The sequence below is a fragment of the Onychostruthus taczanowskii genome, unplaced genomic scaffold (assembly GCF_017590055.1).
Source record: "Onychostruthus taczanowskii isolate IOZ18803 unplaced genomic scaffold, ASM1759005v1 scaffold2, whole genome shotgun sequence".
NCBI classification, from domain to species: Eukaryota; Metazoa; Chordata; class Aves; order Passeriformes; family Passeridae; genus Onychostruthus; species Onychostruthus taczanowskii.
Window position 1 is genome coordinate 15,598,963 of NW_024499239.1, and position 72,089 is coordinate 15,671,051.

At 41.5% G+C, this 72,089-nt stretch overlaps 1 protein-coding gene across 5 annotated transcripts; it reads right to left on the reverse strand.

Annotated features, from left to right (window-relative positions):
- Positions 1-4,472: 4,472 nt before the first annotated feature.
- Positions 4,473-57,391, reverse strand: C1QTNF7 (C1q and TNF related 7). 5 transcript variants are annotated; one of them, XM_041403050.1, is made up of 5 exons: positions 56,955-57,391; positions 16,523-16,649; positions 10,381-10,581; positions 9,245-9,490; positions 4,473-8,552 (listed from the first exon to the last, which is right to left on the reverse strand). In XM_041403050.1, exons 4-5 carry the CDS (start codon positions 9,480-9,482, stop codon positions 7,921-7,923), a joined length of 870 nt encoding a protein of 289 aa, XP_041258984.1. In that variant the 5' UTR covers positions 9,483-9,490; positions 10,381-10,581; positions 16,523-16,649; positions 56,955-57,391; the 3' UTR covers positions 4,473-7,920. The 5 variants fall into 5 exon arrangements, with proteins under 5 accessions (XP_041258984.1, XP_041258986.1, XP_041258983.1 ...); XM_041403052.1 differs by lacking the exon at positions 16,523-16,649 and adding an exon at positions 33,811-33,925; XM_041403049.1 differs by lacking the exon at positions 16,523-16,649.
- Positions 57,392-72,089: the final 14,698 nt, after the last annotated feature.

Below are 72,089 nucleotides of genomic sequence, written 5' to 3' on the forward strand. Positions count from 1 at the left end.
AGAAGAGACTGGTTCACCCTGTTGACTACAGAGAGGTGTTAAATCTCTAATTCAGACTATATGACAGCATTCCAGCAAGTAAATATTTTTTTTAGGTTAGTTTAGGAACCCTTAGTTTCACTCTGAAAAAAAATCTCTGGAAACTTCATTAAGGATGAATCCTTGAAGTTGATGGTTAGTAGCCAGTTGTCTTCCGAGTGCTCTCTGTGTTCCAATGCATTAAAGTACTTGGAGTAACTACTGGAGATGCATCACAGAAAGAAGACTGCATTATTCTTTACAGGGAACCTTTACAAATCAGCATCAGTCTCAGCAAAGTTCTTAGCTTGTCGTTTGGGGGAAAAATTGCAGGAAACATGGCAGAGTTAAAAAGATATCATCTCTCAGAAGCTGTTATTGGCTAACAGGCTTTTTGCCACCCCCGGATTAAACAATGTATTAGTGAATGTTCAGAGTAAGAAGACAAATCATAACTTTCTGGAGTTATCAATATACTTTAATATTCCTGTAGCAGAAAAAAAAAGGATATGAAGTCTATGATAGTTGTTCTAGAACCTGCTTAAAGGGAATCACAGTCTTGAAGCTCTTGTTGGAGAAACAGAGGAGAGATAGTTTATCTGCTTGTTAAATGCTCACAACCAGCATATGCTGATACTAGGGACGGCAGAAATGTCAGCACTGTGAGATGGTTTGTAGAAATGTAGATTGTCTTATATACCATCCCTAATTTTTGTAGCTACAATTTTGTCAAGTCTGGAGGGGAGTATTTTCTGCTGCACTGGATTATTAATAAAATATTTTCTTATGTTAACATGTGTATTAATATTTCTAGTATGATCAGAGTAAACAAAATTGAGACTACTAAATGGAGTTACTGATCTATTTATAATTGTCTGTATATAAACAGTCCCTATGACATCTGAAGGTCTATTATTTGTGAAGTTTTAGTAGTTGGAATCATGTGAAAATAGATGAATAAATAGCTTCTCCTTTCTGAATACTATACTAAGAAGGAAACCATGGGAAGAAGTAAACATAGTAGTTAAAAGAAATTAGGAGTATCCATTTTTATTTGTAAAAAGAGGAACTGCCATAGCTAGAAACATCTGATATGGCAAAAGCTTTCAGAAAAGATATGTTATAGGGGGACAGGTTTCTTGGGGTAACATGCACAGCATGCATCTCTTTTATCTGCTAAGAATCACTGCATGTGGAACTGTGGAAATGATCCAGTGGGTGAAACTTCATACAAAATTTTGGCAAGAACTCAGGTTCAAGATCTTGTTTTGCTAATAAGTCTGTGTCCCAACAATATCAGAAACAGTTGTACAAGCAGTTTAAATAATGGACAAATATGAACAGCATTTATATAAAGAACATTACTATGAGACCCTAAAGGAGCAGTCAATCCTTTGCTTAACAGGATGGAAAGCTGCTTAAAAACACATGTCAGTACAATGACTCTGCTCACAGGAGACATGCCCAATCACAACCACATGTGCTTCCTGGGGTGGAGAACAAGTCATTTATCTTGGTCAGCCTTATGAAAAATGGCCAGCCTCATGCCATTGATCACACTGGGCCGCAGACTTAGTGCTGCACTAAGGTGCTGTGAGCTGCTCTGGGGTGTTCGGTGTGACACTGTCACATTTGGCCATTAATTGCCGTTTTGGCTTCTAGAACAGGCACAGTAGATGGCAGCTTGGAGTGCCCATGGTGCAGGATGCCCCAGAGTGGGCAGTGACATCAAAGGCCCCTAGTTCAGAGTTCAAACATTTTAAAACTCAACAGGGAACAAAGACCCAGGCTTTGAGTATAATGTAAGGTTTGCTTTGACATATGCACCTCTTATTGACTGCCTAGAATCAAAGTCAAAATTTGTAAAAAACAACAGAAGGGAAACAGCAAGTGTTACCAGCCACATAGAGCATTTATAGAATAAGAGTACATGTTGCTGTGTTCTTAGAGTAGGAATTTAGGTATTGTGTGCAACTCTACAGTGATCCCAGTTTCAGGGAGGTTACAAACATGAAAGAACCAACTCTGCTCATCTTAATTATTTTTAAACTTACTTACAACACCTTACTCCAACATGACAGAAATCTCAACATTTCTTGTAATTTGTCACATGCAGTTTAGAAGTCTGTGTTCACACATCAGAACGTCTGACAAAATGTGCATGAAGGCAGGTGGAGCATGGAAGGGAAATCAGCGTCAGTGGTAGGAAAGTTTTCAGATGATGAAAGAGATTGTTGTTCAGGTCAAAAGTTTTAAGTCCTTTTCACTTTCTTCTGAGCCTAGAGATGACACTTCATTGCAAACAGTGAAATAAAAATCACTGCTGGTACATTTCCTTCATGCAACTCACTCATTTCTAAAAAAATCACACGTTTTTCTTGCAAAAAAATCACTTAAGAGCCCACTGAGAACCATGGTTCATTTTATTTTTCAAGAATTCAATATTTTTGTCCCTTTGTTAAGATGTCATAAACAAGGTTATTCTACCACAGAGATGATTTTACAAATTCTGCCTTATATTTTTTATTTGGTTTAGGATTTAGGACAGATTCTTTAAAGCTAAAAAGAAACAAATTTATTATTTTTTACTTTGGTGTAAGTAGAATCACTCTAGGATTCACTTATGTCTCCTTAAAAATGTCAATATTTTTTATGTACTGTGTGTATTGAATTTGGAGGCATGAGAGGATGGCTAGCCCATCCTAATATATTGCAAAATTTTCTGGAAACCAGCCAGGTTACTTCAGTTGAAGTTGTCGCAGGAGGAACTTGATCAATACTTTATGGAAAATCTTCCAAGAGGACACTTCCATCATTATCAGGATACTTCTCATCAATCCACATCTTTCTAATTTTGAGACATATGAATTGCCAAATTGTATTATGCCAATTTTTCCACTTAGCAGATGGTTCTTGAAGAGCAGACATCTTAATTAACTGCTGCCATCTCAAAGTTAAAGGCTACCCTAAGTTGGTAACTTAGATGCAGGTGATGTGAAGACATGGGTACCTCCTGATTCCTTCTTTCTTAATATAAGTCTCTAATACAGGGTACCCAAACACAGATATATCCCACCTATTTCTTTGCACTGGTAAAAGGAGAGCAATACAAATAATTTAACCCACACAGTGTTCTTCGAACTTTTAGAAATTAAAGTCAGGTAAGAGAAATTTTACACTAATACTTGCTGCTGCAAGAACAGTCTGCATGGAGGAGAAATCTCCTTACTCCTCTTCAAGCAGGTAGCTGCCAAAATTATAAAAAAACTGAGGAATATGAGCTAAATAATCCAAGACACCTTTCTATTTGTGAATACTTGCTATTAAAAGATACATGTGTAATATGTCTAATTAATTTTTCTTTTCCCTTCAGTAGTAAGTTTCATTAATTGGTCTGAGGTATGCAGCTAGGACAAAACCAGGTATCAGTGACCAAGGATTTCGTGACAATATTTTGAAATTTCTTCATGGATGTGAGGAAGAATTATGCTACTGAAATTCAGAAATGCTGACATAATCTCAGTTGGGAGTGTTGACCTAAGGAGTTACAGAAAAATGTATATGACCTCTAAATGCTCCCTGAGCTGAAGTCTAGATAGTTTATGCTAAAAGGACTAATTTGCTTCTTGAAAGCATTACTCATTGGTAAAGATAGTGGTATATTGCTTTCTCAACTCTATTTTTTCCTGTTTACTTTCATGTATTATTTCTTGGATGGGACTCATCAGCTACTGAATGACATATCCAATTCAAGCCCCATTTCCACAGGCAACTGATGTTCCTGCTGACCAAACTGCTTAGTACAGCATTAGTATAATTATTCTGAATATTAATTACCTGCCAACAGATAAATAAATCAATAAATAAACCAATCAGTGAAAACTAATTTATTCAGCAAGTATCTTGGTGTATGAATATGAACAGAACCTAGTGGGTGAGCTGTGGAAGGTAAATAGAGTATTAAATGAAGTGCAACAACCAATGCAACATACTTGGTAGGAAATGAAATAAGTTGCTTCCAGTTTTGTATATTTTTGCTTATCCTAATAGTATCTAAATGGTGTTAGGTAGATTTAAAAAGATTTGAAGAACGTAGATAATGTTCTCAGCACTGATGTCCATTAGTAATTAATTCTTCTATATTGTCTCAGCATTGTAAAACATTGAGGACCTATTGCTCCTGAAGAAAATGTATAACAGCCTAACCATATGAACATGAATACCAGTAGTCAAAAAGTGAAAGTGTTTATTCTATATGACATACTCATAAAAATTTGAAAGTGTAGATAAATGTCTAAATAATTATCTAGGTTAAAAATATTCAGCAGTGGAACATGTGACTAACTCCTTCCTTAATGTCATTCCACCAAGTATAAAGAAAGTCTGAAAGAGTAGAAGACTGTGGGGAATTGTTTTCTTTCAAATAACTTTATTTTTACTTATTTGTCTTTACATACACATATCCCAAGTAAACATATATATATATACTCTTACTTAAGAATCTCAGGAATACTGATGTTCTTGATATTGTTTGATGGTTGCCTGATGGTTTGAGGTTTGTACAAGTTCTTGCAGCCTTGATCAGGAAGCGCAAGAGTTGGTACTGCAGTGAAGACATGGTTCCTCCTGGCAGCTTCTCCTGGTGGCACTTATTTCTCTCTGGGGACTGTAGGCCAAGTCTAGGTGACTAATTTGATCTGGATGCCTAATTTTATATGTCATTATGGCATGTGCAGAATGACCAATATATTGTGTAGAAATTGTTGATTAATTTCAAATTTGATAATGAAGAAATTTTGCTGTTTTGCTCCTACAATGTTTTGAAACCAACCAGACCTTCCCATGTACTGGTATGAATTGTGGGAAGACATCAACCCAAGGTATTTTCCATATAAATTCAAATTTAGACAGATAAATACCCCAAATGCAGTATCATGTCATCAAAATTGATATATTTTCAAATAATACACTAGCAACAGCAATGATTGACTTTAGGATAATGTCTTGAGACCCTTAATGAGGGCAGGGACACATGGTACTTGTATACATATGTCGTCCATGTGTGTAGTAGAAGTATTCTTCTTGCCAAAACCTATAGAAATAATCCAACAGAATGAATTATTTTTAACTCTTCATGCCAAAATATCAAACTGTTAAAAAAAGGTGTAGAATCCAAATGAGAAAACTTTGGGAAATTAATGTTACTTTTCTATAATTGTACAAACATAAATCTAAAATTGCTAAGAAAAGGAAAGCAGTGAGTCTTGGTTTACTTATTCCCACGGTGTCATTTTCAGCATGGGTGTGGTTGAAATACCTCTTTTATATTGGATTACTTTTTACAGATTTTTACATGGGAGCACTTTGCTTATAGTTAGGATTGCAACCAGCAATATTTCACTATAAAGCTGTATATTTTCTCTGTTTAATTGAGAAAAATTAGTTTTGTCTGAAAATTTCCAGATGTATTATAACTACAATACATTTCTTTGGAGTCTGGAGAAAATCAGTCATACTCTTTCCTTAAGGCTGGGTTTATCAGATTTTCTAATTCTAATAAAACTAATATGTTACTCCTAACATAAACTTTATACTGATTCAAATGTCATCAACCTATTTCCATATTTTATAAGTTATCATATAATTAAAAATTTATTTTAGTTGCTTTTTCTGCACGATACATATTTTGGGTCCAGTCCTGCATTTATTGAATTATGTTCCCAGGCAGTCATGGGCTAGACATGACCCTTGTTTTGTCCTGTGGAATTCAGTGCAGGCAGCACTGGGAAATGCTCAGAGAGGCACTGATGGCTGTGAGGCATCGCCATCAATCATAATTGTAAGTTATGATTTGACTGCATTTTGCACTCACATTGTCCTTAATTTGCAGATGTATAAATGATTGTAAAGCAGGATGATAAACCGAATCTCCAAGTGTTCTTTTCCATATTTTTCACAGAAAGCAGCCCTTGTGTGACACAAATAAATTAGGTGTCTAGTTAGAAAAATAATGTACTATTGTCTTCTATCAGACATCTCTCACTGTCATAATGGTTGTACAAGCATTGCCAGTTTGATTTGTGGTCAGGGCTTTGCACCTGTTCACTGCATAAAGCATAAAGCATCGTGCACTCACAGCCATGAATGCTGATGTGAGAGGAAGAGGGGGCAAGAGTACGCAGTGCACAGGCTGGTGTTCCATACATAACCATCCTGCTGGTTCTGCAACCTCAGCAGCACCTTTGTGTCAGTTGGTCTGCTTGTAACTTTCTTAATCCATTGTAACTTTCTTAATCCATCAAATACACAGAAAAAACCTAGAAATTTCCATCTGCCTTGGTCATGGCTAAAGTGGGTTCCAGAGCTGTGCTACACAGACCACTAACATTTAACATTATCTGAATAACTGTTAGAAATAGCAGGTCTCTGTAAATCTGAGATGAATAAAAGATTGTAAATTGTTGGAAAGCAAAAGGACCCATTGAAAGATTGCCAGTCTTGATTGGTGTTGAATGCCGGAGAACTCGTGATGTTCCTAGATATTTTTACAATGATTGGTTGCTGCCCCTGGTAAAATGAATTCCTCATTTCCAGTGGGGATTGATATGGTTTCTCACCAATGGACCTTGCTGTGCTCCTATTTGATAGAGGGAAGGGCCAGGTACTACCAGATATTTTATCTCCATATGGGTGCAGGTGGTGATTAAATCACCTCTAACCTCATTGACAAGAAAAGTAAATTGACCTTGTTACATGTCTTGAGTAAGCCCCATGAATAGAAGTATAAACATTTTTTATCAACTTTCAAGGTTTTGAAACATTGACAGAAGTAATTTCTTCCTATGTAACCACTATTCATCTCTACTTTCAATTCCATTTATTATACATCCAAAGGATGGTAGCAACAGCCTACTTTTGTTACTCCTATTTAGATGATGATACATGAGGTCCCATGTACCTTTTCCAAGTTTACTGATCTGCTGAATGCAGTTTTTCATCTTGGATGTGACCTACATTTATATCATTGCATTTGGCCATATTGAAATATAACTTCTGCTTTAATGATGTGACTCACTTCGTTTCATATAATTGACTCTGATTAGTGATTACTGTGCTGTTGTTTTTGGTCATCCACAATTACCTTCAGCAAAAAGTTTATATTTTTTTTCCCACATTTATCATAAAGATAAAAGATGGCATTTAAAGAATAGCAAAGACACTTGGAATTACACTGAAAATACCCACTGAATACTATCTCCAAGTTTCCAGATTTTAATTTATTTATATGTTTGACAGCTTTGTTCTAGACTTTTATGGCTGCTATTGAGAAGTCCTCAGCTAGTACAAATTGTCATGTACTTACTGTGAGATTGGTTACCTATGAATGATATTTGTTGGTGTGAATATCAGATGGGACTGTTCTTGTGACCTGTGCAGTGGCATCCTGAAGCAGTCATTCCTATTTTATTCTTCTCCCTTCTTTTTTTTTAATGTATTGCCTGTCTTAAAATGACCAAAAATGATATTGCAGTGAATTGTTCAATTTTACTTTAATGTAATATACAAAATAGCCATTCTAAATTGCAAATTAATACATTTTATATAAAATCCAATGTACAGTATCTTAAATTTGTTTAAATAGTATTATAAATGTAATTTTAGGGAAGAGTCAGTCCTGGAGTGATGCAGTCTTATATTAATTACAGTTCATTTTGATATCCCTGCTGTTTGTTAAAAAATCCATCCTAGATTTTAGAAACGTCCTTACAAGCTCAGATTTTGTTCCAATCAAAGCTAGAATGAATTTCCAGATTTTTTTTTTTATTTCAACTTTGTTTTCCCCACACAGATGAATGAACTCCTTTGTGGGGCCTCCAGTTTGAATGTCATTTGATATCTGCTTCAGAGCTCATCTTCATCTGATAAAGCATCAAGGTAATCTGTATCAACATATAAGAGAAATCCAGAAAACAAACTGTCTGCCCACGTTGGATCAGAAAAGAGACCATTTTGGTCAGAGTAGAAGATTTCAAGCCACACTTCATCTTCTGGCTGAAGGTAAATCACTGTGGATCCAGAAGCTACGTCGTGGTTGCCGGTGTTCGCATCGAAAGTCTTGATCCTGTACTTGCCATTGTGAACCAGCCCAATAGCCAGATGCTTGTTTGCTAAGGTGATGTCGTAAGAAAAATAGTAAATCCCTGGGATGGCACAAATAAATTTTCCTGTGGATGGGTTGTAATGCTCCCCCTCATTGAAGAGGACTTTATTGAATACAATTGGTAGTCTTTCCTCTGGGTAGCTCGTGGTGATGCCAACAGAAAAGGCAGATTTCAGCACTATCTTTCCACACTTGCAGACCCCTGGCACTCCTGGCTCTCCTCGCTCTCCTTTATCTCCCTTAGGTCCAGGTGGTCCAGCTGGACCTACTTCACCTTTGGCACCAGTCAATCCTTCAGGTCCTTTCTTACCAGACTGACCTTGGTCTCCTTTCTCTCCAGCTGGTCCTAATGGCCCAGTCTTTCCTCTTAAACCTTCAAAAACATTTTAAGTTAGTTAATTGTTGTATATATCACCTCAGTAAATTATTGTGTGCTCTACTGTGTGGCTGAACAAACAAGAAAAACATGGTCAGAATTTCAAAATAATCTAGAAATACTTTCAAAGTTTTCTATTAAGTTTGCAAAAGGAATGCCAGTAATTCCTACTTATCTTCATGTGTCTTGATTACACATTAAAGAATGTTATATGTAATCAATCTATTGCTGCTGGAACTATCAGGCACTACTGATGGCAGAGACAGCAGCATGACATAGTGGTACTTGTGCAATAAATATTTCCTACAAACAGAGTATTTTTAGTGCATATCTAAGCACCTGCTGGTCTTTTACACCTGGCTAAAGGCACAGGTGGGACTATTTATTTGACACCATTCATGCTTCATTCTTTCCATTTTTTTTTCTTAGCATCCGTGCGAAGCAAGGTTGTGCATTTACATTTCTTTACACTGATATCCGTGCATACTCTCACTATATTTACATATGCATTACACTTAAACCCACACAGGCACATACACACACTCATCATATATAAATATATATATACATACATATCGACAGATAGATAGATATAGAGATATATCTGTGTATAGTGATGATGATAACAGTGATGGTGAAAGGTCTTGCTTTCTTGTACTACTGTGTTAGGTTACACAAATATTAAATACCTGCACTCCCTTTTTCACCTTTTTCTCCCTTCCTGCCATCTCTACCATCTCTTCCTGGAAGACCAATACGTCCATGTGGCCCTGGGGATCCGCTGGCTCCAGGGGGGCCAGCAGGGCCTGGCAAACCTGGGATGCTGCAGATATATCTGGTGTAGTAATTTTCTCCTTTGGTCTGGCTTTGAAGAGGTTGTTCACTTGTGTAGATGGCAAAACTTGTAATGTACAGCAACACAAACATCCTCAGATCTGGAAAAAAAATTAATAAGACACTCTAGTCACATGGAAATGGCTCTGAATATGCAAATAATTGCGACACTGTGATGCATTATGCACAAGTAGAGGTGCAGATCTGAACCTGGAATTTCTGCCTTACCAAAATCCATGTAGGAGGCAAGGAGAAAAGTCTGTAAGGTTGGAGCTTTTTCTGGGCACTGTACAAGTTGCTGTATGGCTTTCAAGTAAGTAGCTACAGACTGCCATAGTGTAACTGGTGAATATCAGCTTTTTGGGGCCAAATGTTGACATGTGAAAAAATAATCTGGATTTTTTCAATGCAAAGATCTTTGCATAGTTTATTTTGTCTTTGGTCCTTATATCAGATTTACAGATAAAAGCCTTCTTGCTGGAGGGAGTTAGTCTGTGTTAGAGGCACATGCCTGTAGTGAGGATAAAGCTCACACTGTCATTTCCTTTTGAAATTTGCCCTCATGGTGGCAAATGAATCTCCAGCTTAAATAACTGCAGCAGAAACTTGCTGAAGCTGCAGAAAGGATGGCAGTTAGAGAGCTGCAGCTTCAGTGCCCCTTGGAAACAGCACAAATAAACACTTCCCCTCATCTGTCAGGTGGAACCAGGCAGCTGCCCTGCCCTGCAGGGGATGGTGGAGTGTGAATGGGCTGCTAACAGTTTTTTGAGATTTTTCAGCCAGGCTTGGGCTGTCATACACAATGAACATACAATGCATATTGTGTCACAATATCTTGCAAGAAAATTGGTTAAATCCTTATATATGGTATTTGAGTGGTTTAATAAACTATTGGATGGAAATTAAATTTCTCTGTCCCACTGTATAGTGGGATACTAAAGAAAAAAAAAGTTAACTGTACAAACAGTGACATGCTGAGTAATTGCAGTACCTGATATAGAAAGGTGCCTTAAATTTAGTGTTCCATTAGCAGAGAGTCAATCATGGGTCAGGTGAGAACCTACAAGTCAAGCTGTTTTTTCTAGTTCCTTTGCCATCTTCTCAGAAAATTTGTGTGGGTTTTTTTCGTTGGAGCTGTTCATTCCGTCAGAGCTAATTTACAGCATTCAAGAAAATCAGAATCCACAGGTTTCTGTGGGGAGAAAAAGAAAAAATGGAATGGGCGATAGAGAAAAGTATCTGTCAAATGCAGTCTATCTTTTTTTTTACAGTGAATCATAGACTCACAGAACCATTAAGGTTGGAAAAGACCTTTAAGATAAGTTTATCAAGTCCAGCCATCCACCTAACATCATCACCATGTTTATCACCAAACAATGTAAAATCCACATGTTTCTTGAACACTTCCAGAGATGGTGACTCCACCACTTTCCTGGGCAGCCTGTTCCAATGCTAGTCAAGCCCTTCTGTGAAGACAGATTTCCTGCTACCCAATATAAACCTTCAGTGCCACAATTTGTCATTATTTCTTTTCACCCTGTCACTTTTCCCTGCAGTAGAGAGTGACCCCCACCTGGCTACGACCTCCTTTCAGGGAGTTTTAGAAAGTGATAAGGTCTCCCCCAAACCTCCTGACTAAACACTCCCAGCTCCCTCAGCTGCTCTTCATAGGACCTGTGCTCCAGACCCTTCCCCAGCTCTGCTGCCCTTCCCTGGACATACTCCAGCACCTCAGTGTCTTTCTTGAAGTGGGGTTCCAAAGCTGAACACAGGATTTGAGGTGTGTCCTCACTGGTGCCCAGTACAGGGGGACAATCACTGCCCTGGTCCTGCTGGCCACACTATTGCTGGTACGAGCCAGGTGCCTTTGGCCTTCTTGGCCTCCTGGGCACAGCTGGCTCGTGTTCAGTCACTGTCCCCTGCCCCCCCAGGTCCTTTTCCACTGGGCAGCTTTCCAGCCACTCTGCCCCAGTCTGTGGCACTGCCTGGAGTTGCAGGACCTGGCGCTTGACCTTGTTGAACCTCACACAACCATCCTCAGCCCACTGATCCAGTCTGTCCAAATCCCTCTGCAGAACCTTTTAATCTAGAAATTGTTGTTCTCATTCTCCTCTCTGTGATACTGATTGGCATTAACTGATTTAAAACCCCAAGCCATTGCATTTATTTGCAGTTCATGATATTTCAACTGGTATATGGATGGCATGGTCTGATCTATTCAGCAAGGAAAAGATCAGCATATATGTATATACATGCATGTATAGTCTTTATGAAGAACCTTTTATTTTACACAGTGGAAAATTAGAAACTGTCATGGTACCAGTGATAATGCAGAAAAAAATATGAAAAATATTGTATTTGGAGAGAAATAAACAATGCTCCAAAATTCTCTTCAGTGATATACATTTTGTTGCTCGTTTTAGACATCTTGCATCAAATTGGCAGAAACCAAACTATTAATTTTGCTGTTATTTGATAAAGCCTTACCATACAGTCAGGCATAGCAGTCTCCACAAATGGATTAGCATATGAATGCTGAACATTACAGCAGAGCAGTGAATGATAATTCCAAGGCAGTTGTTAGCTACAAGACAAACTTCACAGTGATGTTTGCTCTGATGTACTACTGAGCAAACTCAAATAAAGCTCATGGAATTTCATAGGACTTAAATCAGGGACAAAAAAGCTCTCTGCAGAGAAGAAAAACTTTTAACACTTAGCCAGGAGGGAACAGCTTGGAGTGACTTCATGCTGAAAGCTGCATATACATTTTACACAAAGCTGATGGATAAGAAGCAGACATGACCTAAGGATCAAGGACCGGAAAAAAAACCTGCCCTTTGCCAGATGAAAGTCTGAATCAGTAGGCTGTATATTCCCACACTGTGTTGTGCGTTAGCCAGGCAAAAACAGTCTCAACAAATTTCTAGTTTTGCCTGTGTCAAGGATATTTTACACATCAAGTAAAAACCCTCACACAGCTGCTCCTGTCACTGGCTGGCCAGTAACTTATTGATGTGTGAAGCTGTCTCCAGCTCCCAGACCTCCCCTGCTGTTCTTCTCATGTGCCTACAGGAAATTAATTAGTCTGGGACATGTATTTCTAAAAAGACCATGGGAAAAATGTCATTTGGGGAAGGTGAGGGGAATGGGGTTGTTGAGATAGGGATGTGCCTTAGATGTCTGGAGCATTGTGTTTGGAGAACCAGTTTAGGATGGAGGAGGCATAGAGAACAATATACAGAGATTTCATCTACGTGTTGGGGGTCTTAACGAGTGACGGGGTTGTGTAGCTGAATGGTGGGAATGAAGTTAGGCAAACAGAGCTGGGCTTGGGAGAAAATTATGATAATGGTTCAGGTGATGATGTTTACAGACCTGAATTTATTCTTGGGGCGAACATAGAAAGCTGCTTCCAGCAGTGGTAGCCAAAAAGTGGCATTCGGGAAACCATGCATTAAGCCAGAGAATCAGGGCTTCTCTTGCCCTTTGAATTCAGGCTCTTGCATTTCTTTGTGCGTAACAGTAGTCATTTTATAAGGAGCGGGGAAGAATTTTGGAGCCTGTCTGTTATTGCAGTCTCTTGGAAACAGACTCAAAAAGAAATCTCCTCAGACCAAGGAAAGAAGGACAGTGCTGAACCCATGTCCCCTATTTCCCACTGAGTGCCCTTAAAAGCACCACTGAAATGTTAAAACGAAAAAGAACATATGACCATGGCTTTTGAAATTTCAGGTTGATTTAGGAAGCCAAAATCAGAGATTTCAGTTCACAGGGTTTTAAGAAGTTAGAGAGTATAAGAGACTTCCCAGATCACTTTCTCAGGAGTCACCTATTGTTGTAGTTTTATTGTTGTAGTTAAATATTTGTTCATAGAGAGTTAACTGAGAGGCAGAACATGAATCATAAATAACACTTTGTTCTTGGCTTCTGGTTGTCCTTTTCAAAGATAAAAAACTTTTGTCCATAAACTGGGGTAGGAAACAAAGTCACTTATATATGCCAAGTGATTTGTCTCCAGAGAAAAACAACATTTGAGGAGTTCAGTGTATTTTTCCAAAAACTAAAAGCCAGAATAAGCACATGGTATTCTTCTTCAGAACAATAACAGACATCTTCATCATAGCCGTCACCAAAAATAATAATGAAAATTATGTAAACTCAGAGTTAGAATAATGTTATTCCACGTTTAGGAAATGGCATTTCAATGAGTTTCAAACCTACTAGGTAGAGGAAGAATGCACATTCTTGCATTCACTGGAAGATGATGGACATGCTGATCAGTTCTAGTCATAGAATCATAGGATGGTCTGTGTTGGATGGGACCTTTAAGATCATCTAGTTCCAGCCTCCCTGCTGTGGGCAGGGACACTTTTCACTAGACCACTTTGCTCAGAATTATTTCTGAAACACATTTTCCAAGTGAGTTCTTCAAGTTATCTCATTCATTTAATACTGGAAAAACATTCAAAAAGCTTTTCTGGACCTTGTTGCCGTCTGTTAAGGTGGCAGATCCAAAGAATCAAAAACAGGTGGCCAGCAGGTCAAGGGAGGTGCTTATGTCTCTCTATTCCACTATTGTGAGATCCCACCTGGAATGCTGTGTCCAAATCTGGAGTCTGCAGTGAGAAAAGACATGGACATGCTGGAGCAGGTTCAGAGGAGACCACAAAGACAATCAAAGGTCTGGGGCACCTCTCCTATGAACACTGAGGAGTCAGTACTTAAAGGTGGTACTTGTGAGAAAGATGGAGACAGACTATTCAGTAGGGCCTGTTGCAATAGGACAAGGGGATATGGCTTTAAACTAAAATAGGGTAGATTAAAATAGACAGAAGGAAGACATTTTTTATAATGATGATGGCAAAACACTGGAACAGCTTGTCCAGAGAGGTGGTCAATGCCCCATCCCTGAAAACATTCAAGGCCAGGTTGAACAGGGCTCTAAGCAAAGTGATCTCGTTGAAGATGTGCCTGATGATTGCAGGGGGGTTGGACTAGATGACTTTTAATGGTCTCTTTCAACACAAACTGTTCTAGAATTCTATGATTTCCCTTGAGAACATACTCTCTAAGTTAGATCCCCATTGAAGCCAAGGCTCAGCAGAGGCTTTATCATCAAGCCATTAGGAAATCTCATTTCATTACTGGTACACTCAGACTATGTCGCAAACATTTTTTTAAACTTAGAAATTAAGGGATTGTAAGAAATTCCCAGTTTTGAGACTTTCTGGTATATGATCTAATCTTTCTCACTTGTTCAACTATGTAGGGCTAATTCTAACATTTATTAATTGGCATTGTTTTGAAACAAGCCTAGAAGATTTCCCATGAATCTGTTGTAAATAAAAACTGGGTCAAGTGCCAGTAGCTATTAGTCACAAGCTACCCTGGCAATGTTCTTACTTGTGTCTTGCCTTGCTAGCTTTGAATTCACTTCCAATACATACACACAGCTGTTTGGGCAGTAGAAGATGTGTTTTAACTTCCTTGTGCACAAAGATGTAGATGAGAAATTGTGATACTTGTGAGCCCTCTCTGTCTGCAGTCCTGGCAATAGATCAGTGGTAAAGAACAAGATACTCTATATGTCCTTTGGCTTTCCAAATGCAAACGCCCCAAATACCCCACATAGCTACCAGGAATCCTCACTGTGAGATGCACAGACCTTCCCTGACTCTCCCATCCAGGAACTGCAGGGTAGGAGAAACAAAGTGAATAAGGAGATAATAAGTCAGGATGAGAAGCAGAGAGAGAGAGAGACATCTTCAGCAATTCATTTGAAATCTCACTGCCTATGCCAGTCTTTTCCCTCTCAAAACATGATCCACTAAAGTCGGCTGTGTCCACATGCCTGAAGGGTTCAAATCTGCCATTCAATCTGCCACCACCACTTACCTTTCTACAAGGCCTTAGAAACAGGTGCTTATGGTTTGGCACGCCACAGTCACCAGCTTCTTTGCTCTGTATGATTTTTATGCCGTTAAAATACGAGCCTTAATGATGGATTTTTTTTTCCAAAGGATTTTACAGTGATCATCCACCTTCAGCTGGCCACAGCTTTATACACCTCCCAGCTTGTTTTGTGTTATGGGGGCTGTGCTGAACTTCCAGAGCTTCACCTGTAACACCACACCTTACCCTAATGAATCAAGACCACAGCTGGCCATTACCACACTGCTTGGGTTACCTGCACAATCCAGCAATCTTCACATGGCTTTACACTGTTTTGTTTCCTTTGTGTAAGAAGGGGAAAGTGACCCAACAGTTTTTGAGCATCTGAACTTCTGATTCCCAGTACCAGAACAGCTGATGGTGCCCAAAGGAATAAATCAGCCAGTGGGAAGGACCATTAGCTAAATATTTCTGAGAAAAAAATCCTTAAAGGTCTTATTAGCAGTGCTGACATTTAAGTCTCACTCACTTAAGTTTGTAGTCAGTCATGTTTGAACAATCTTCTTCATAACTGTGTTGAAAGCAGTCAGATTCTTCAACCATGTCTCAAGCCTCCATTAAAAATCAAGTGCTTGTAATCAAGGCCAGAAGTTTAGTATGTTTGATTTTCAAAATATCAGAAGAGTGAGAGCAATTTTGTTTCTCAGTGTCTGTCTTTAAACATAGTGTCTCCGGGTATTCCCATTATTTGGAAGGTTGTTTTTCTGAAAAATGCCAGAGAGCCTGGTCAAGGTGTGTATTGGTGAGATAGCTTGACTCAGCTGGTGGGAATTTAACAAGAATGCTGGCAGGCAAAGCAGTTTCACTGCCAGCTGTAGCAGAACACACAAATAAATACAACCTGACAGAATTTGTTTTGACAGAAAGCCAAGAAGTGAGGCCAGTTGCTTACAGCTGGCAAGTGACATGGAGACAATAACATGCTTGCTTGCAGGGTAGAGAAAAATGGCCAGGATTTAACACTGGGAGACTCAGGATATGAGTGTACCTACACCTCAGGTACAGGATTATTTGAGATGTGTTCTCTATTTCCCTAAAATAAAATAGGAAAAGGAGACAGGAGCCATAAATTAGAAGCTGTCTTCAGGGATGACCTAGAGTTTGAATGGTTAGTTATGAATCTGGACTGGAATACAGCATATGGAAGCACGTAGGCATTTGAAGATGTAGATAGATACCTAGAGCAGTGTGCCCATCTCCTGTGAAAAGTCTTTCAGTTCAAGCAGGCTTCCTCCTCTTCGTTCCCCTCCAGCCCTTACCAGGAAAATTTCCATCTCCTGTCTTAGATCATTCTGCCTTGCAAACCTTGTAATGATAGAAGAGAAATAAAAAACAGGCTGGGTAAACCATTTTGGCTGGTCTGGAAAGAGGAAAAACAGGGCACAAAAATAAAATGTCAATCTGCAAGGCACATGGGGACAAATAAGAACAAAAGTCACAGATTCGTGCCACAAGTCATGGGGACAGACTTCCCCTGCCTTGTGCCTTGTGCTCACTTGTGTTCCCACCTGGGTTTTGTGAGCAGAAGTCCATAGAGAGCTCCCCTCGTGACAGCAATCACTTTGCACAGGAGTGACTGATGGGGGACAGCCAGCAAAGCAAGAACTACTTTGGCAGCTTCACTGGATATATAGCTGAATATGCTGTAATCCCTGGGCATGGCTTCATTCTCATGCCCTGAAGGTAAATGTTGGTTATTAGATCAGGGACACCGCTGAAGATGGATTCTCCTTCATCCAGTTTCTCCCTTGGCACAGCATGGAGAATTAAAATGTGCAGAGAAGAAAGCCTCCAGACCCTCAAAAGGACACTCCTCCCCCAGCACATTGTTTTCTTCTGGAAGTTCATCAAATGATATCACCCTGGCACTGTGCCTTTCTGGGAACTCTGTGGAAAAGTAGGCATCCAGCCAGGGACTACATTCTACATTGAACTAGGCAGAGACCAAAGGAGCAGTTTAAAGGCTTAGACTGCACTAAGCTGGGTGATTGTTCTGAAGCAAGCTGGGGAAGGTGCCCATAAACTTCTCTGACAGGGGAGCAGTGGAGGCTGTGACCTGGGGCAGGGAGCACATTGTTCAGCTGAGTGGCAGTCTCTTGTCCCTGTTCTGCTGTAAATGGAAGAGGATACCTGTCTATGGCTTAACATGAGTAAATTTTTTCAAAAACCATCATAGTTAAGCTTTTAGGTGTACACTTGCAACAAACCAAGCTGATAGCTTTTCCATGAGGAAAACTGGAAGTTTTTCCTACCTGGGCAACACAGATGCTCAGGACAGGAATGTGAGACCCAGGCTGTGCACAGCTCACAGTGCTCAATGTGTTAGCACCCTGTGGACATGTCAATGCTGGCAGCTTTCTTGCAGGACTACATCCACAGGGCACTGCAGTGTTCACTGCCCAGAGTTATCTGCAAGGTCTCCATCTCCTGACCCTTGGTGTAATGTTGGCTTGGTCAAGAGCAGCAAAGATAGAGCTTCAAGAAACTGAAGTCAAACATGAGAGAGGTGACGGTGAATCTGACTCTCACAGAGGTGTGAGTGGCTGTGTCTCAGCACAAATGATAAAGGCATTTTAAAGCTGAGGTTTTACTGTAAATTAATGGTGCTTGAACTTCTGAAAATGTAAGGCATTTTGAAATGGCTTTACAAATGAGAGCTTTGAAGCCTCCTGTGCTTTCAAAATGCCACCAACATTGGCTTGTACCCAGCCTCTGGGACTGACAGGCTCTCACGTCAACCCTGGTGGTCTCAATTTTACTACTCCAACTTGTCAGTAAAAACCTGGCTTGAAAATCAGCATACTTTCCTGATTCTGGCTGTTCTGAGAAAAGTCCTGTTCTCGTGGAGGGAGTCTACCTCAAAGCTATTACTTCAACAGTATTACTTCCATATTTATATTGGAACAGAAAAAGGAGAATTTGGCCTAGTTTAGTCACATGTGCAATTGTTATGGTTAATGTCAGATTCAGGAGATTGGAGCCAGGAAAATATAAAAATAGAATAAAATTTATGTAATGTCTGCTTTTGGGTAATAACAGGTTTTTAAAGTATGCTTCTTCCTGATTAAATCAAAACTTTTATCTTCAGAGAGGTGGACCTCGTTGTGAGACAGAAGGGCGTGCACATTAGAAAGACAGCTCTTAACAGTGTGGAGCTGTGAAATAGAATTCCATTTCAATTCTGTATGGTTTGACATTCTTACTAAAACAAAGGTTTCTGTTTCCATAGAAAAGAAGCAGGGACAATGCATCCTTGCTCCCAGCAGACTTGCCAGGAGAACTGTCTGCAGCCAAGCCCAACCTCGGTATCTCCAGCACCCAGCTGGTGCCCAGCACACTCAGGAGCTGCACTACTACTTGATGGGGCTGATGATCTACAACTTCATATCTTGTTCAGCTTATTGTGTTGGGCAAGGGCTGGCTGTTCCCTGGGACTGGGAGCAATGGAGATGGAACTCACAGGGTGCAAAGGCAGGATCTCAGCAGCCAGAGCCCATCCCCAGCAGGAACCAGGGCAGCCTGGAGATGGCCAGAGGCAACCGTGGCATCTGAGGCCGACCAGAATATCAGCTTGTGGATGGGGTCAGCTGGGCTGAAATGGGGTCCTGGACCTTGGGCAGGGTAATGGGACACCCCAGCAGAGGCTGGCAGGGATTTCTGGGGTGTCAGTGCCCACAGAGCTCTTGGAGGTTGCAGGTTGTACTTATTCAAAAAGGAAGAAAGCATTGTGATCCTGGTCTGGCAGCATAAATTCAGTCTACGTGTATGGAATTAACAGTTTTCAGCACAAGGCATTCCAATGTTTGTTTAATTCCATATAGGTCTTTAGGCCTCTCCCCACTGAAGCATTCACTAAGCCACGTAGACAACCTGTTTCCTTCATAACCTTGTGTTGCTTTCATCTGTCTCATAATGAGAACCATTTCTATGTTGGACTGTTTGGATTTGTAGAGTCTCAGTCCAGCTTGTTTAGAGCTTGTTTAGTGTATGAATTGCCATGTACTGAGAAGTCTTAAACTTGCTTATATAAAAAAAAAAATTTTGGATTGTTCTTACAACACATTGTAAAAATCTAAAATCTGTTTTAAGAGCTCTTTCATGTTGAAATGACACTGCCATTTTTTTTCTCTGTATTTCTGATTTGGACTATTCAGGCAGGAAGTTTTAAATTTTCAAGTAAAAAGTTTATGAAGAAAATGGAAGTATTATCTCATTTATTTGTTTTCTAATTTGTACAAACCTTGAAAGTGAAAAATTCATGCTGTTATATAGAACTCTGGAGGATCTAACTACTATAGACTACTATATAGCCTAATCGCAGTCTGTCCTGACACATCTTTTTTAAAAAAGAATTTAATAAGGAGAGGAGAGGAGAGGAGAGGAGAGGAGAGGTTTGTCTTCTTTTGTTTGACACAAATTTGTCTGACACACATTCTCTTAAAAGAATGACAGTTTTTCTTGTGATATAATAACTTCAATTTGATACACATAATCATTTGTCAGCCTGCTTCTGTATGTACTGAAATCAAATGCAAATCTCTCTTTTATTAGTGGCATTTGATCAAATTCACAGAGAGGAGGAAAGAAAACAGAGCACAGAGTTTTCTTTCAGGAGATCTAATTTCTGTTCCTCGATCAGAAATGTCTATTCCATGGCAATTATTTAATCTTACATGACTCTATTTCTTCACCAGTAGAACAACAATATCAAAAACATCAGGGGTAATGTTGCTCTGTTGATGTAAAAGCAGGTAATTTCAAGAGCACTTTTTAGATTTTGCCTTTCTTAAGTAATTGTGAAGTGCCGTTTTGTATTTCTAATCAATTCTCTCATGGGAGATTAAAATGGATGAAGTCAGCATAATTCTTTCAGTTTTTTTTCATTACAGTGCAGATGAGGTCTAGCATCTGATAACTGGTCATTTCTGGCAGAAGGTGTTTTCTCACTTAAGTTCTTGCAACAATAATTGGTCTGGTTTCTTTTGAAATCCATCCTGTCTGGGAAGTGTTTGTTTCCTTGGGTTCCTCCAGGGAATAGCACAAAAAAGCTGCAGCTGTCAGTCAACATGCCATTCTTCAGTAGGAGAGTCTGGCCTTTGTCTGGTAAGGAGCAGGCTTTACTTGCATGTGGTGGAATGTGATTTCAGCACAGTCTCCATGGGACATAAGTGGGCATTCCCAGATGGTCTGAAGGTCACAGAGTGTTTAGCAACCAGTTAAATCTCATTTTCACTTTAATTTCCCCTGATCTCAGTCTGTCAACAAGTTCCACCTAACCTTGAATCACAGAATGTTAGAGTCACCTTAGGATGTCCCCAATCCAGCTGGTCCTCCCCTCACTGATGGAGATGCCAGTGTGGACCCACACAGCAGCATTAGTGTGCACAGCCTGGAAGGCTCCATTTGGGTGACCCCAGGCTGAGGGATACCCTCCCTTGCCTGGGGGGTACCAGCTGGCTGGTCCTGACACAGCATCACAGGGCTTCCCCTGGGGAAGGAGCAGACAGGACACACAGGTAGCACACAGTCACATCCACGGGTGACTCCGCCTTGGGGTGCAGCTGCAGTGCAAACACAACCCCAGGCAGTGGTATGAGCTGGGGTATGCCAAAATACATCTATTTCTTACAAAGAGAAGTGATTGTAGAGAACCCTCTTCACAATTCCATAATCAGTAGATAAAATTCTCTGTTATTGTAGAGTCCAGAGATTTGCTCGAGTTTCTGTCAAATATCTCCAGATATAGTTTACAATGATGACAATAAATTCAGTGTTATTTTGCAGTTGCAACTCCATGGCAGCAGATTGCCATGAGCCTTTTTCCATTTTAAACAGTGACCTTGATTTAAATTTATTTCTTAAGAAATTCTGGCAAGTTTGAGACAAACAGTATGCCAGAATCACTTTTAATGATCTGTCCCTCAGAAATGTCCTTACATAATTGTTAATACAAATAAAATAGATATTAAAAAGAGGAGTCATGTAGGGTTTAGAGCATATCAGCTTCAAATTTCCATCAGGGTAAAGGGTTTTGCAATTTCCACTTTAATGGAAACCTACAGAGATTCAGAACATATTGACTTGCAAATAAAGTTGAAATACATAAAACATGGAGAAGCTTTCTCTTGCCTTGGTTAAAATGACCTTTCTTTCTTTCTTTCTATTTAAGTTTTATGGCATGGAATCAAGATGTAAAACTGAAAAAAATTATTACAATTTAACGTCTTTCAGATCAGTTCAGGCAGTCACTTTTCCCTCAGCTGGGGCATATTTTCATCACAGAAAAACAAGTGTTTGTGTACATGAGTGCATGCACACACATATCCTTACATTTACCAGCCAAAGGAGTCCTGTTTTCACTTAGCTTTTCTTCAATGCCCTGGAGCGTGGTGGATACATTTTATGTAAAATATGTTATTAAAGATTTTTTTTTCTATTTGACTTTGACTGATAGAATCAATTTTCTTTAATTCAGATCTATTCTCTGATGGCCTAAATTACAATGCACTTAGATTTGTTTCTAGCTGATAAACAGTAAGCTGACATGCAATAAGTGTTTTGTTGGTTTTATCTTTGTTTTAGTTATCTTCAATGAGCTCTGCAAAAAATTCTAGTTTGATATTTGTGATTTTGTTTATTGCTTAAATTACCCTGTCTTGGACAGGTACTTGCAATTGAAAACTCTCTTATGTTCAAAATTCCTATATTTCCTGCATAGAATTCTCCTTTTCTACTTGTGAGATGCTGTGATTTCCTATGAGTCTTCTTTTTTTCCTCTGTCTTTGGAAAAGTTTGAATGTATGTCTGTTCAAATATCTGTGTATTTGTACACACACTGTAAAGTTAAAAATATAGGTCTCATAAATTTATCAGCTCATGGGAAAGAATACCAAAACACTTCATTTGGAGACAATTTTCTTGGCATAACTGCTCTTTTATGTTTCTTTTATCTATTCTGCTTATTTTGTTAATGCAGGAAACTGGGTCTCTGCAGAAGTTCATAAGCCACTGCTGTTCCTTCTCAATAAAATTAATTGGTGTCCCAACTTGTTCTCTTGGGGCAATTATGAAATCAACTGTAACAGTCATTTCATTATGGCTCTGGTTTGGGGTGAATGTTACCTCTGAAGGACTCTGGTAAATATGATCAGAAGCCCTTCTGGCCCTGCACCCTGTCTGGGGCAGTGTCCTGCAGCAGGCTCTTGCACCATTCCCAGGGATGTGGCAGCACAAGGATGCTTGCCACGAGGTTATCTGCCTGCTTCCCCTCCAGCTGAAGGCTTCCAAACTGAGATATTTTCTGAGTCCTTGCTTTCTTGTCAGCCTTGTTGGACTCTTTATCCATAAACTTGAAAAGAGCTTAAATTCTGGCTTTTCGCAACAATTCTCATAACTGGTAAATTTGTTAAATTAATTATACACAGAATGCATTTGTTTCCCTTAAACCTTTTTGTCCCTATTAAATTGTTTTAACTAATAATTTAATTTGGCTCCTTCTATTTCTTGCTTTAAGAGACAGTGATTAATCTGCTCATTAGTATATTATCTTTCTCAGAAAGGTAGTAACATTATGATAGCCACAGCTTTTTCTTTCTTGAGTATTATAAATTTACAATTAAAAATTCTAGTCTTTTTATGGTCTACCAAATTGTATTAACATTAGTAAGCAAGATTCTGAATGACACACAAGAACAGTTTTCATGTTATGTCCTTAGGTCAGCATAAACCCATCATCTCTAACAAAAAGGCTGCAAAAATGCAGCTGCCTGATTCATGTTATCTGACCTCTGCCCACTGTAGCAATTGTCATTCTGCTAGACTTAAAAGCCAAGGAAAGTCCTATATATAATGTTTTTCTAGGTGGCTTCAGTGGCTCTTATAGGAAGAAAAAATCCCTTTGAGTTCATCAAAGCTGCATAAACTATGTGCTAGCTGCAAAGAGCTCAAAGGCCAGCCTTTCAAATGCTCTATAAAATACTGCTTTCTTTGGCACACTTTTAACAAAACTATCATGATTTCTTAATACAGACGTGTCTCATTATTATTCAAAAGCTGGTGTGTTTATTTATCTGTTTTGACCTCCGACTGTCAGATTGTTCAGGCCCTCGTTTTGTTCCTCATGACAGCCAGCTGTACACAGCAGTGTGACTGGGGCTCCATGTCACAGCCACAGTGCTGCCTGGGTTACAGTGTGCTGACACTGCCATTGCCTGTCTGGGTGGCTTTTCCTCTATTCCTCTCCTCCTCCTCCTCCTCCTGTGCCTGCCAGCACAGAGCTCCCCTCTCTGTGCTGAGCTCCTGACACTGCTGAGCTCTGCTACCAGGAGCCCAAAAGTCAAAATCTGTCCTGCTCCCAACAGGCATGTGGGAAAGACCCTTTCCCCCTTTATTCCCTGTCTATTGGGATATGTATTCCCCTGTGGTTTTTTGCTTTACATGCTAGACATGAGGCTGAAGGTGAGGGAAAAGGATAGATATAGCAGCATGTGAAGGAAGCAGAGGAGCAGCCAGAGCCACCTTGGTGCACTTCTGCTCCTCCAGAAATTATGTTCCTCCATGCCCATATGGGACAGAAAAGGGCACCTGTCCAAAAAGTTGGAATGGTGGCAGGAAGGTGTCAATGAGAAGGCTTCTTTCCTCTGAGTGATGCTGCAGCTGGCTGAGTTAAAAGATGGTTGGGAAAAGTCCTTAAATGGAAATCTTAGACATGGGACTTGCTTTTCCTGCCAGAAAACTGGCTGAAGTAGAGTGTTTGTTGTGGAGAATGTTGAAGTTGTGGTGAGCCCAGATGTCATAGTCACTTCTCCCTGTTTGGAGTCTGTCTTCAGACCTTGGCAGGGATGCAGTAGGCCAGCAGTTACAGAGGAAGAACCTGTTGGAAGGCCACAGGCTGTAGGGCATAGCCCCAAGCCTCATGCACTGTCACTGCCTTCCCTTCAGCCGTGGACTTCTGAAGACATGTTCTCTCTTCTAAGCCCTGGAAACTGAGCTGCTGTGCAGGAGGTACCACAGAAGAAATCACAGCCAAAATAGCCTCTTCTCCAGAGACCCTTGGCTGTGGAGAGGGGCAGCAATGACTCACCCTTGACTATTAGCAAATATAGTGGGTTTGGCATAAAAAAGGGATCCCGTTACCCAAAGGGGTTGTTCTGGTTTGAAGTTTGACCTTTAAGCTGTGGGCTTTCTTTTTTCTACAATTTTTTAAACCTTCCATGTTTCTGCCTTGTTGATGTGTGATGCAGGTCCAAAAGCACAAAGAGCTGGAAGCTGCTGGGGCAGCCAAGATCTGTGTGTTGTGGGTGGCACGGACAGAATGCTGCTGCTGCTGCTGTTTCCTGAGTGCAAATGTTCAGCAGCTCGGCTTGCCTTTGGAATCTGAGAGGGAGAAGTCAAGGTAGCAAGAGGTTGTGCAAGTCTCCGTGGGGCGAGCAAACGGGGAGCTTGTGCTCTTTCCTGGAGGAATGTCTGTGTTCCAAGAGTGGGCGCTAGACAGCTCATCCAAGGAGCAGCAGGACATGGCTGGGGCTCCTGAGCCTTCTCATCTGCAGTGGCAGCTAAAATCACAGTGGGCAGAGGCCAGATGGAGGCTTTGTGCTGCATCCCTCTTGCCCATGAACTTGCACCCTGTCCCAGACACAGCAGACAGCTCAGGAATGCTGAGGTCTCTGTCTGACTGTGTGCATTCCTGTTTATCCTCCTGGTCTAGACAAATAGCAGGAAAAGGCCAAGGGCACATGGAGTCTGATAAGACCATTTGATGAGTTACCAGTGCTATTCTCTCCATGAAAAAAAAAATTTTTGAAGGGCATCTGCTCCCTTCAGCTCATTGCTTGCCTATTGCTATGGCCTGTCTGGTCTTTATGGTCTTTATCCTGTTGGATAACACAGCTCCAGTGTAACAGGGGATTTTATTGCTCATGGTCTTCCCTCATTCTGATTTACTTTTATCACAGGCTAAAGCTTGTAAACCTTTGACTCCTGTTTACAAATAGACAGACTGGATAATATTAGCAAATATAAACAGTCCTCTCCATGAAAATCCTATTTTAAACACAGATTTTGTAAAGACCAATTTTATCTCTACCATCTGTAGCTAGTTAAAATTCCAATTGTTTTTTCTTAAAAAGGATTTGGATAGTAAGCATGAGGTACATTAATATAAACTGTAGCCTTTTATTAGGAGTTTAGAAAAGAATCTAAGAGAGACCTGGGTTATCTGCAGCCTTGAAATAGTACTGAAAAAGCAATAGTGCTTTCATTTCTCATAGGTGATTTTTTTTTTCTTTTAAACTCCACAGTATATTTTTCTAACATTTATGCGCAAACTTCCATTTGTTTTTCTTCAAATAATTTGTTAGATGAATGCTAGATCCTTAGCTGACATTTTAATTAATCTAGAATCAGTTGGTTTATTTTTATTTGACCCAAGCTGGAATAAGGAGTTGTATGAACTAAGGGTATAGTCAGTCTCTCGCTGCAAAACCTGTGTACCATTTTATAATCTAACCATCCCTCTTCAGATTGTTGCTGCCATTCTGCTGGGTCTCCCTTAATTTGTAGATTTGCCACTTCCATAAGCTGTTTAACCCATCTGGCTCTGCATTAAATCATCAGCATTCTTTGCTGTCCAGTACTGTTGTGTAGGGCAAAGTGAGAGCCAGAAGGGTAAGGGAAGGCTTCCACGTGGTAAATGGCTGACCAAGTGCAGTGTAACCCATTCCTGAGCTCCTCGGACCCACCAGGATCAGCTCTTTGAGCTCTGGGCTCTGCAGGGCTGCAGGCACGTTCCCCCACTGACCTTTCCAGGTGTGGCCACCTTGAGCCAGAGATCTCAGGTGGCTACTTCATAAAGCACCTCATCAGGATTCACCAGATGTATTTGTCAAAAGTTGAGGATTCTGACGTGGCTGATGCATCATCCTTTCCTTTTGACCATTCTGCAACTGGGGCAGGTGAAAAATATTTTTATCCATTGCCATTGTCTGCTAGGTGAATGGAAGCCAAAGAGCTAAAAGTATCCAGATGGGTGCTTGTGCTGGTCTAATTAGATCAGTTTTGAAACATCTCTTTAGGCTGTGGGCAGATGTTTTGTTTGTAGGGAGCTGTGCCAGGTGAAGATTACAAGCCATGCTGCTGGAGGTTATTGCCCTCGCAGCTCTGCTGGCACAGCCATCCCAGATCCTCTTTGGCTTCAGCGGGGTGCAGACCTGCACTTAGGGCTGGTGACAGGACAGGTCACTACCTGCCTGCCCACGCTGGCCTCCTGGGCACACAGTCAGCTCTGCTGAGGGCTACAAATGCATCCCCTGGACCCTTTCAGTCAAAATTAGTCCAGCGGGAATAACAGAGCTCTTGTCGCTCTGGTTCGTTGTGTCTGCCAGGGATGGGGAGCCCCAGCTAGCCAGGGGACAGTGTGGGAACACAGGGGACAGGCTGGGGTTGGCACAGGACCTGGATCTGGAGGAGGCCATCTATTTGCCATCTATTTGCAGCTTTCCTGTGCTGGGGTGGGAGCAGGAACCTGTCCCACTGCTGGTCATGGTGAGTGCCCTCTGGGTGAGGAGTTTTGGAGAATGGCAGGGACTCAATGTCGTTGGACTGCTCATTTACCAAGGTCTTGGCATTGCCTTGAGCTAGGGCCGTGGGGATGCTGAAGGATTGTCAAAGGCAGCCCAATCCAAACACGAAAGCTTTTCTCATCAAGCTGTTATATTTTTAACAAATGTGTTAATGTGTGTACAGACACACTAAATTAAGTATGAAACAATGTTGACCAAGTCTGGTGAGCTGCTTAGCTTCACTGGGCCAAAATTATCTCAGCAGATAGTATTGGACTGTCTATGTAACACAAAGGTCAACTGTGAGAAATAAACACATTTTGTTTATTGCTTTTTGTATCTTAAACTCTATCTGCATTACGAACTATCATATTTCTTCTCATGACTACTCTCAGTTAGAATGTGTTAGGTTAAAAGCAACTTAAATCTCTTACAAAATATGTCTTCATTAAAATGTAGGAAAAATGTCACTATTGCTTGTGGTGTTGTCTGGCTTTCCTTAACACTGAGAGGCACTTTTTAATTAAGCATATATGGTGCAGTCCTTCCTCACTGCCCTTGCCTAGAGAACTATTTCTTTTGATTGTGCTTTTAAAAATCATCACTATATGCAGAAATGAGTCCCTATCTGTGTTTTTTGAGAAGTTAATCAAAAAGACGGCTGAAAATAACCCCAGGCCTAAGTCCCATCCCTGAGTCCTCTCTGAGAGTTGCTTGTCCTCCCTGAAGGTGTTCAGCCCAGTGGAGCAGCCCCCTCCCTTCTCCAAGGCACCTTGGTTGTGTCCTTCTCCTCAGGAAACAAATCAGTAATATTCTGTGTATATTGGTTGCTTCCTTAGTCCCCACAGTTTCCTTCCCACCCTCCAAGCAGTGAAGAAAGTGTTCCCTATTCCACAGAAACACAGCATATATGTAAGCTGAGAGCAGTCCCGAGAATATCCATTTACTCATCTCTTTTTTCAGACCATGTACTGCAGCTTTCCAGAGTTTTAGCAGCTCACAGCCATCCAAGTGAAACAGCAACAACAGGAGCAGCAAAAGAGAGGCGCAAGCAGCCCTCAGCAGGGCAGGGGCTGTCAGAGCAGGAGCAGGGTTTGCTGTGTCACTGGTGCTGGGTGGCACATTGGGGCAGAGCCTGGCATCTGATTTTCTGCAGCCACTAGATGGCACAAAAAATGCTGCTGTAGCATCAGCTGGTTCCTGGAAAATTACTTAAGCGTCAGGCTCATGCTGCGGTTAAAGGGGATTCTTATGTCCCTTTAATTCAGAGGCACATTTTAATGTTCCTCTTAGATGCCAGAATGTATTGGTTGGAGTCATCCTGTCGAGTGGAAATTAATCTTAACAGCAAAATCCAGCTTCAAATATCAAGCACTGCTGGAGTCAGTGCCATTCACAGGTGGAGAGTAACACAGCAGAGGATGAGGGGAAGGGAGGCTGCTCTGCTAATTGCATTACAGGGCCAGGCACTAAGGAAAATCATCAGTTCTTGTCCTAGGGCTGATAACAATTCTCTTTTTAGCTCTGGACAAATCACATAATCCGCTTCATTTTTCTATTTCCATATGGAGGGCAATGAGTTCCTGCCCTGCAGTGATACCAGAGGAGTTAATTAATACTCATAAAGCACAAACAGAGAGAAGAAAAACACAACTATTGTATTCTGCTTGCAAGGAAGAGGTGTCCTGGTCCATCCTGCACCATCCTGCCATTGCTGAGAAACTGTGATGGTTGTAATATGATGATAGAGTACGGATAAATATAAAACACAATGAAATAAATACTTAGTTTTTGTTGTTGTTGTGTTTGCAGTGTAATTCATAAAGGAAATTTCATGCTGAGTGAGAACAGCCTCGCTGCTGCTCTCCAAAGCCCTCTGAGACAAAAGAGTGCTGAGGGATAGTGACTTGCACAACCTGGCCCCCACCCACAGTCCAGCTTGCCTCCAGATGAGGGAAAGAAGCTTTGGTGCAGTCTGTGGTTCCGTTGTTAATTAGTAATTAAAGCTCCTAATTACTCAAAGTGCTTTGCAGCCACTGTGAAAGGTAACCGGCTCTGTGAAAGGAGCTGGTGCTGGACTTCTCAGTGCAAGAGACACATGCAGCTCCTGAAGCAGGTCCAGAGGAAGGAAAGAAAGATGATTAAGGGATTGGAGCATCTCTCTTCAGAGGACAGGCTGAGGGAGCTGGGCCTGTTCAGCCTTGAGAAGAGATGACTGAGAGGGGAGCTCATCAGTGTCTGTCAGTGCCTGAAGGGAGGGTGGCAGGAGGATGGAGCCAGGCTCTGCTCAGTGCTGCCAAGCATTAGGACAAGAGGCAACGAGCAGAAATTGATGCCCAGGAAGTTCCACCTGAATATGAGGAAGAATTTCTGTACTGTGAAAGTGACCAAGTGCCAGAACAGATTGCCCAGAGGTTGTGGAGTCTCCTTCTCAAAGTAGTCTGGACACAGTCCTGAATAATGTGCTCTAGGGAATCCTGGTTAAGCAGAGGGGTTGGACTGGAGGACATTCCATTCTGTGATTCTGTAACATGTCTTGTACATCCTCAGGATCAAGACCTTTGGTGATTTTACCACTGAAATATGCAATCTGATCATAATGGCTTCTGATAGCCCAGAACATAAACTAAGACATTTCTGAACACTATTAGGAGCTAAGTGAAAAGCATAAGGGTTCCACTGTAAATCATTAGCAACTGGGAAAATCTTACCACAGCAGTTGGTATGACTGTTGTGCTCATGAGGTAACATATTTCCTTTTCTCTTTATTGTGTGTATGGATATGGATCTAGGAGAGACAAAGGATTTTACAGGGTATACATGGAACTACTTTTCATCATTTACAAAGAAAGGGTTTAAAGGTTCAAATAAGGACAGTACTGAAAAAAGAGAATTTGGCATGATGTCCCTGAGAAAACAAAGAACAATTATATTCAAGCATACTTCATGCACTGATTTCATTGCCAATAAAAAGAGACTGACCGTGTCTTCCCATAATCACAGAGAGTATTTATGGCATAAATGTAATTTTTGGTTTATCTGAAACTGAGTTTTATCAGCTGTCCTTTAGCAAACTGAGAAATCAGGCTGTGAATGAGAGAGACATGAAAACTGTCAGACCAATACAAACCCAACAAAACAAATGATTACTGATTGGGCTTGAAGAAAGCTGAGAAAAACTATTTTTATATAAAAAAAGAAGACACTGAAGTGCTGCAACTGCTGTGCCAGACTGATTTCTAATCACTCACAAGAGTATTGTCTTTGTTTTTCCAGTGATAAATTTAGTTTTTCCGCTTGTCCCAACTGCACATTTTAGTGATGATCTTGGAGATTTTTCAGTTTCCATTAAAGATTTTAAACAGTAAATAAAGTGATCTTGGCAACCTGTGGGAGAGCTAATGCAGCAGATAGAAGATGTTTCAGATAGAAGGGGTTTATCTGTTTTCTCTCTGAAGCCATACTGTGCCCAGGTGATGCAAGAACTGCACAGCCTCAAGAGCATCCAGGAGTCCTTCACATGGACCAGCAGATCAAGAGATATTTCATTATCTTGATTTCTCTCTGTGCCCCTGCTGTGGTGCCCCTGTGCCTGGGTGTCCCTGGCTGAGGTTCATTACCCTTTGTAAAGCAAGGGTCCTTTGGCAGCCCCTGTCCCTTATAGCGAGCAGAAAGTGTTTTATTTCCTTATTTTCCCTTAATATAAGAAACACAGTAACACATCCAGTAACAGTACCATCTTCTAGCTCTTAGCACCATTTTCTTCCAAACAACTCACCTTCAGATACTGGGATTTTTTTAATACTGAAATCTTGGTATGTTGCTACTCCTCTAAATGGATCAAGATGCATCTCAAACAATAATAAAGCAATAGTAAATTATAGATCATTTTAGTTTTAAAAAAAAAATTATCAAGATGGGATTGAAAGTTAGAGAAATTAAATGAAAGGGAAGAAAACACCATAAAGAAGCACAAGCACTTCACAAACAGCTATTAGACTTGAGAGATGCCCTTATTCTTGCTGCTCAGGGAATGGACTTATTTTTCCCACGAAGAACATTCACAATACCTTATTTAGTAATATTTCAAGAAGCTTTTTTAGCATCTGGCATTGAGTGCAGTTGTTGCAATGCTCTGGCAGCATGCTACACTGTAAAGCTAACACATTAGCATATTACAGAGATGAAAATAAATTGGAGAAGACTCATGATACATTCAATGCAAAGTGCAGCTCCTGTTACATCCAGCTCCATGGAGGATTCATGCTGCAATGCTATTCTTCTGCTTTCTACTCCTATGAGAGCACAGACACTTTTTTTTTTTTTTTTTTTTTTTTTTTTTTTAAGGTGAAAGGGTCATAAACTGCACGTACATTGTACATTTTGCAATGCATCACTAAGTGTGAGTAGTGATGGGAATCAAGTGATACATGGGCACTGGTGTGGTTTATAGGATGATGCAAGCTATAAGGACAGAACCTGACTTGGATCAGATGTGCAGTATTTTATGAATCATCTTTAATGGCACGAGTAGATTTGGATAGAGCCTAATAATAGACGTAGTACATTTTTCTATTTGAGTTTGCTACAAAAATTGCTATGCAACTGATCTTTAAGTGAAACAGTTTTCCTTAACAGTTTTTAAATACCATCCTGGATGGTGTTAACAAGGTCAAAGCAGAGATCCAATAATTATTATCAACATTTCTTATAACAGGATAAAATATCATTTTCATAAAGGAGATGGATAAAATTAACTTGGTTCATGGCATAATTTTTGGGTATTATAAACTATTTTTCCTTCAAAACTCTACATGAAATATTTTCAAATACAATAATGCACTCTGGAGTTTAAAAAGCAAGACTCAGAAAGCCTAAGCTGACAGCAAAATACTATGACAAATAAAATGAGAAGTGTGGAATACTTCACAGAGTTCACTAAGGACTTTACAATTGCTTCCCATTTTGATAGCCAAGGTATGCAATGAATACAGCAATAATCACAGAAGACCAAAAGAGAGTGTATGGAAGGTAGTGAAGCAAGAAAATGCATTTTTAAATAATCCTCAGTAAATGCCATTGGTGTTGAACTTTTAATCAGCATTCAGATAGGTTTTAACACACTGCATATATTGTCCATGTCCTTTGGGATGTGATGTAAAACCAGTGGACTCAACTATGTTCGCATTAGCACTGGTGTAAATCCAGAGGAAATCATCAGACTCTATCATGGTCCTTTCCAGTTTTTCAAGGAGTAACCAAATAGAAATTGGTCCATGTTCCTTGATTCTCTCTTATACTCCTTTGAATAAGTACTGCTCATAAATAGATCAACAAAAATATCATGCCCACTGCATGATATTTTCCACTTTTTAATAGGACAAAAAAAATAACACCACAATGTTTTTCCTTATGTACCTGTCAGTGTGAAAATTACAGAGTACTACCAGCCTCAAGGATCCTAGGAAAAATTAAGCTGGTGGGTCTGGGGAGCAGAGGAAGCATAACTCTGAAATCTGAAGATATCTGCAACCCAAAGGAATGCCTGGGGATGTGGGAGGTGACATGAAAGTGCTTGATCATGGTCAGCTTGAAAGTAAGGAGTGTAATAGAGAAAGACGTGAAATGAGAAGCAACTATCATTGGAGGCCTCCAAGGGCCAGGAATTGGGGTAAATGAAGTGGCAGAAGCAGGAACTATTGTTCAGAATTACAAAAACCAAGTTATATCCTGGCCAAGCCCCATTTGTCTGCCTCCAGGTTCTGCTATCCAACTTGCACCTTGCTGCATTTTGGTGTGACAATGCATGCAAAAAGAGCAGGCTGGGGATAGCTAAACTCTCCTCCCCACCAGTGAAACACTCAGGAATCTGATGTACAAGTGGTTAATTTAAATTATTTCACAGTAAACACTCAGTCCTCCTTGGGCATCTATGGACCATATTCACCATTGCCCTGCTGAGTGAGTGGACAGGCAGTGGTGCCCAGAAAGAATGTGGTGGGTAAGACACACAGGAGGGACAGCACAGTCCAGATGTGAATCAGACCCTACAGGAACAGCATACTGAGCAGCTGCAGGCACACATGGACCTTTTTGTCATGGATTTCATTACCGTGGATCTGCTCCACTGTCAGCAGCTGGTAATGGCAAAGCAAAGATGCTGTTAAAGCCCAGACCTGGTAGAAGAGCTTTGCATTCCTAAATGATTGAATCAAAAAGCAGAGCATTAGCTACATAGGCAACAAGCCTGGCACAAAGTTTATTTTTACTGTGTGAATTAAAGCCCTGGAATGTCCTGAATTAATTCCAGAAGAGTTAACACTCTCACACCTCGCAGCCTGGCCAGGCACCCAGTGCTGTGGGTACAGGCTGTATCTTCATTTTCCTTATATTGCATACCTTTCTAGATATGCAATTTCTTTTTTTTGCTCAGCATTCCTTTGGAGCCTTCTTCAATTATTGTCCCCATACCTCTTACTTCTCCTTCCCCTTCCTTGTCAATTCCTGTTCCTAGAAACTTTCCCTCCTCCACTGTGGCTGAGTCCCACTGCCTCCCAGCTCGTGGCACTGACTGGGCTCCCAGCCTGCTGCAAGTGGGTCCATGTCAGCCCAGATGAACAATTTCTTCTTTCAGTCTTCATCAGTTGGTTGTTCACTTGGGAAGCATTGCCTTGCACTACCTTCAGAGACAGAGGCACTGTTTTGTTGCTCAGAGCAGAGCTAAGCAGCTGGCAGACACGTGAGAAACCAAAGTACTGACAAAAGGCAGCACTGCTGGCAGCTTCCTGCTTGTAAGCTCCCTAGAAGAGTTCAGAGAAAGTGGGAAATGTTTGTAGAAAGAAAACTTATTCACTATAATCTGCTTTTAGCTTATCTTCTAAAAAATATGCTCTTTAACCAAGACTCACTTTAACCAAGATCCCACAGCTGAGCACCACAGTCACCTCTTCTCATGCAGCTTTTGAAACTTTTGCAAGATGGTAAGACATGTTGTATTTATGCTGGGTTTTCTTATGCTCCTTTCTGGAGAAAAAACAAAGAGGTCACTACTGGAAAACTCCTTAAGTTTTATGACTTTTCCAAGACCTGCTGTCACAGCATTCATTTTTTTCCAGTCAACACCACTTTGGCAGGTCAACAGATTAAGACAAATCCTGCTGCCCTGTAGACATCCACATTTCTTCTTTATCTCATATGTTTTCTCCAAAATATTCTAGTTCTTTTTCTAAAATTGATTTTGCATCTCCAGCCTAGTCAGGGACTTTTAACAACTTCTATTTGATGAGACAAGATGGTTGAAAAAGGAAAGAAGTATTTGTTCAGGAACCAAGACAATCACTGAAACTGAGCTGACTCAAGGGCACAGAGGAGCTTCCTGACAATGAAAAGCTTGAAAATGGGTACTCACTCTGTAGCTGTACCATAAAACATTTCCTTTGTTCAGAGAAGCAATAAAGCATCACAACCATGAACTCATCATAACCTCAGTTTAAATTTTAAATGAGTATCTTTTAAAGGAAAAAAAACCACCTCACAAGCATCTTCTTTAACCCCTCACTAACCATGGGCACAGTTTGTCTCTCCTAAGTAAGCAAGAATTGACATTTCTGTAGTTTTTCTGAGAACCCATTACTCAGCTGCACAACCCTGTCTCAGCCACCACCACAGATCTGTGGCAAGCAGGCAAATTTATTCATTAGATTTATCCTATGTTTATTAACAGCCCAGCTCAGAAAAAGAGTCAGTGACAAAAACCATCTGGAATAAACATAATGGAAAACAAACAATGTAATATATTCCGTCACTCCAGCCTAATTGCACTGTTTGGTGCAAATGCAAGTGACAATTTACAAGCCAAACTCTTATTAAAGGGAAAAATGAGCTGTGCGGGGAAGCACAAATCAAAGTAACTAATCAACAGAGGCAACACATTCAGGGATTTAAGAGCCAAGGTACGGCAGTCTTTTATTCCTCTTTGTTTTCATTTTGGGAAACCTGCTGTGATGTTGCAGTGCATTATACATTATATATCTACTTATGCAACACTGGGGAGAAGCATGCCTCTGACTGTTGTCAGAGGCACTAGCTACATGTTGTCATTTTTCACCAGCTACAGGCAGTGAATTTTGTGCTTAAACTGTTCTTTTCCTATCACTTAAACTGGGAGCAGCCACACTGTCCGAGGAACCAGTTTTCTTTTAACATATAATAAAAACGTTTAGCATATAATAAAAAATTGGAATTTTTTCCAATAGGATAAGGATAAGGATAAGGTTAGAAAAGGTTCGAGATAGCTAAAAGCAATGCCAATTTGATCTAAAACAAGTTCTTATGAGTGAATTGGTCCAGAAAGAGCAAAAGGAAATTCCCTTCCATGCAGGAATCTGAACAACATATGGCTGCTTTCCATGACCCATTTCAGCTTTGAAGCTGGAACAGACACATTAGATGCATCTGGTGTCCCCAGGGAAGCAAGAGAAAACCCTGGCAGCAATAAAGAAAAGATGGTAAAAGCCATCTGAAGCAGAAATCAGCCAAACATTCTATCTGCACTGGAGCATCATCTTCAAGAATGACTTTAGGCACCTGCATGAAAACGGAGCCCTCAAAGACATAACACTGCTACAATATGTAACACACTGTTAGTTTGGGGAAAGTACTCCCATGACCTGGAAAATACCAGCTCAGAGCAACTGGGAAAACATTTAAGACCTCATTACTACAAGGGGCAACTATTTAGCATTGCAGTGAAATCAGTATGAGTAAATATGCCCACAGCCTTGACTGCAGAAGTGTGGGCCATAACTTCCATAAATGTAGCAAGATATGATTTATAAAATCCTGCACGGAACAATTCTCTCAGTGATGACATGCTGAAAAAGGTTTTTTTCAGTCTTTTTGTGAGAAAAAAAGAAAGTGAGAAAGAGCTTCACTGAGGAGAAAAGATGTCAAAAGACATGCTGCTGTATCTGCCACAAGGAGGAAGACCACAGTCATCACCATCCCATGTGCAGAGGCACCTCTCTGGACTCTCACATCCTTCCCTTGTCTGCAAGGAGCCAGGATCCTTCCACATTTTGGAAATGACCCTGTAGCTCAAAGAGAGATTGTCTTGGAAACAACATTTATCAATGAGAAGGCATTTTATATTTCTCCCTGTCCAGAGCTGATATTTTTCTGGAACAGGGTCTAGTGCTCTGTTTCAGGGTCCTGTAGGCCCTGAAACACAGCTTGCTCTCAACCATAAGGTAGCCTTATTCTGAATAAGAAGGCTGATAATGTGCAAACTTTTGTCATAGCTTATGTCTATGAAAAAATGTCCATATATTAGATTCTGCACATGCTGTTTTCAGAAAGAAATGTGTGACATTTGAAGAGGTGGTATCTTAGATATGTCCACAGCGGGGTGTTTCTTTATTTAAGTGCAAAGTCAGAGAAATACACCCCTGAGAATTCTAAAATTTCAGTACTTCAGAAAAGTAAAAAATGTTATTGCCAGCTAGCTGTACATCCATCTCTCCAGAGCATCACTTCATCATCTTATTAGCATGCAGATCAAGATGACATTGCTGTTGCTGACTAATTTCAAATATGATATTTACAGCATAGATGTGCTTTGGGATGGTCTTTGGCAACACCTTCCAGGCATCTCTGCATGCTGTTGAGCTGAAACTGTAGTTTTTTTCATCTAGGAAGATAACAGTGAGGATGACTCTTCCCCTCATGTGCTGAGTTCATGTCTATTTTTAAAAAATATTGTATTTGAGTCACCTGTCAAACCCCACAGGTATTGTGTTCATTTATGTCTCTCATCTTCTAACTACTATAATTTAAGCAGAAATTCCCAAAAGTTGTAGTTGTTTTTTCTCTCATTTCCACTTAAGTTACAGGAATTTAACTAATATTCAAAAGTGGATATAAATAAAAGGAGGATGACTCCACATATGTAGATTAAAAAATTTGAGGTGTGTGTGGTGTCTGGCAATAATTATAATGATAAAATATTTTAATTGTCAGATAATATGGATTCTTTCTCTCTTGTTCTATGACCACTGGTGGCCAGTCTTACCAGAGAACAGTTCCTGAATGTTTTCCTTCCTGAACAAGAAATGGCCATGAATACAGAGCAATTTCTCTAAGGAGAAGAACACATCAGCCATGGTATGGTCAACACAATGGTCATATAAGTTGCCAAATCTTCAGCTTTGTAAGTGGGGGTTGTTCTGCCTACCTGGGATGCTCAGATATTAATTTTGTTGCTCTCTTGTACTGTGAAGAATTTTTGTAATCCTCCAGGGTTCCCTTTTTCCTCTGGGGGAGGCGATTCAGAGGCCAGGCTGATGGCTGTGCACGTGGGTGGGAGGTTGTTCATGCCCTGAGGCAGTGACCTGGGCATGCTGGCAGTGCCTTGTTGCTGCAACCATGTGAAACTGAATCTGGTTCCTGATTGTCACCCCAAAACCCCAAACAGTCCCAATGCTTTCTTTTGACTTCCTGCACCATCACCTTTGCCCACATGCTCCATCGCATACCTTCAGTGCTGTCGAGGATCTGAACTACCAATAAGTTCCAAAATCAATTTGTGGTGAACATTGGAATTTTCCTCAGTGTTTTAAAAGGACTTCACAGGGACAAGGTAGATGAGACACTGAGCTATCTCAAGGAACTCTCTAGCAACAGCCCCTCAAGGCAGAAACTACTTGCTAGAGCATCAGCTGATAAACAAAACCAGAGATGACATTCAAAGAAAAAATTTATTTACTTATCACTTGTTCTGCTTTAACATTGTTTTAGAAAAAGCTGGATGCAGATCTTGCATGAATGTAATTGCAGATTTCAGGAAATAACTTAAAAGCCACAGAGGAAACCTTACAAATAAAACAGAATTAATTATCTCTGGAATATGAACGCTAGCAGATTTCCCTCCCCTTCCCCCTTTCTCCTTCACTCTTTTCCCCAGCTACCTTTAAGATATCAAGTTTATAAGTTACTTCACTGAAGTTCAGAAATGGGCAGTTACTCAAAAAAAAGTTGCATGAACAAACATCAGTTGACAACAAAGGGTGATGGAATTTGTTCCTGCAGATTCACAGCAAAAAGTCCATGCTCCCATTGGAAAGTTCCATTGCAGTAGCTCACTCAGAGCAGCTTCCATACTTGCTTTCCGTCTGCAGACTGGAATGTCACTGAACTGCTTCCTTCCCTTCCAAGGGCTTTTCCACTGCAGGCAGCACAGTATTGGTAACTGCTCTCAGCTCTCCACTCTGGTCATCTGGGGATATTTTACTGCTTATGGTCCTTTGTGGTCAGTTTTGCTGATTATCTGGTACAACACCTCTACCGAGAGCTTTCCAGCAGGTTTGGAGGTGGTTTTTTCTTTTTGTTTTTGTTCTTGGTGGCTTTTTTTTAATTTTTATTTTTATTTTTATTTTTACCTCTGAACATATGGCAAAGCTGCAGGCACACAGCACCATGGAAAGGATTAAAAGCTGTTTTCCCTCCTCCTTTACAAAGAACCTGTTTATCTATGGGTGGCCATGGGTGGACACATATTTCCAGAATTCAGGAAAACTGCCTTCAATTTACTGCATCTTCACAAGCTTTTAGTAAGATCTCTGTTCTACAGTCATTGAGTCATTCCCCAGTCCTCAGGTCTGTAAGCCTGAGAGGTGGCTGGCAAAATAAGTATGCATGTGCTGAAGTGTTGTACCAGAGCAGTAAGGGATAGTAGGTTTTCACAGAGAGAAAAAGGGCTTGAGATAGACACCAGAGAAGTGTAAGGCTATCACACATCAGGTTGTAACCTCTTTATATTGCAAGGATTTATTTGGGAGATCCACTCTCTGAGTTACGCTGCTGTCAAGTAGCAGAATACTGCCTCTGGTTTTTGAAGTATTTCAACACTTCCAATCCTTAAACAATTAGAATTGTCAGAAAGAAAGACAGTCCATCAATCAGAAGCTTTCACAACTCCTTCTCATTTGTATGTAGATTCCTAAACCTGGAAACCTGATATTGTCAAATAATATACTAAAATTGAACACTTCAATAATATTTTTTTTTAACTCTACGGTATTGGATAGAAAAGAGATCTTAAAGCTTTCAAAGTGGAACTGGAGGAAATGTTCTCTTTTGTCAAGCTACTGGATTTGTCAGTCTTCTGTTGTTTTGGGTAATGACCTATCCCAGAAGATGTCTGGGTCTGGAAACCACCAGGAAATACATAACATTAGGCAGTAATTCAGTGCAAGGCAGTAATTAAAACATCCCTTAGCCTTGGGCATCAGATTTCAAGGGTCAATAGCCTTCATGCTTTGCTTACATGTGGGTGACTTCACTTGTACCTGCAGAGATGGGGATTAGGCCCTGAAATCCAAACAGTGGACAGCTGGGTTCAGCAGATGATTCTGCCCCATCAGGCCCCTTCTCCATCCCAAGCCTTCTCTACTCCACAGAGGCTGACAGCAGCCCTGGTGCTGTGGAGAGGCTGATTTGAGGAAAACCTGTATTCTGGAAGAGCCTGGCATTAGGACATTGTGTATCCTGAAGAAGGGAGAAAGGAAAAGGTTTCAAGAAGAATTGGAGAAAGAGAGAAAAAAGAGAAGGAAAGAGTATGTCCTGCATCACCACTGAGATCTTCTAGCACCCCCTCAGCACCAGGAACCCTTCAACAGTCCCATTCCTTCTCAAAGAGGGAGGCAAAACTCCAAAGCTTGGCTGAAATGAGGCATTTCTCTTTTTCCAAGTCAGGCTAGTGCACTAGGTATAAGCACTGATAACATCTCTTATGTCATTATAATTGATAAAGCTTTGACAATATGTGCAATAATCCATTCTTAAGATCAACTAAGTAAAGTTTAAACAGTTTGCATGTCACAGGTTATCTCATGTGATTTCTTTTAAAAAAAAACTCTTCAGGACTGAAAATCAGGCAGAGAGGGAGAAAAGAACTTTTTAGAGCAGTAAATTAAGATCCAGTAGCAAAACCATTTGGATGAAATCTGTTTGTATGATTTCTTTTCTTTGAAAGAAAATTAGTTATTTTCTTATTTCAGATATCTTCTTTCTATTTGTGTTCCCAAATTTATTCCTGATTTAAGATCTTGTGTTCTTAGATTCTTATGTTCTTATACTCATCAAATTTCATAGCTGTACCACCTGAAAATGAAAGTTTAGAGTAAGAAAGATCAAAAGATTTTGTTCAGTAGTTTCCATAGGCACTACATTATTTCCTGTGGGAAACTGTGCAAGAGGAAGCTTTCAGCCTGCTCACAGTATACAGCAGAGTGAAAATGCAATTCACAACCGGGGCAGCTCCTTTGGCTCTTTTTGTTGCTTGTTCTCTTTGAGCTCACATCAGATTAGAGCATTTCACAGTTTGTTTCAAGCTTGAAAACACAAGCTGAATAATTAGATGAAAATATCTCGTAACAAATAATTCTGAAAAATATATGGTTTATTGGTTTGTGAGCTAGGAAGTGACATCAAGCATCCAGACATGGATACATTTCATTTAGTGCATCAGTTCTGCATAGTAAGGCAGAGTGCATTCCTTACCATACACAAAGTATTTAAAGATGTTCAAATTCAAAGCCAGAACCATCTGCTTATCACTGACATCTGTTGCTTCAAAGCAAAGGACTATATGAAAGGTTCAGAAAGCTTTAGGACTCAAAAGATGCATTTGCTAAGAGAACACATGAATATACATAAATTCAAAAACTATAATAAAAACTGCTGTTTTCTCCCTGGAGTGTGGTTGCACCAGCTAGGTATAAGAGAGTTTTGTATTGCAAAGAAAACAGCTCCTACCCCTCTCTGTGCTGAAAATTAAACTTTTTCTCATTCTCCAAACACTCTTGAAAAGCAACATCTTCTTCTTCCATCATCGGAGGTTTGATTTTCACACCAGCCCGATTCACCTCTGACTTGCTCCTGCCAGAGCACCTTCAAGATGTGATCCTAATTACCCTGAAGGTTTCCTTCTGCGGAGCCTTTCCCTGTGCTTGCTCAGGGAGGTGACTCCCCAGCATTCCTGGAAGCAGCAAACTGCATCTCCCAGCCCAGCAGGTCTATCCATTTCCTTGCGGTTTTGGCAGCCAGGCCTGACTGCTGGGCTGACAGCAAGCAGGGCCTTCCCACGGCCTTCAAATGCTGGGCATCTCCCGTCATGGCATCACCCCTCTCCCTGTGCAGATCCTGCACTGCCATGGAAATGAAGGGCAGGAGCAGGGCTGGGAGACGTGGTAGAGGTATTTATTTAGGGCAGCATCCACGTTACTCTGAGCACCTGATGCAAGAGGTGACTGTGGTCGCATAGTGCAATAAATCCAGTGGTGTTGGGTACCTGTGGGTCTGTGACAGGGCTGAAGGGTTGGAGGGAAGGGTTTACACCTTTCAGACATGTGGGCCTGGAGGAAAGGGCCTATTTAAAGTTATTGGGAGCTGGGTAAAACTGTGAGCCAAATAGAATGTGCCAAGTCATAGGGATCAGATGCTTTCTGGATAAGGAATGCAAGGGAGCTAGAGATTCTCTGAACAGGAAGACGCTGAGAATTCTGCGTGCATGAAATTTCTGTCTCAGGGTACTACCACCTGTACCTAGTCAGTGAATCTAATACAGCTTCCATTTATTTATCCTCATGTCCACATTTTGGCAGCAAAATGGTGGGGAGGACTTCACAGACAAGAAGAGAAACTTGACATTTCAACAGCTCTCTGCCAGGCCTATTGGTGCCAAAAAGTATATGAACTACATAGAAGACAAGGAAATATTTAATGACTTTAAGTTACATTGTTAAGCTCAGAGAAGGGTGATCCATCCCCTGCCATAAGCTTCAGATAACCACAGAGAAAGTGACAAATTTAAATATGAGCATGAGCATGAAGTTACATTCTATAAAGCAATCAAAATATTTCTTCTGTTATTTAATGTTCCTCTTAGCCACATAATCTATGACTCCTTGAACCTCACTATAAAGCACATAAAATTTCACAAGATCACAAGTTCAACTTGAGGGTTACACACCACTTTTGGGTTCACCGACAACACTTTATAAGCTATTTTTATGCTCTTTGTTTTCACAGCCTTTTCATTTCCCTGCCAGCTTCTCATTCTCCTTGAAATATAAGAAATCAGAGAAATCAGAAAGGTTTCTGTGCTGATCACAAACAAGGAACAGAAATGATTCAGAAACAGAATGAAAAAGTGATCAGAAAAACAAACAGAGCCTGCCTGAGGCATTACAGATTCTGGTCCTTACAAGACTCACAAGCAAAACAAAGTAAGATATTTAATTATTGTGCTGACATACATGCATTATTCAAAGAGACAGCAGGATAGCAACTTTACTAGTATTAGGAAATTCATCTAAAATTTATATTATCTCAGTGCTTTTATGAGGCAAGAGAACATACAAAGTTTGTTTCAGCAAAATAAAGCCCTTTACTTACATGGCTTGCTAAAGTTTGCAGCAGCTGGAGCCTCTGGCTTGCACTTTGTGCAAATATTGTCCCTTGTTGAAAGCCTCCTAGCTCTGACACTGGAGACAGCACAAAGCTCGCCAGTGCTTTGGATTGATAAATCCTTTAAAAATGCTCTCAGATGTTTCTTTATCTGTGGTGTGCACTGGCAGTAGACTGCAAAGCAGAAAGCTTGTCTGGTGCTATGAGGAAAGAGTTGCCTCTCTGCTGAATCCAGAGAAAGGAGTCTTTGACCTCAACAACTAGAATAAATCTCCTGTATCTGCTGGCTCTTTGCTGAGTGCATACTTGAGCAGTAACATAAGAGCGAGCGACGGGAGCAGGAGCTGGGGCATGTGTGCTCCGTGCTGGGAGGGCACGAGAGCCGTGCTGCTAGCACAGCCACAGCAAACCCAAAACACAGGGCTTGCTCCTGCCTTCTCTGTTGTTCACATATTGTGAAAATAAAGCAAAGATGACAAGCTTCTCTATTTCAGTCGGTGGGTCCCAAGTGGCAGCGCTCTCGAGCTCTGTCCCTCTCTGCTGAAGTTCCTTGTGCTCCAGATGAGGTTGCTGCTGGCTTTCTATTTCAAACCTCGATTTCCTGAGAATCTCTCTGTATCCCAGCCAGGAAATGTAAACCATACTGATGTTTAGCATTTTGGATATCATAAATGCAATTAATTACTTGAAAGCAAAATGAGTGGTTTTCACTTTTTTTTTTTCTCCTTCAGAAGAAAGATCTGTTTACTACTTTTTCTCCCTTTATTTCCTCCCTTTTCTCTACTTAAACTTACTAAATTTCATAAAAAGAAGCATAGTTTTTGCAACAAGTCCTCAACAGAGCAACCAGTGATAAAAGGAAGAAGAGTAAAAATATATTGCAGCTGAAAATAGGCAAATGTAAGGTTTCAGGAAAAAAAATTTCCTGTTCCTTTTTAAAATTACATCTTCAAGACTAAAGACAATAGTTTAAACATAGTCATATAATTCTCAGGTGCTAAGGACAGGGGTTTTATGGAGAAGATGAAAAAAGCCATATTAAGAGTAGCAAAGATAAGAAAGGAAATCAAAGTCCTCACTCATTCCATTGTATTCAGTTTCAAAAGAGGAAAAAAAAGAAATAAGCTTACAGTCCAGAATCAAACTTTAAAATATTGTAAATTCAATTTTTGTGGCTTTATGAAATGTAAAGATAAAAGAAACAAACAAAAAAGCCCTCAAAACTTTTAACAAGCATTTCTAGTTTAAAGAAATAATAGTTTTTAATGAAGAATAATCAAATTATCTCTTTTTTAATTCTCTTTGTGAACAATGGACTTGAAAAAATTCCCTACACATTTTGTATGTGTGTTATCAATGTTTTCCTTGAACCTGAAGACTTGGATTCAGCTTTTATTGTTGCTTTTCTTTTTGCAGCTCTATTATGATACTAAAACAAAAGTATAACTTCAAAGTTGTTTATTAGTAATTAAATTGTCTTTCTGCATTGTAACTGACTAGTAGCAGTGATATATTTTGTTGAATGAGAGAGTTTCAATTTAGTTTCCATTTATATCCATTTCCTTTGTTGAAAACTGAAACAATAAGTCCATAGTAAATTAATTTTGGCTCCTTTCAGCTCTTCCTGTTGTTTTCACTTTTCCTTTCTCCACTAAGAGTTTCAAAATATGAGGCACTATCAAACCATAGATATTGAATTTCAAATTATTTGCTGGTGGTTTTTTTTTTTTTTTTTTTTTTTTTAAATTTAAACACACATTTGAAATCTTTTTCTCTACTGCTCAGCCATGCTGGGATGAGCCTGTTGTCAGCTGCCATGCTGGACCTTTTCCCCCCCTGCTAAACCATTGGCGAGGAAAGCATCTTATCCCTCTGTCCCGGCTTGTCTTTTCTATTTTTAGAAAATAGCTAAATTTTTGGCCAAATTTTTGGCTTTCAGTCTTGTTTTATGATGTTGGAGACCCTGTGACCTGGTGTGTAGGAGCGAGGCTTGGCACAGAGACTGCTCGCACACGCCCAGGTTGCAGGCAGCAGTCCTACGGATCCTCTCCAGCTTTCTGTCCATAGCTACAAGAGGCTAAACTTCAAAAACTGCCTGGGACCTATGACCTGCTGCTCTGTGAAGTGTTTTGAGACAAGCAGAATATATACCTAACTTCTGAGGGCTGAACTGAGTTCAATTCAGTAGGGACATCTAAACCAGGGCACTAATTTGAGCGCCATTTAATTACTCCCAGGCATGACTTGGTTTCTGCCCCAGGGATTTGGCTTTTGACTAAGGAAGCAACAAGCCATTGGGCAGTGTACTTGCAGCCCCCAGGAATGGATGATGTCATTTATCCCCAGCCCAATTCAGCCACACCACAACTGTGTAAGCACTGCAAGCCTCTGGGTGCTTCATCCTGCTGTGGCCCTATGCAATGCTGCCTCACATCTGGAGGCAGCTGGTCACTGCAAATGTCATTTGCCTTACTGGATATTATTGCATGTGCATTCACAGATGTTTATGCACAGTTAAGAAAACAGTTCCCAACATAAGAGTCACAGTTACAACTGCAATTGTGAATGTGACCATGGAAGCCTGGCCAGGGCCCCACAAGCTGTAATGTGGATAGAAAAGTATGAGGCTTCTAGGGTGAAGTCTGTGTCATGATCAACCACATCAAAAACATGAGAATATTTTTTCTTTCTTTTTTTCCCCCCGGAGGAAGTGTAGATCCTTATATATAAATTAGTGTCCTATGTTTCTCATTTATATTTCCACCCAAGAGATGGGTTGGGCTGTGCTGCCTGCTGGCTGAGAGCGCTGCTCTGCTGGCATGGCACTGATATATATATATATATATATATATATATATATATATATCCCAGTAGCTATTATTTCCAATGTCAGTGCACAGGACTTTTACAGAGCCCACACTTCATTACTTCAAGAGAGATACCAGATAGAGAGTCCGTAGGAACCACAAGGCTTAATTTTGCTATTTCATGTAAAGGCTGAACAAGAGGAACTGAAACACTGATGCAGTGGTGATGTAAGATGAAAAGGCAGGTAAATGTGAACTAGAGAGCATATTTCCCAACGTGGTAGACTTTCATTACCTTTAGGTAGCTAATCTGGAGATGAACCTGCCATTGCTTGGCCCCATGGAGGCCCAGTTCTACCTAAGGCCACCTATACTATTTCTGGGATGAGCCTGGGGCCACAAGCACCAAAGTGGAGGCAGCAATCTGCCCTGAATTGGCTCAGTCCCTGATGGAGGCAGGCTGTGTCCTGCAGCACTACTTTGTCCATGTGCACTCTGGTCCCCAGAGGCCCAAGGGGATGTATTTGCAGAGGTGCAGCATCAGAACAGAGTCACAGGGGTAATTTAGGATGGAAGTTTTGAGTTCATCTCATCCAACATCTGCTTATAGCAGGTCTAATCAGCTGGCAGCTACCTCTTCAGTGATCACTCTGTTATTCAGTTTTCCATTCCATACAGCACACCTGACCCCCATTACCTCCAGGAGCAAGATGACTCAGTGATTATGATCCAGAGGGATTTTGCATCCTTTATCCCAGTAATTACAAACTTGTGGTTATTGCCATAGCTGATCACCCAGTTATTTGATTATACTTATTTGGCTTGGAAGCCAAAACATTGTATCTCATTTTGCAGATGTGGACCTAGGGCACAAGGATGATATTTGCCAGAGATGACAATCTGTGCAGAATATGCAACTGAGTGGTCATCTCTCAGGGCTGCCATCCTATTTGCTGTCAGCTCTCTGTGCATTCCTGCTATTAGTTATTAATAGCCACCTTGCTATTACAGATCATTTTTTGAAGCAATGGTCAAAGTAACACAGCACTTATGAGATGCCAGCTATGTAATGGGTTCCAGTGCTGAGGCTGAAAGTGAGGGAAAATGAAAAATGCCAACACTGCTGCTGTAGTACATGTGGTAGGCAGCTGTACTAGGGATCATCAAATGAATGATTCACCTCAGAAAACAGCCCTTCTGACAGCTTAAAATGGGATCTAAATTAAAAAAATCTGGTTCTGGAAATGAGGAAAGGTCCCCATGGTCATTATTGCTGTCAGTGAGAATTCATATCATAATGATCAAAAACTGTATGAAGGTGAGTATTGCTGTAACTTGTTTAAATTGAAGGCCTAGAAAAATATACTTAAGACACCTGCAATCAATTTTAACTTTGAAATTCAGTTCATACCTAAGAAGGGCTTGAGAAGAATTGAAAGGCAAGATAGTATTTTCTTGAAAGACAAGAGTGTTTATATTTAAATGAGTGGCTCATAAGCATGGCCCTCATATTTTGATCTCACATCTAGATTTTGGTGAGTAATGCTATTTTATACCTGGTTCCACCATAGTTCAATATATATATATATATGCCATATATATATATATATACACACACACACACACACACACACATATATATATATATATATATTGGCATGTAGCTGGGAAATGATGTCCCACTTCTGTGAAAAACAAAACAATATAGTATGGGCCACAGATGTATGCTAGACTAGTTCTGCTTCCTGGAGGGATCCAGTTAAGCTCCTTTGCAGCCCTTATGTGGATGTCCCATATTGACAGCCCCCTTCTAGACACTCTGCTGCATTCCTGCTTGGGCCTGCCAAGCCAGCCAAATGAGGATTGCAGCAATTTCTCACTTGGGGCAAGATGCTTATAACACTAACTCACATGGTCTCAGCTAGTGTGGGGACTAGGCAAAAATTGGCAAGGCCTCAAGATCTACAAAATCTTGTTGATGCTTCAAACTGCACATTAAAAAAAGGAAGAATTCTGACTTTTTAGTTTGTAATTTATTTTAATAAGTCATTAAAATGTAAAAGGCAAATATCCTTTTTAAACATGTAATGTGTAATATCTTACCCATATAACTTCTGTCTTGAAATCTGAACAACCAGTTCTTGAGCTGACATACACCCATACTGCTGCACTGATTGCAAAGGCAGCATATTGAGTTTGCAGCAGCAGAAGTTGAAGTTCTGGCTCAAAACTGTGCGAAAGCATATATTTTCCCTTTCTGGACACATTGGTGCCACTGGAAAATGACTGAGGATCTGACAGGCATCATGGCTTTATATCCACATCAAAGCTTATCCTTAGGTCTTGAACATACCCCAGGGGGGCTGAATATTTGTTTTTGAATGCTTCACTGAGCTGTATAATTTGGGAACATCAACAACATATAGCATTAAAACCCATCAGAAGAAACTCTCACGCTCAGATATAAATGTCCTGAGCCTGCACTCATGTGATCTTCCATCTGAGGGTCAGAAAGGATTTTTTATTAAATTGCCTTTCCTCTCAGAGGTCAGACAACATGGATGAATCCTGGAGTTTTTTTACATCAAGGACATTCTTCCATTGTGGAATGTATCTTCAGCCAAAAGCAAAACCTATTTCAAGTACTGCTACTCCATCAGAGGTAGGAAGGCAAAATAAACTCCCCAGGAATTAGAGAGCAGGCTTTCTATCAGTAGCTTGAGTCACTTTCCCATCAAAAATCTGCTGCTGATGTACCTTGAACATGATTGCAAAACATTGTGTTTAATCTTCTGACAGTTTAAGAAAATGTTCCTTTATGCACAGGTCAAGTCTCCCATAAGTTAAATCTATATCCCTTTCTTCTCTATAACCTTGAAAAAAAACAAGAACAAATAAAAATTAGGGCCCCGGAATATCATGTACAATATATATCTGGAAATTTGAAACAACTTTGCTCATTCAAATTCATCACTTTTCATCAGGTCTGGAGTGAGGTTGAGGCTATTTCAGACCAAGCTATCGAAAACATCAGAGTAAAATGTTCTTTTCTTGCAATGAACTGCAATGAATTTCCTTCCAGCAAGCACAAAGCTTTCAGACATGAGGATATCTCTGACCATCCCTTATGGGTACAGAATGAGGGAAGGCACCCCTTTAAATAGGTAGAGGAGAGGCCACTTACAGTGTATATCACCATTTGAAGTACAGCCCAGTTCTCAAGAGGTAAAGAGCTGTATCACTGCTAAAAGTGAATTGAATGTCGTCTCTTCATTTGGGAAAAGGCTTCATGACTGAAAAGCAGACAGCACCATTGCAGAATAAATTGTTTTTGGTGCTCCCATTGTGTGCAGCTTAAAACTCTTGAAGTGCTACAGGCTTGTCTGGATTGAATTACAAAAAGGAGTGACTTTGTTTGCTAGACAAAAGCTAGAATTGCTTCAGCTCTTTTCAAGATTAGTGTTGCTCCAGGTGTCTTCAGATTTATTCTCAAACCCACTATTTTCCAGCTTGCTTTACACGTTTTTATATAGGAGAGATGGGAATGCAGTAGCTGTAGCAGAGCACTAAGGGCTCTGAATCCTGGTTCCACTGTGGCTGCTGCTTTCCTCCTGGTTTTCTTCTGTTCTCCTTTTCATTCTTCCCTTTAGCCTACCTGACATTTGGACTTGAGGAGAAGTTCAGTGACATCCTGGTACATTCTCTATGCTACCACTTAATAGAAATAATGGAGGAGAAGAATTTCCTGACTGCTCCAACCCCAGGAGATCCTGTTTACAGCCGAAGAGACTGCCAAGGAGAGGGGCACTGGTCATTGCAACAGCATCCCACAGTCTTATCCCACTGAAGTGCCCCCAGCAGAGAGAGCTGCATACGAGGCTATTTGGTATTTTCTTACAACACACTCAGCTACTGCAATCCAACCTGAAAGTCCAAATGTCCAAAAGCAGTGTGCTATGCCATGGCTGCAGTACAGGTGCCCACAACCCTGTGGTGAAGGGACTCATCCTTGTGTGTGACATGCAGGGGTCAGCCTGTGCCATTGGGTCCCTCTCTGCAGCAGGGACCTCTTTTGAGGAATAAGTAGCGCTGCAATGTCTACCAGGCAAGGACACCCAATGAAATCCTTATTTTTAGAGGTGTAGCTGAACAAATCAGTACAGCTGTTCCTTTCCCATATAACCAGATTTAGTGTGCCAATTTGTGCTCCTGGTGCTCCCAGCCTAGCCACCACAGGATGGGGGTCTGTGGGCTGCCAAGCCCTACACAGGGACCCCCTCCCATTCCTGCACCAGGTATTTTCTGGTTTGTGGATGCCCAGCTACTTTGACAATCCTGCTGCTGGCTGAGGTTACCTTTCCCCCTCACCTTTCACAGGCACACAAGGCTTTGGAGTTAAGGTGTTTTTAAGGCTATTGCATTGCTATTACTTCACTGCTGCTGTGCATGGCAGTTGGTGCCAGCTGCTTGGAGCCCTTTTCCATGAACAACAACACAAGCTGTGAGCAGCAGGAACTGGTGGTCTGAAGTGGGTGTCAGCAGAAGCAGGACATGTACATTGGTTGTAGGAGCAGGGTGTGTGGATTGTTTGTAGCTGGAAGGATCAATAGCTGTGCGTGTGCTGAAATACAGATGATCTGAGGTTGGCCATGACCTCCAGGATTGATAAACACAGGGAAACCCAATAATTTTCTCAGTCTAATCTGAAATGGGTTTGGACTCAGGCCCCTGCCCATCAGGGCCTTCAGCCATGTTATGAAGATGCAGTTTTTGTGCGAGCCCTGAGCACAGTCCCCGCTGCCAGGGGCTCGCAGCACAGGCTTCTCTGGTGCCAGGCTGCCCTGCAGCCACCACCACCAGGCAGCCAAGGGGAAATAACACTCCCAAAAGCAAGGTGTATGCCAGGGCTGCTGCTGAGGCCTGCCTCTGGCACCCTCACCACAGAGGGCTGCAGCATCTGTTACACCCAAATAATGGTCTGAAGGGCTAAATAGATAAATATTGGAGTTGTTGATGAAAGGAAACAGTGCCAGATGCTTTTGGCCAACAGAACAGGAATGCATCCCATTGCCTCAGGTTGAAAAGGCTTTGGATGTTTAGGACTTGCAAAAATTAGAGGGAGGAAGCATTAGTAACAATATCTGACACAGATTTGCCTCATTCATAGACAAATTAACCTTAATCATCCAATTTATAAATCAGCTTTAAGTGAAAGGCTCCCCCCCCTCACCCCCCACTGCTGCATATTTGGTGGATTAAGTTGTTTGGTTTCAGTGATAAATTAGAAACATCTGCTTCTGCTGACAGCCTGGAATGGAGGCGTGCACAGGAACATGGCTGGCTGGGCTGCTCTGGTGGGGGGACTCTGTGCCAGGCCATGCTCCTGCCCACCTCTGCCCATGGGGTCTGGAAGAACCAGGCTGTCTCCCCTCTGCCCTGGGGAGGCCCATGCCTGCTCCTGGGCTTGCTCAGGATGCTTCCCGGGGAGGTCGGAGCAGTGGTGAGCATCTCCAGCAGTGTGCTCTTGGCAGAGCCTTCCTTTTAAGGGTGTCTTGGCAGCTCTTCCATGCAAACAAAATTGTTTCTGCTATGGGATCATCAGGTCTTAATGACAAGGAATCCAAAGCTCGTGCCAGAGTCAATGCAGAGGCTGCTCAAGCATAAGCACTGATGGCAGTGAGTGTCCCAGCTGTCCCTTCTGATGAAGAAAATGGTCCTAACTAAGGGAACAAAGAGGTTTTACAACCCTGGACTATCCTTGCAGAGGTGATACAACTTCCTGATTGCTGAGTCAGGTTGGAAATGGCCAAGAGACACATCAAAGTACTTCACATGGGTGTTTAATCTGTTCAGGAGATATGAAAAGAATCCTCCTGGCTATAAGTCCTTATCTGCAGGAGGGGAAATCTAGGGCTAAATCCTGCCAGATACAGCAATCCGAATATGCCCTGGGGCATCCCTGGAGCTGCACCCACAGCAGACCCAGCCTGTGCATGTCCTTATGTGACACACATGAAAGGAACTGTGAGGACTGATCTGACCTCAGTTGTGACCTGACTCTCACTACAGGGATTTAATACATGCCCTGTTGGGCTGCAGAAACAGATGTTTTACACACACCATTCAGACATTTTTTTCCCTTTGGCAATCAAAAGTCTCAGACAGAAGCCCTGACTCTCAAGGACAGAGCATGTGTGCAGAAAAGGAGAATACAAGATAATCAGTATTTTCTAACAGTTTCTGTTCCCAAGGTGGCCTTTTATTTTTTCCTGGTGAGTTTAAGGATTATCTGCATTTGATAACAAATTTTGCTTATCTGTCAGAGGCATGCGTTTCAGGCAGGGTCAGAGCAGACTGTCACTGTACAGAACAAGTCCTACAATTTAGGCACCTCCTGGTAGTGCAGGAGGCACTGTTCAGGTGTGACACAGTGCAAAGAGATGTATTTCTGTCTGAGAAATTCCATGAACAGGAATTTTGAATCAGGACAGAGGTGTGTGGCCTGTCAGCATGGAGATAGCCATCCTAGGCAGTTCTGCAGAGGAAATTCTCATTGTCCTTAAAAAGCTGAAGGCAGTCTCCAATGTAGCTTCCAAAACCCCAGTCCAATGTGAGGTTGTGTAACCCGTCTGTAAATCTTAAAATACAGAGAAATACAGCCCCTACTCTAGAGAATCAAATAATATTCACTGCAGAGCCATGGAGGTCCATGGAGGCTATGCAGCACAGCCCCTCTGAGACCCCAGGGGCCAACCCAGGACAGGGAGTACTTGCTCCCTCTGGGGGTGCAGGAAGGAGGGGAGAGGGTATAGGATAACCTGTCTCACAGTTAGCCAGGACTACTGCTCCTGCTCATCCTGCCTAAACTGTTCCCATCTGTCTGACTATTGATGTTACTTGATCTTTGCATTCCCATTTGGGACTTTCAGACACATGGAGAAATTAATGATGGTGAAGTTGACTCAGTAAAGGGAACACTTTTTATTTATTTTTGTTTTCCTTTACCCAAGATATGGAAAGAAATTAAAATTCCCTTCTTCCAGGAGAGGAGCAGGAGCTGTGATCCAGACACCAGGACACACAGCTTTATGCAAGCTGTTCTGCTGGAGTGTAGGCCATCCTATTCCCACTCCCAAAATTGCTGCCTCTCCCTGGAATACTTTCTTGCTGCCCCACATCAAAGCTGGTGCTCAGAGGTCATCTGCTGATACATATCACCACTTTCTAGCAGGAATATTGGCACTGAATGGAACAAACAATAACTCAGGAAAGGCCAAAGCAGCCTTGGTCTTTCCACTGGGAAATCAGCTGTCCAGAAGCTGGAGAGTGCCTTCCCAGATCATTTGAGCAGGCTACAGGATGGCCCATCCGGTAGTTTTGGGAGGAAGGACTGCCTCCCTCAGGAACCTCCTGGGAGGAAGCAGTAAAGGGTTTGCCCGGGGTAAACACACAGACACACCAGGAAAGTGAAAGGTCTGTGAGAAGGAAGCCTCCAGGCTGGTAGTTCACAGGAGGAGACAAGCAAAGATGTGTGGGACTGCATGGGTTGCTAATGCAGGGCTCTGATCTCAGGTTTGGGGGCCAAAAAAGGACTGTCTCTGGGATATATCTTTCAGAGCACATCTGTGCAGAGCTGGAACTTACAGAGACTCAAAGGAGCCAATTGCTCTGTAAAACAAATACCAACATGGTGTCTAGAGTAAGGAATGGATGCAAAGAGTAATCTACATGCTTCTCTGCATTTCCACTGTTCAGTGATAGCAAAAAGGATTGGAAACAGCAGACTGGGATGTGTTGGGGAAGTAGGTTGAATCCCCAGGTGCATTGAAAGGCAGCAGACTGGCGCTGTGCAGGAACATCAGTGCAGGCCTAGCAAGGCTGGCATAACATCAAGTTTTTATAGACTCCTGAAAAGGAAAAAGACTTTTGGTCTTGAGTCGTAACTGCTGGTGAGAATAGCAGATGTATGTTCCAGCACCAAGACAGTCCCCCTCCAAGAAAAGGGAGAGTTTTCCTGGACAAATCCAGAAGAAAACCCAGGGGAGGTCTCTCTCTCAGCAGCTCACAAATCACTTTTCCCTGTGCTGCAGTGATGGGACTCCTACGCTGGCCTGAATCCAGTCACGAGGCCCATCACACCAGTGGGAAGAGCTGGGGTGAGCAGGCTGGACACTCATCTCTTGAGCTCTGCCCGTCCAGCTCTCCTTGGTTTTATAGCAAGTCACTCCCTGTTTTTATTGCACATTTTTAAATTACATTTCAGGTCCCACCTCAGCTATTAATGCTCTCCTCACTCTCATTTTTTCCTGAGAGAAAAATATCTTTATTGAAGAATGTAGCAAAAAAGAAAAAAGCAAAAAAAAAAAAAAACCAAGAAAAAAAAAAAAAAAAACCAAGGGGGAAAAAAAAAAAGGCGAGAGAGAGAAATAAAACAAAGTGCATGAATTACAATACATCGAAAACCCCCTTAACCGAACAGTTCCTTTCATTAAACCTTCCTTATCCCTTCCCTTAACTTTAACCTTGGACTCCTGCCAAGAAGATGTTCCTGTTTTTTGCAGGATGTCTGATTTTTGGTTTGGGGTCTCTCCAAAAGAGAAGGGGAGAATGTGAGCTGAAAATAGGATGGGTGGCCTAATGGTGTCCAAACATAATCAACTATCTCCACTAAATTTTTGAGATCTGGCCCCATTTGGGTCTGAGAGACGTGATACTCACATGGAAGAGGAAGAAAAATACAGTAGATAGACTGAAAATGAGCCAATATATTTAAGCCAGCACAACATATGGACTATCACATCTCTCAGCCTAGGAATGATTGCTCCCCACAGATTTCTACTAGGTTTGCCCAAAGTGAGTGAAACATCCCAGCCAGTGAGACTTTTCCCTTCTTTCCCTCTGGATTATTTTATAACTGTATATCTCTCACTGCCAGATGTATTTTCCCATTATTCATAGGCTATTCTCCCCCTTTAAAAGTGGTCCTCATTATCCTCTGTGATAAACAGTAATTTTATACCAAACAGTCCTGTTCTTCCCAACACCTAAACCTCACAGAAATGTGTAAACTCCTTGGTCATGTGGCCCTATCCCAGCTGGAAGGTTTAATGAAACTGTAAAGTATCTTTGAAGACTTAGGTGCTTGGCTGTTCTGCTTTCATCACTTTGGGCTTTCCCATCTGCATACAAAATCAGGCAAGTCTCAGACAACCAAGAACAGTTTCACACTGCTTTTCAAAAAATGAAAGCTGAATCCTAATTTATAAAGAACACAAACTCTTTATTTCAGCTTTGGGAAATCACAGTAATCTAGATTCCTTCTTCAGCCCAACAGAGAAATGCAGAGAGGTGATGTGCACCTTTTACTTTAGAGAGATTGGGAGCAGAAATAAATACCCTTTGCTGACAGTTGCAGCCCAATATCTGTAACTAAAATATAAATCTGCCCAGTGGTTATTTAATTTGCAGCCTTTGTTTTCCAGGTAGGACCATGAAGATGAGCCTGAAAAGGCTCTGGATCTCTCTGTCAAGGCAATCACATAATCACTTTGCTGTCCTTTTTGCTAACAGAGAATCCACTTCAGCAGTGAAAATGGAGTTTGACCTGCCTTGTATCTCTGACAAGCAAGGTCTCTGAATCAGAAAGACTTTTTAAATCACCATTATTTGTGTAAAGGGTTGAAGCCTTAGGATTTTTACTTCCCTGTGAAGTTCAGATTTTCTGGTGAATCTAAGTTTTAGTTTCATCATTTGCAATGTGATCCTTTGGTAACAGGGATGTTATTTGCAATGACAGTATATGTAATGTTCATACAACATCTGTTTAAGGGCTCTGAAAATCAGGCTTACCAGTGCATGGGATAGACTTGTGAATGGGCATGTCACAGAGAACTAAGGATATAAGTTAGCTATGCGAGTTGGACAGAAGGACTTCTCCTGCAGGCACTCAAACCCAGCCCTCAGAAATATGGATTTCCTTTTACCTCCTCACCTTGTCACTGTGACTGAATGACAGATAAGTGCAACAGTGGAGATGATGAAGGGGATGAAATAACAAAATACTACCTTCTTTGTTTGCATCCTTCTCTGTCATTGCTGCTGAACCAGAAACAGTCCCTTCAGCTTCAGAACCCCTCCTGTCTCCAGTATCAATAAGCAACACGGAGCAGCCTTTACCACCTTTACTCCCACCTACTTATCAGATTGCTGGGGTATTGCGGAGGAAAGACAAGGAATAGGCAAGCACTGAGAGAGTCAACACACTTCCCAACCCCTACACCATGTAGTTCTCTCCCAGGAGATACCTGATGGAGGTGTTTCCAGCTCCACCTTTCCAGAGTTCAGCAAAGATGGTGATGGTGGCCTTCCCATTTGGCACAAAATTAACACAGCGGCTTCAAAGCCAACAGGATTTTAGCATTTCTTCCATGACAGTGGGCAGGCATATCAGCTCCTTCACTTCCAATTTTGAAGTGCACTCTTTTCCCTGCCTTCCCTGCTCCGTGTTTCTCTGCTCTTAAATACATGTTTTACAGAGTGATCCATGGGAGCACAGCATTAAGGGCATTGACAGCCCACCATTCTCACCAGGGTAAATCTGCTCCAGTAGCACAGCTGAAGTTGTCCCGAGTCAGGCAAAACAGGGGACAGGAACTACGGAAAGGGATTTTCTGCTTCTTAAATGCAGCATGCTATAGAACACAATAGTTGTGTGATTAAGATCCTGTTATTAAATTTCCACAGCTTGCACAGCTCCAAGGGCTGTGGGTAATGCTGTGCTCACACCCAAGTTTTCCTAAAACTTCAGCCTGAAAAGCTTCATCATTGCCTTGAAAATGAGTGGGATAGAGGAATTAGCCCCCACTGAGGCTATCAGGTTTTGGGCAGCAGGCAACATTTGCCTCAGCCTCGCCTGGGTGGTGGTAACCACAGACCCAGCAGAAAAAAGGGAGCTTGAAACTGCTAATCCACTTATACTCTCACCTACCCCGACCAAGGTTGTGATTAATCACTTACACTCAGCATTTCATCTGTATTTAACAACACACAGTCTCTCACCAGCCTACTCTTAGGCACAAAGCACACTGCTGGTAGCAATGGAAACACAAAAAGTAAAATGATCTGGAAAAAACCCCAACCAAGCAGAAGAAACACAGGGGCAAAATAACAAATAGATATATTTTTGAGAGTTTAATAAGGTAAATGCAGGAGCTTAACTTTGCAAGAGTGCAAGTCTGAAGCAAAACTGTTTATTTGGTATTTATAGATTTTTTTTTTTTATTTTATTTTTTTTGCAAAACAAGTTTCTATGGAACCATAGCAACTGCAGTTAAAGTGAAGATTTGGAATGATGATGGAATCATTCATGAGTGAAAAAACCCAAGTAATGTCTGGTCTGGGTAGGTGGAATATAAGACTAACGCTAGATAGAGAGAAATAATTTCAAAATGTTTTAGGTAATTTAATCACCCTAAACCCTGTGAAAGGTAGACATTTAATTTTTTTTATTTTACCAGAATATTACATCCTTGATTTTTTTAAACAATCTGTCTACTAACTTTCTGATGGGGATGTTTTGTGCATAAATGTTCAAGTCTATTACTCATCTCTTACAAGAGAAGATACATAAGCAGATTTCACCACAACAATCTATTTCTAACAGAATTACATGTATCTCAGAAAAAATATGCATTTTTCTGAAAGATCTTTCTATTGCTTTCCTTTCTCCAAATGCATTTCAGAGAAGTCAGTTCAGGAAAGTAGAATCAGTTACAACTTACCTTCACAGTTGAGTAGATGACATCTGATTTTTCAGGGAAAGCAGCGTGCTCTGTTTGGGTAGTGTAAGAGTTGTAGAGTCAAGCCAGCAGGTAATTTTTTGGTGATTCAAAATCCTTTAAAAAAATTTAAATCCTGGGATGACAAAAAAAATGTACTTTGTGAAAACCTATCTGAGGCTTGATGCTCTTACAGAGTTTTCTAACTGTTTGTCTCAGCTGAGCAAGCTCCTGCTCCTTTCCTTGGCCACCTGCCAACTTTTCTAATTTAAAGCAACTGTGAGCTTGCTGTAAAACTCTTGCTGGAAGGAACTCGTTTTATACCATGGAGCAAGGAGCAAGCCTGTGCTCCAGACTGATGTGCTGTGACAGAGTCCTAACAGGACTGGGGGCATAGCCTCCCTGAGGTAATGTTATATCATCTTTGGAAAGCATCATAGGCTAAGCTGTCTCCTTCTTCGTAAAAGCACAGGAAAAAGGAAAAAACCAAGCTGCTTTTGGCATATAGTCCCGTCAGCATGGGATTTGGGAGGAGCAGCATCTGCCTCAAAAGGCAGGAAGTGACAGCCTCAAATACACGAAGTGCTCAAAGCTCCCGAAGGAACCTGGAACCACACTGGCCACAAGCCACCAGTCCTTGGCTTGGAGGCTTTGGGCCAGGTCCAGGGGCTTCCTCCAGGGCTTCCCCGACATTGCAATGCAGGGTGCCCCTAGCACAGGGTGGCTGGGACGCCCCAGCTGAGGGTCATGGCTGAGCAAAACCACAAACATCTTGATTTTAAAGAGTTTCAAACTTGGTGCTTTGGACAGTTTCAAAATACACTCCTGGCAATGATCCTTCCTTCTGAGACACTGTCAATAATAGAGGCAGACACTTGAGTAATAGAAACTTAAATAATAGACGCATGGTTTTCAAAGGCATCGCCTTACTGGGCATGGCTCTGTCCTGCTTTGCTCAAATTAAGATAGTGAAGCAGGTAAAGTGTTGTTCATATAGGAGAGTTGCCTATGCCCATTTGGACTTTCCTTCTCTTTGAAAGGAGTTTATTTCAACCATTTATGGTTGTATAACATGGTGTGCATTTATGACCTTACAGAAAAGGTCCCCTTTTGCAAATGTGACTTTTTTCTGCAGAGTAACTAAAAGCAAGCAAACTAATAAACAAATGATAAAATAGTGCGATTTGGAGAATTTCAGTCTCTGAGTTTTTCCATGGGTACCATAACAAACTTTTGTTTAAGAAATGAGGGTCCTGAAAAGCCTACTATAGGCTGTGCTCCAAATCTTCCAGCACCTTTGGAAATGCATCCCACTGACCTGCTGATGCTAAGGTGGCCTGAGGCTCATGTGGTTGTGACTTCAGTTTTGTAAGCCATATTTTCTTGTGAAACTAATGGAAGTGAAGATGGAAACATTAAAGTGAAATTTTCAAAGGTGTTTTATGCCACTAAAAGAGGAAATTAATATTCTGTGAAAAATCAACATTGGAATGCCACATGTGGCATAGATAAGAAAGATATTGTTTGTTTGAATGTTCTAATTTCCATGGCACTGAAATATTAAGTATTTTATATTTTGAATAGACAATGAAAAAAATTCTTGTGCATTCAAACATGTAGATAAAATGCTGCTCAGTTCTGGAATAAAGGGTTTAAGGAAGACGAAACCTTTTTTTTTTTTTCCTTTCTTCTAATGGATTTTCATTCCAGTGCTAGATGGTAATAACCAGGTTATAGAAAACTCTGTTACAAAATCATATGGTACTGTGAAAATGTCAATATGTGATATTACAAGTCTCAATTTTCCCTCAAAGTATTTTTATCAGAGTATTTTTATTTTGCTCTATAAATCTGCTGGTGAACTTACTTACCGGTGAGCAATGGTGAAAGTAGAAATGACATCCTGTCATGTCACTTCAATATTCCTGGTTTGTATCTTAATTTCCACTTAGTGATCCTGCATTAAGCATGTCTTTTTAGGTACTGGCACCTCTGGAAACTTGGTCCTGCATCCTTGTGGGAATCAAACAGAAGTTTTAAAGATTACCCAGAAGTTTTAAAAATTACCCAAAGATTATTGTCCTCATTCCCTCAGTTGATCTCTTTCTGATTCTGTTGAGGGAAGCATGAGATGGTGCTTCCTCTTCCTGATGAGTCTTTCTGGGGGAAGCAAGGGATGTTGCCCCATTGGAAAAAAAAAAACCCAAACATGTTTTCTAATGGTCTGTGGAGAATTCTGGTAGGAATTATGAACTTAGGCTTTGCCACTGATTCATACCTAGATCTGGCCTGGGAATCTTCCTCAATGTCGCTTATTTGCCTCATAGGAATGTGATTAAGGCTAAATAGCCATTGGTGAAGTAGTAAATAAGATTAATCACTCTAATTTTATAGCAGCAATAATTAAAATAAAATATTTATTTTAATATGCTAACATTGTATCCCCACTAAGTCTACCTGAATAGTTTTCTGTGGTCTGCAGTACCAAGTTAAAAACCAGCTGGAAGTTCCACTCTTAGGTTACAGGGAAAGAGGCTTAAGGGGGAAGATGCTGTTAAAGCTTTGTCAGAGGGACAGGGATGGGAGCTCCAACATACAAAAAGCCTGAAAAGGGAGAAGTTGAATCCATTTCATTTGCTCACCAGACTTTCCAGACCAGAGGAAAGAGACAAGGGTAAGAGTGAAGGAGAAGTTGCAAAGTGCTCTGCAAGCACTGGAGGATTAAATGTTCAATAGAAAACACAGGTTCAATTTTTTTGGAAGAAAGATTTTTTTTTTTAATAGGGTTGTTCGCTGGTGGTTGTGATAGGCTCATTTTTAATCCCTCTAAAGTTACAATTCTTGGCAACTATTTCACATTTTAACACTTCACCAGAACGCTGATTTTCTGGATATTGGCTTTAGGAAGGGATAGCTGAGGTAGGATCAATCTTCCTGCTACAGCAGCTGAACCAGGAATGATAACTTGGTATTCATGTCCTCACAGGTACAATGGAACAGCCAACAGAGGGTTAGGAAAAAAGGAATCAGTCATCTTGGAGAAATTTCAATGGGAAAGAAAATGTCCCTTGGCTCACCTGTACAAGTCTTCATATGGTCCCATGTGTGTGGACATTTGCTGCATAACAGATTGTTGCATCTTGAAGACAAACCACATGAATGTTTGTAAGAGTTGCATGAGTTTACATGTGCTCTAAGGAATAGAGTTGTCACACCCTTGACTAATTGTGGTCCTTAATCCTCTCATGTGGCAAGCAGCTGATAATTTTTCCTGGTTACATCTCTAAGTCCTTTCTCTGAAGAAAACATTTTAAGATGCAGCAGGCTTTAATAAGTTTAAAGGATGTTTCCAACACAAGTATCTGAACCAACAATCAAACAAAATCCTTCATCTGTGAACCACTAAGAAGTTATTTTGTTGGCAGGAAGGAATTACGATGTTGTGGCATTAAAAAGAGAAGTATCCTTTGATGCTGGGATTTGGGACTTTTCTGTGCTATGGCTGAATGCATTCACATCCATTTAGTGCTCAGTTCAGCTGCCAAGATGTGGGTGTAAGGGATCAGGATTCATCTTGCCCCAGTGCTGAGACAATGAGCAGGTATAAATGGCAAGTGCACTCTAGGAGGTCACAAAGCTGCTAAAACCCAGAAGCCTAGTTGTCCCCTCATACAGAAGACTGGCTTCATCCAGGTAAACAAAAACATGTCATTGTCCAGTGGCCCCAAATGAGAAGAAGAATCCATTGTTACATAGAAAGAAGATGTCAAAGAACATGGTCATTTTTGCTTAGTTTGATGGGTTAGCATTGGGGGATATTTTTTTTTTATTGTTGTTGTTGTTTGTTTCTTGCTTAGTTTGATGGGTGAGCATTGGGGGATTTTTTTTTTATTGTTGTTGTTGTTTGTTTCTTTCAGTTTGGTTTCAGTTTTTTGGGTCACTAGCTCCTGGCCTTTACAGCTCCATGGAAGAGGAAGGGATGGGAGAGCTGCTTTTAAGGGGTACTCCTTTTGTCATGAGTCCTGACCCATTTTAAGGGATGCTGCTTTTGGATTGATGAGAATCCCAGTATGGCCTGACAATGTGCCTTTGCAGCCCAGAAATCAGCATGACCAGCAGGTCGAGGGAGCTAATTCTGTCCCTCTCTCTGCTCTGCTCTTGTGAAACCCCACCTGGAACTCTGCATCCAGCCCCGGAGCCACAACATACGAAGGAGATGGACCTGCTGGAGTGAGTCCAGAGGAGGCTATAAAGCTGATCAGAGGGATGGAGCATCTCTACTATGAAGGCAGGCTGAGAGAGGTGAGGTTGTTCAGCCTGTAGAAGAGCCCAGGGAAACCATATAGCACCTTCCAGTACCTAAAGAGGCCTACAAGAGAGCTGGGGAGGGACTTTCTACAAGATATGTCATGATAAGACAAGACAGAATGGCTTTAAAGTGACAGAGAACAGGTTTAGATATGATATTAAGGAGAAATCCTTTACTGGAAGGGTGTTGGGGCACTGGCACAGGTTGCCCAGAGAAGTTGTGGATGCCCCATCCCTGGAGGAGATCAAGATCAGGCTGGATCTGGCTCTGAGAAATCCTGTCCAGTGGGTGGCATCCCTGCCCATGGCAGGGGATTTGAATTAGATGACCTTTAAAGTCCCTTCCAAGCCAGGCCATCCTATGATTCTATGATTTCCAGTTGGTGCATCCATCTGGAGATGCCTATCCAGTGAATGGCTGCAGGATGGGACGGATTCATGGGAACAGTTCATGTCCAGATGACTGCAGGTGCTGGGGCTGTGCACCTCAGAGAGGCAGCTAAATACTAATGGATTAATTACACATGCATTTTCTACTTGAGATGCAAAGTGCAATTCCAACAGGGCCTGTAATTTTTCAAAAAAGTATAATTTATTTAAGACAACATTTGCTAGAAAACACAGTCCAAATCTCATTTACCCAGTGAGATTGCCTACCTAAAGATACCTCTGTTCTGCACCTCCATTCAATCATTAGTCACCCATGTAAAGCTAGCATGCTGGGTTTAAATCTTATCTGCTTGGAACAGCTTGGTACAACTCTGGTATACTTACTGTTTTGAAATCAAATGTTGTTTGTGGCAAGCAGTACAGCACATTAAATTTCTCACCCTCCGGTGAGTCAGATCACCCCAGTGTTAGGGCTTGGAGTCTTAATGGGGCAGAGCATTACAGCCCCATTTCCTCCACCACACATTTGCAATTAAAATTGTAGTTGGAGTTTCACTTCACATGCCTACACCTCCACATGATGAGGGCTTTTCCACCCCGCCTCCCCTCTCTTTTGCCTTCAACCAACTTTTGCAGCAGGAATCTTAAATACCAGAGCCCAGACTTGCAAAGTTGTTTTGACACCTCAGTCCATCACTGAAAGCCAGTGACATTAAAAGGCTCCTGAAATGAGTGGGGGCTATTGTAAGCTAACAATATCTGCAAAAAGCAATGCTTTGTATAGAACTTCTAGTTAGTTTTCTGTTTGGTAGTCTGTTTTCCCAAAGCAGAGAGACTGGCTTTTGTATCAAATGCAGATCCAAGTATTTCTTCTCCCAAAGCTGGACATCTGTGTTTCTCAGAAAGTGCCAGGGTAATATCACCGGGCACAGGTTCTTCCCGAAAGTTACAACAAGGTCTACCTCCACATTACTTGAGTGGGAGTTAGGATCTCACATGGGCTGAGGTGAAGCTCCTTCACAAGATTAGAGATGTTTCATTAAATACCCAGGGTTTTATTTCTTCTGAATCCCCACAAACTCTTCATGATGAAAATAGAAGTAAAATACACATCTGTCACTCATGTCCCTTTCAGAGTAGTATTATTGTCTTTATCTCATTTGTGGTTGTACAGATGTACCCTCCAGAGCCACAGTTTCCTCTGCATGAGGTCTCCACTTATCACTCTCCTTTATTTTGGTACATAAAGAGGGAATAAGCTACCATTTTATCTTCTACTCATGTTAGCTAGATGGAATGAAAACATGCTTGGTATTCAAGATAGTGCAGCAGTAATGGCTTATATTTATTTCTCTCCTGCCAAGTGCAGTAGAGCAGCAGCTAAAGATAAACCTGAAAATAACAGAAACCCATTAAAAATTAGCACACATACTGATTTGGGACTATTTGGCAACCAAACACTTCCTCTGATCATTCTGAAGAGTTTTTCTTTCCCAGGTGCGCTGAGTTTGTCCAGGTGACAAGGCAGGTTCTGCTGGCCCTGGGTTGCCAGCAGCCAGGCACCTCTGCCATGACGGGGGTTCTCATCCGTGCTCTGCTGACACCAGTGGAGTTCCCACAGCTCTGCTGCTACTGGCATGCTGTGGGCAGGAATCCCCCAGCACTACCCACCAAAACATTACATCTTGGGCTTCAATTCAGTCATTGCAAAGTAGAGCTGTTGGCATTGAGACCACAAAGAGAGACCACGGCAGCCCTCCTGTGCTCCTTGTGCTTAGCTGTGTCCATTGCCCAGGAGCTAAGGGTACACACAGAGGTCATGCTTCTACAAGCCTCTCGTTTTAAGCCCTTACAAAGAAGGAAGCTGTAATCATACACAAAAGTTAACAACATCTCTCTGCTTGCACACATCAGTCTTAATTTACTTTAAATGTTGACACAAATCTATTCATCATTGCAAATGCAAACTATTTACTTTTGTTCTCTTCTACTCTAATCTTCTATTATCTTCAACAGGATAGATCAGGAAAGGAATTTTATCCTATTTTGTACTCCACAGTACTATGAATGAAAACATTACTGCCTTGAACTACTTCTAGTTTCCTTATTTTGTTTGTTCTAAGAGAAACTTATCTGACTCATTATGCTTGGGCTATCTGGAAGCAGGCTGCAGTGTGCTCGCTGAGTGCTTTGACCTTTTCATATTCTGGAGTTGATTGGTTTGGCCATCCATCTTCTTCACTTGTTGAAACCCTCACTTAGCAAAGAAAGGCCAACAGCCAAGTCTGTGTGAAAAATGTGGTGCAAAAGGAATCAATTAAGAACAGGGCATATTTCATTGTATTTCCCATAGATATTGATGATTATGTGAAATTTGAAAAGTTGGCTGAGGTGCTTAGGCTTCACAATTGCTGACAAATTATGATGATATTACAATATTTTGATAAATCTTTTTGGGGAAAATAATAATCTTATGTGATCCCATCACCCCTGTACAAAGCAGTTAATATTCCTGTTTCTCACAATGATCTAACTTCTACTGTTGGTCCCTACACTTTCTTTCTAACTATCTTGCCAATTCCTTTAATTAAACAGAGCTAAAACCAAACTCCATATTTTCCTTGTCTCTAACCTATCATTTTTCCTCCTCAAACCTATCATTTTTTCCCAGGAATATTAATAGATGTAAAAAGAATTAATAGATGTAAAAAGATAAACAAGCTGATACAGAGTTAGGAATATAATCACAGCTGTCAGGCAAGGTTCTCCAGAGTATGCCTACTCTGCTGTGCCATGTACCTGTTCTGATTTGCCACATTTCCAGCTCCAAACACTAAAAAAAAAAATGTTTATTTTAACACTAACCTTGCTAGTGCTAGGAATGGGTACCAAAACACATGTGGGAATGAAGCTATGCCTTTTCCAAACAGGGATGAACATAGGGCTAAAGAGAAAATAAAGCTTCCATTCAGTCAGTGACCCTTGGACCCACAACTTCTCCACTGCAGTGTGACACAGAAGGGTAGAGAATGTCCTTTGGGCATAGCCTGATGGTCAGGCACCCTCCTGAGCATTAAGAGGTGTAGACCTGAACTCTCTCATGCTCACCTGCATATAAAACTCTCCTGAACAAATGCTATTTAAAAAAGAAACCAAGTCCATGGATGTGAAGGAATGCATCTATTCTAGTAATATTTTACAAGGAGAAAGTCCTTCAAAAGTAAAGGAAATGCAGAGAACACCAACCTCTCAAACCTCTCAAAAATGGAGTTTATGAAAGGCCAAACTCTATTGGCCTTGAGCATTTGTGAAAAAACTCACTGTAAAAGAAATTCAAACAACAGAAAAGTGAATTTTTAAGTGTACATACAAAACAATTTATGCTGAGATGTTGGCAGACCTGTCCAGATAGAAATGCAGTATTTAGATGAGTTGCAGCACAGTTACCCAGTCTCAAAACTCATGATTAAATTCTAACAGTCACTACAGAAAAAATTGGATAAGAAAAGGGTGCATACCTCCAAGAAGGACAGGAATTGTACTGAATTAATGAACTGTGTAACCAGAAAGACAAAAGCATTAAAACAATTACACGTTTACTTTATCTGCTGAGAGTGGTTTGTATGAATGGCAAAACTGAAAAAATCTCCTTGAAGAGGGACAGCTTTTTTACATAATTCAGAAAATGTCCTGCCTTCCAACACCTCCAATGTGTCCCTTGATCCATGAGTCTCCCAGGCAGAAAGGGCAGCTGCCAAGAGCAGCTCAGGGCTCACACCATGAGACAGTCTTTAGAACTATCTTCAGAACCCAGCAAATATCAGCCTTGCACACGAGGCACCATATGGCTCTCCCTGACTGCACATACAGCTGGCTTGGGTTTGAAGAAAGCATTATCTGACACCCTCCTGCAAATGATTCAAGGGTTACTCCAGGATAAAATGGCAATTGCTCAAGAAAACCGAGCACTACATATGGATCCGCATGTATATTCATTTCTGCTGTTCCTTCCTGGCTGGCTGATAGACGATCCTCCTGGCTGCTAAACTGCTATCAGAGGGTGGCATTTCTTTTTTTAAATGCTCTTTAATTTAATGGAAAGAGGATTCTTTTAATTTTTAATCGGCACCTTCCTCCAAAGCTTAGACAAAACTAATGCAGGAAGGTTGAAGGTTCATTAATTACAGATGGCCCCATTGTACAGAATAGCCTCATTGTGCAGCAGTGGAGAAGAATGCAGCCTGTGCTACCAGCAGATACTTAACTAAAAGGATTCAGCATTAAAAATCATTTATGTTTAGCCTCTTTGGAAAGTCTGGAAAGATCCATGCCATTAAACTTCTGTTCATAAAACTTTATTGTCTACAGATACCTTTCCAAGTGAGTAGACTGCTGGCTGTACGCATTTCCTGACCTATACAAGTTCTCTGACACTAATGGTAACAAAATATAGCCAGTAACTTTCTGTAATGAAACTTCTGATTCAGAACAAACAAATCACTGCTGTCACAATTAGCTTGACTACTTCAAGCTGTTGAGGTAGCATAGCAGCAGTGACTAGAATGAGCAATTTATCTTAAAAAGCTGGAACATTTATTATTGGTTAGCAGAAAAATCTGTCTATCATGCATTCAGAGACGTACCAGAAAGACCAGAAATTTAAGTTAGTGACTTCAACAGGCACAGCTGAAAGTTTTAATGCTTATCTTAAATCCTCAGGGTGTGCTGCCATGGTGGAGATTTACTGCTATGTCTGTGCAACTGAGAAGACAGAAGACTGGGGATCAGCTCATGATGGGTCATACACATATGGTTTTAAATACACAGGCATTGGGGAACGAGCTACCACTGGGTGCAATCCAAAAGACAGACTGACCTTATCTGGCAGTTCCCCAGTCTGCCCCTCAGCACCATGTCCTGCTCAGCTGTGTGCTCCTGCTGCTGGTCCTCCCACTTGCTGGACACCTCTCTGGTGGCAGCCCATTAACCTGGCACTCCCAGCATGAAGTGAAATCTTTCACCTGCCTAATTAACAAGCTGAAAGTGTCACTGGAGGACTCAGAGCGCATCAAACTTGGTGAAGAGCAGTGATGGAGTGATTCCCTGCAGCAGGATGCTGTAGGGATGCACACATCCATGTCAGGCAGCATGTTAGACCTGGGTGGCTGAATATGTTGTCCCCCCCAGCATCACCTTCTGCCTTCTCTGCAGGCTGCCTAGCCCAGAGCAAATGACAGTGGCCTATGCTGGGTTGTACAAGATACTGCAGGTCATGTTTCAGTCCAGTTCAGGTCCAGTTTTCAGGAATGTGGCTGGAGGCAGTGATACTGCAACCACTTGCTGAGACAGGGGAGTGCACAAACTTTCCTGGGTAATGGGGTTTGATTTAGGTTTGAAGGATATATTTCATTGAATTAAAGAAAGAGAGGCTAGAATCTACTAGGCTCCGTTCTGGGTCTTTATTGGAGTGCCTCAAGCAGAAGATACATCAATCTTACAGCCACCTCCCATGGTTCTGTGCTCAGCATCCCTCTCTGTGGGAGAGATGGAGGCTGCCAAGCCTGGCTGCTGGAGCACTGAACTGGGAGAAAAGTCTTGGAAACTCTGCTCCTTCCTACCCCACTGCTCTCACAGCAAAGTTTGGTGCTTGGGTAAAGCAAAGCATGGTGCAGATGGAGAGAAGGTGCTGAAGCAGCAGTGAGGGGCAGCCCAAAACCGGCTGGTGGAGTGATGTGGTTTCAGCCAGGCCAAGGGTACAACAGTCCATAGGTGTGGCCAAATAGTGTTTATGGAAAAAGGAGCAGAAGGGGAGCAGAGGAGTGCTAAGGCTTTCCTTGCTGCTGCCAGGAACAAGGGCCTCTGCAGCTTCACTGCCCAGGGAAAGGACACTGCCAGAGGCTGAGTCCTCCCCCCTCTGTCCTTACCCAGCCCCCAGCTCAGCCTTCACCACTTGGAAATGAAGGTACAAATGTAATATGAAGAGCAGGAAGGAATTTGGAAAATCATGGCACACAGCAGAAGTTGGAGTGGTAACGAGCCCAGAAAGCTGCAAAGATCATCACAGCCATGTCCTGTTCCCATCTAAAGCTGGGAGCTGTTAAACTACCTCACTCCAGCAAAGAGAAGAACATGCATCATTAGATTAAAAACTTGTCTGTGTTTGGATATGGAAGTCTAAAAGGAAAAACCCAGTCTTACGTACCCTTATTTTTTTATCCTTGTGCATCTATGTTTCCTAACCCATTGCTAATTCAGACCATCTATAGTGAATAAACAGATCAGTATTCTGGAATGTGTTTTTAATTACAGTCTTGTTTCTTTCTAATGATGAAAAATGAGGATATCCTTTCTGTGTCCCAGGTGACCTGTATTCTAAAGAGTTTCTATTTTAAATGTTTCCAAATATCTTTTTTCTCTTTTTCCAAAATGTCACCATTCTCCACCCCTTATATTTTTTGGACATGATTTTAACTCCACAGCAATTAATTTTGCTGTGAATATATTATCCTCACAGATATGAGAGAAACCTCCAATTTCCGCAGTGCTGTTTTCCAAAGTTTCTTGAAGTTTCCTAAGTGACTCCAGCCAAACAACCCAGGAGTATTAGTGCTGCAAAGCAAAAGAATTACATCATTAGGAATTGCTAAGAAATCATGGACTTGATCTCTTTTTGCACTAATGTGTCTTTGTGCCTCTTTGTGGCATTTAAAAGGGCTCATTAAGGGTTGCTGTGCTAGCACAGAAGGACCTGAGTGGACTCACACGTAACAGGCTCATCTTTGAGAGACACAATTACTTTGGCTCCCAAATGGCCCCAGTGCAGAGAGAGCTACTGTGGCTTTAATGATCATTCTTTGATACCCTCTCTGCCACTAAAAGCCTGTCCTCTGAGTGAGAATGGAACACCTGAAAACTGGAACTACTTCTATAGGGTATTTTTGCTATTTTTAGCAGATCTATTAAACAGCAATCCCCACCTGGACAGGATGTTACCCTGCCCATGTCAAGCTGCTGGTGAAGCCAGCAGGGAAAATCCCACTGGCATCAGGGACAGTGAGCTGGGAGGGAGGGAGGAGGACATCCGCCGTGCCCAGCTGTGCGCTTCCCTGGACTTGCTGAGCCATCCAGACCTGGCACCACAGCAAGTGGCACCAGGGCCAGAGGCCATCACGCTGAGGGACAGGCTGCTCCCATCCCCAGGTCCCTCCTGATGCCAGCTCAGTGCAAGGAGAAACAGTAACTTCAGGATGGGTTGAGATATCAAATCGGTTTGAACAGCACTTGAAAGAAAAAAGGTAATTTTTTCCCCATAAGTTCTTGGTTAAAATTACTATTTTTTCCCCTCCAACATAGCACAAGGCCTCAGTGCACCAAGGAACTCTATACATATTCCATAGAAAGGGAGCATGGCTTGACCTTTCCACTTGTATACCACCACATACACAAAGAGCTAATTCTCATTCTGACCACTTCCCTCTATTTTCTACATAAGCTAAACTACTCTTTCCACGTCTGTGCTAGAATTTGTGTGTGTAGGGTTTTTACCCACAAACAAGGAATCTGCTGTTTTCAAACATCCTTGTTTGACACCTTTCAGTATGGAGTTAAAAAGTCTAGATAATGGTTTTGCACCTCATGGATTGTTTTGGTTTAGCTGCCAATTGAGAGAAAAATTTGGCCAAGCTGCTTCCGAATACTTCATTTGCTTTTCTCTCTCTTTTTTTTTTTTTTTTCAAAGCAAAAGCAAAATTAAAAATGGAGGAGAATGGAAGAGCCGCTTTGAGTTGGAGAGAAATATTATATTTTTGAATACTGATATTAAAAGCAATGAAACAAAAAAAATGTGACTGTCATGAAGCATGGGAGACAACTCATTTCTCTGCTTCGGAATACCTGAATCTGTCCCTCCCTCCAGGAAAATATCCTGATGTTCAGCTGTGATAATATTCTTGGGTGGATCCTCTGAGTCTTGCTGACATAAGTTCAGCTTTACAGACTATGTAATGAGATTATTTTATCATTGAGAGGGTGAGCACACTCCCCAGTGGGGGGAAGGTTCCAGATCCCAGTCTCCCCATGATTCAAAGAAAATCTCCATATGAGTTCACAAATTCACATCTGCTGCTTCTAAATAATTTTATTTAAAGAGTAAGCTATTTGTTCCCCTCCCCTCTCCTCAAAGAAAAGGCATAGGAAATAGAATAGTCCTCCTAGCTGTACTCCAGAAAATCCATCTCTTAGTTTATTTGCTACTTTTAAACTTTTAGGAAGAGAGAAAAAAAGGGTGATGTAAAAGCAACATTTGCTATGGTCACAGTTGGATTCCATGGTGAGAAATGATGGAATCACTGCTCCCAAGTCACTCATTGCGGGGAGTGTCTGCTGCTGAGCAACGGGGGAAAGCCCCTCTGGAGCAGATGTGCTGCATCAGGGAAGGGAGGACCTGGGCTGCTGTGCTCAGGCAGGGCAGTGCGGGGATGTGAAGACGTGGTGGATGCAGAGATGTGAGGAGGTGATGGCCTCCTTCCTGACGTGGAAAATCCTCACAGCTCCACGGGTCCACAGGCACATCTGCCTGAGGCTGTGTCTGGTTCTCTCTGCAGCCTCACTCCCCACATCAGCCATACAACCACCTTTTCCTGGGAATGAATGAAACCCAACCCCATTAGAAAAAAAAGAAAGCAAGAAAGCAAGAAAAGAAAGCAAGAAAGCAAGAAAGCAAACAAGAAAGAAAGAAAGAAAGAAAGAAAGAAAGAAAGAAAGAAAGAAAGAAAGAAAGAAAGAAAGAAAGAAAGAAAGAAAGAAAGAAAGAAAGAAAGAAAAGCAGCGGAAAGCTGGTTGTGTAGCTGCAGCCCGTGTGCTGCCCAGCCGGGCCGGGTGAGGGACGTGCTCCGTCCTTAGGGATGCTGAGTTTCCCGGCTGGGAGCTGCGGGCACAGCCCCGGGGCCGAGGGGCTCCGCTCGCTGCCCGCACACACAGAAAGCTTTACGAAGGGTTGAGATGTAAAGTCCTCCCGCATTCCCATGCAGGGTGCGCAAGGCAAACCACAGGGAATGTTTTTTCTCTAGGACAAGTCAAAGGACCTTCCATGCCCGGAGGCGAAGGTTGCCCAGCCCCAGAGAGCCCAAGGTTCTCTCGTTTTCTGCCTCTGATTGCCCTCTGGTGGCACTTGTGGAAATGCCATCGTGGTTGTCTGTCACTGGGACCGCCGTCAGTCCCCCACTGCCTCAGCTCTTGGTGTTCTTCTTTCGCAGCTTCACTGCCAGCTTGAGCAGCTTCAGAGTGGTGATGCTAAAACATAATTGCTTGGTTACCAAGCCCTTGTAAAAGCTCCTCCTTCATCAGCAGGGATTTTGCTACTGATGTTTCACCCACCTAACCTGCTCAGGGTGACACTCCTGCACGCTGAATTGCGTCAGTCACAATGTGCCCTTCTTGGTTTAACACACCCTTTAGGGCACTCTTTGAGCAGCATGTCCAGTGGGCTGGCTTCAATACTCACGCCAATATTCAAATTATTTGTTTCTTCCAAGAAAGGTTTGGAGTTTTTTCTGAAGCCAGGACAATAGTGAATTGTTTTCTCCAGGACATCAGTGAAAATGGATAGAGCTGGTCTGCCCTAAAACAATCTTGGCATTACAGCTTCTCAGAATAACTTCTGTGCATTTGGAAGGACCAAGACTCGGAGTCAACTCCACCAATAAAAGATCATCTTTCATTAGGGGTATAACATAAAGCTTAGAGATCTTTCATATAAAATAAAAAATGAACCTTCCTCACCTACAATTCATCAAATTTTGGAAAGCATCCACTTTTTTAGTAAACTTGACTGAATATGGGAAATATCCCTCCCAAACCATACTGTCCACCCAGGTGGTATGAGGGTTTCCTGTGGGAGGGAAGGATGCAGGGTGTCAGGGTGAGGCTGCAGACCCACTGTGTGGGACAGCAATGGCTGGCTGTGAAAGAGGAGACCCAGAATCCTGTTACAAAAGGTATCTTGGCTGTCGAATATTTCTCCCACTGTTGTGCCCTGAGGCCATGCCTTGGCCAGCTGAACTCTGAGTGCAGTGTTGCCTTCACTCCTATGTGCATGTTTTGTCCCTGCTGGAGAGGCTGCACAGCTCCCAACAAGTCATTTCGGTGAGACTTTGATTCTACAGCAGAGGCAACTTCAGTGCTAAATGTGCTAAAGATCATGAAAAGCAGTGACCCCAGTAAACCAGCTGGCATGGGGTCCTTTCTTTTCTGCAGCTGGCAGCCAAACCACCTTGATGCACCAACACAATCTTCCACATTCATGGCTGCGTAGCAGACCTGGTCTGTAAATAACACAAGATAAGATAGCATAAAAATGATGATTTCTGTCTGGATTTCCACTCTGAACCATTGAACCCAGCTGTTTCCAAAATCAGTGACGCTCTTTCACAGAGGGATAAA

What these genes read in the sequence shown, in the direction of transcription:
- C1QTNF7 (XM_041403049.1), bottom strand. Translation starts at nt 9,482, where the DNA reads ATGTTTGTGTTGCTGTACATTACAAGTTTTGCCATCTACACAAGTGAA. An exon ending in AGGTGAAAAAGGGAGTGCAG is followed by an intron (nt 8,553 to 9,244) that starts GTATTTAATATT and finishes ATGTTTTTGAAG; the next exon opens with GTTTAAGAGGAAAGACTGGG.